General features: G+C 37.6%; 2 protein-coding genes across 4 annotated transcripts; both read left to right on the plus strand.

Annotated features, from left to right (window-relative positions):
- The first annotated feature begins 17,547 nt into the window (after positions 1–17,547).
- On the plus strand, positions 17,548–36,543 carry PRIM1 (DNA primase subunit 1). The gene is made up of 13 exons (XM_012551523.3): positions 17,548–17,747; positions 21,081–21,238; positions 26,106–26,212; positions 26,287–26,360; positions 27,232–27,368; positions 27,820–27,878; positions 28,272–28,381; positions 28,741–28,832; positions 30,075–30,213; positions 31,245–31,314; positions 31,490–31,584; positions 35,094–35,192; positions 35,752–36,543. The coding sequence occupies exons 1-13, from the start codon at positions 17,645–17,647 to the stop codon at positions 35,769–35,771; spliced, it is 1,263 nt and encodes a 420-aa protein (XP_012406977.1). The 5' UTR covers positions 17,548–17,644; the 3' UTR covers positions 35,772–36,543.
- A 14,263-nt stretch (positions 36,544–50,806) lies between these two features.
- On the plus strand, positions 50,807–63,947 carry NACA (nascent polypeptide associated complex subunit alpha). Of its 3 annotated transcripts, none has more exons than XM_003772267.4 (8): positions 50,807–50,914; positions 51,374–51,445; positions 61,190–61,275; positions 62,180–62,257; positions 62,564–62,710; positions 62,843–62,971; positions 63,344–63,466; positions 63,822–63,947. In XM_003772267.4, the coding sequence occupies exons 2-8, from the start codon at positions 51,376–51,378 to the stop codon at positions 63,834–63,836; spliced, it is 648 nt and encodes a 215-aa protein (XP_003772315.1). In that variant the 5' UTR covers positions 50,807–50,914; positions 51,374–51,375; the 3' UTR covers positions 63,837–63,947. The 3 variants fall into 3 exon arrangements, with proteins under 3 accessions (XP_003772315.1, XP_003772316.1, XP_031797006.1); XM_003772268.3 differs by having other exon boundaries at positions 50,877–50,969; XM_031941146.1 differs by lacking the exons at positions 50,807–50,914; positions 51,374–51,445 and adding exons at positions 52,643–57,100; positions 58,494–59,951.
- The last annotated feature ends 8,142 nt before the right edge of the window (positions 63,948–72,089 follow it).

The raw sequence follows: 72,089 nt of genomic DNA on the forward strand, positions 1-72,089 counted from the left end.
TTTCTATTGACCATTGCTCTGATCATAGAAATCAGTCACAAGAGGAAAAAAATGCAGGCACACAACTATAACATAACATAAGCAGTTAAAACTCAACTTTCAGCACATACAGGATAAAATAGCTTTAATTCATTTTTACTCCAGTAATTGTCCCACTGTCAGAGGGTGGAGCTTTAAAACTCCCCAATAGCATTAACTATAAGCCCAAGAAATTTTACTTCCAATAACAAATCCCATTAACCAAAGTTTCAGATAAATCTTAAATAGATATTTACCATAATCTTATATTTATAACAGTAAGAATTTGTCTTAGTAAGTTCACTTCTTTCATATCTAAGTAGATGTTTCATAAGTGAACATTATACATATAAATCATTTTGTTTTTAAAATACCCAATATATAGACAAATATTCCAAATTGCATATTGTCCATAACAGAAACATTTTCAAAAAGGACAAAGAAAGAAAAAAAACCTATTATTTTTAGAGGCTCTTTAAATGACTTCAGGATGACTCAATAAAATCAATTAAAACTTAGATAGAATATCCTATACAGAATATCCTAATACCACATAAAAGAATCCAAGAGGACTTCCAGCCAAGGTGGTGGAGAGGCCCCACACATCTACTTAATCTCCGTCTTTGCTCTCAGAATTTATTTCATGACAAGGCCTCGGGATTAGTGCTTGACTTAAAAACAAAACAAAAAAAAAAAACACAAATAATTACCAACAGAAAATATCCTTGAAATTCACCAGAAAAGGTCTATTTTTGCTTGGGTGGAGACGGTTAGATCAGCACAGACTGAAGGCAGGTAGCAGCAGCACAGCAAACAATGAGAGTATGGAACTGACTGAAGGGGGTGGGGTGTGATCTCAGCCCTTTCTGTGGGGAGATCTTTAACACAGTATGGATACTTTGCCAGGGCAGCAAGCCAGCAGATCAACAGAAGAGTTGTAAACACAAGAGGTAAAGACTATAACCTTGAAAAGCTAGGGTTTCTTGGGAACTGGCCACACCCACCCAGAGTGTCTCAGCATGCTCTCAGAGTCTCAGAGTCTCAGACCACAGATGCAGTGCAGCCATTGCTATCCTGCTAGTGCCTCACTGTTGTCCCTTACAGTCTGTAGAGGAAGCTCGATAATATCGTCCAGCCTCTGCCCCCTGCCCCCCCCACCAAAAAAAAAAAAGCAGACTGCATTTGGGTTTTTGCTAGTTTATTTTCTTTGATTCTTCTTTGACAAAATTAGCAAAAAAGTAAAACAGACTCAAACTATTGATAGCTTCTGTATAGATCCTAGACCTATTTTCCAGATCTGTTGTTTTCCCAAGAAGGTATTTGACATTTCTTCCATTGTTTCATTTTTTCACTGGGAAATGAGTGTAAACTGTTTGCATTTTTGTTTTTCTTCCCAGGTTATTTTTACCTTCTGAATCCAATTCTTCCTGTGCAACAAGAGAACTATTCAGTTCTTCACACATATATTGTATCTAGGATATACTATAACATATTTAACATGTATAAGACTGCCTGCCATCTTGGGGAGGGGGTGGTAGGAGGTAAGGGAAAAATTGGAACCAAAGTGAGTGCAAGGGATAATGTTGTAAAAAATTACCCATGCATATGTACTGTCAATAAAAAGTTATAATAAAAAAAAGAATCCAAGAGGTTCTTAAAAATATTTCTATACCATAACCTTATATTGATAACAGTAAGAAATTTGTCTTAGTAAGTTCACAAGTTATCTTTCATATTTCACAGAAACATTTTCTTTTTTTCTCTATGAAATATTGATTTATTGGGCAAAACAACTTTCTTTTTTTACTATAGCACATGCATGCTACATGCATGGGTACTTTTTCAGCAATGACAATTGAAAAACTTTTTGTTCCAATTTTTCCCCTCTTCCCCCCATTCCCTCCCCAATATAGCAGGTTGACCAATATATGTTAAATATGTTAAACTATAAGTTAAATACAATATAAGTATGCATGTCCATACAGTTATTTTGCTGTACAAAAAGAATCAGACTTTGAAATAGTGTACAATTAACCTGTGAAGGAAATCAAAGAGATGGACAAAATGGGGAGTAGGAATTCTATGTAGTGGTTCATACTCATTTCCCAGAGTTCTTTCCCTGAGGGTAGCTGGCTCAATTCATTACTGCTCTAGTGAAACTGATTTGGTTCATCTCATTGTTGAAGTAGGCCATGTCCATCAGAATTGATGGTATTGTTGTTGAAGTAGATAATGATCTCCTGGTCCTGCTCATTGCACTCAGCATCAGTTCATGTCAGTCTCTCCAGGCCTTTCTGAAATCATCCTATTGGTCATTTCTTATAGAACAATGATATTCATATACCATAATTTATTTAGCCATTCTCCAATTGATGGGCATCCACTCAGTTCCCAGTTTCTGGCCACTACAAAGAGGGCTGCCACAAACATTAAAAGAATCATTGTCAAAAAGACAAAGAAAAATTATTATTTTCAGAAGCCCTTTAAATGATGGGCATTACCTCAGGATACAATCAATATAATCAAGTAAAACTTATACAGAATACCCAATTCCACATAAAGATCTTAAAAATATCAATTAAACTTTTAGAAAAAGCCCTACGAAATTATAGATCATATTTATGACCATATTCCTTAACCAAGGGAAACCATCAGTATCAAAAGAAACAAATATTCAGTCAATTAACTTTAAAGAAATATCTCTTCAAATCATTTGCCAAAACCAAACCTCTGAAGAAAGCAGCTGGAACACACTTAGTGGAGGGGTGGGGAGGATTCCATGTGGCCACTCTCCCCCCACTCCACCTCCAAAGAGGCAGGGGGGAGGGAAGGCCAGCTGGTTTCTCCCTACCTCAAACTTCTTTTCTCCTCCCAAATACCTTGCTAATACTTTTTCTTATTCCCTAAAACTATCCAAATCTTTAATTGCTCCTACAAATCAATCCTTCATAAATCATCTGCATTCTCCTCTCCTTGTCCCTTCAAAACTTTTTAAGATTCACAATATAGTGAATAGCTAAATGAAACCCATTTCATTTATATATAATGAAACATTAAAACCCATACATGTCCAACAAAGAATAACTTTTAATGTTAAATTACCCAATATTTCAGTTGCAAAATCGAAATAACCAATTCCCAAATTTCTTAATTGTTGTTCTTAAAACTTTATCAGAGCTCTTAACCAACAGAACAGACACACAAGTCATACAGAACACAGAACACAGATCACACAGGCATAGACTGCAGAGTTATAACATTAAACAAAACATTTAATACATATAACCAGATAGTGCCCAAAAAGACGCTCAGAATCACATAAGACCCCAGATGTGTCTTAGAAGACATCCAAACCATAGGGTACTATCCAGCGTCCTGGATACTCTTCTCAGAATTTAATGCCCATCAGTATTTTATTATTTTGAGAATCCAGATGCTAGCACATTCAGACAGACAGAACAGGTACACAGATCCGATTATGTCCTAAAACATCCAGACTGACTCTCCCGTGGCTGAAATGAAAGTGTCCACTGTCAGGCGTGGCTGCAACTGAAAACTGCTCTCTTCCCTGGCGACTCTGGAAAAAATCCAGAGGGCCGGCCTCTCCGGTCCAGGATCCCTAGCCACCCAAGACCCAAGGTGGAGACCCAAAGGTCTCTTATCTCTAAGCCAGCTCTCATTTTCTAATATTTGAGTGGGAAGCCTCCAAAATGTAATGCCGGAGAAACTGAGGCAAGATAGAGATTAGAGAGTATTTAATATTTTATTTGAAAGGGAGATATTTACTGGGACCAAATGGATCCATGGTTTGGTCCCAGGGTTGAATGAGATTATTGTCTCCAAGAATCCAGCAAACAATGTGAGTTCTCAATGACAGGGGTAGACCAAGGCAGGGGCGGAGTCAGAGCACTAAGAGCAGAAAAGGACTGTCAATATGGTTCTGACAGGATGGGGGGAGGCATCTTGATAAGATCTGAAATTCTGATAGACTGGGATGGGGAGAGGCATTCTGATATTCTAAAATATAAGATTTTTATCCTTATCAAACATTCTGATGATTAAGAGGGAGGGGTGATTTTGCAGGATTGAGCAGAATAATTGAGGCAGAACAATTCAGGGAAACTGAGTCAGGACAATAAAAGAGAACTGTGGTACAACATTCCATTCTCTCTCTTCTGAATATTCAAATCATTGCATTACCTTGCTCTAGATAGGTCTTAGCAACATAATTTTGACCAACCCTATGTGTTAGATGATTTTAGGTATATGTGGCAAAAAGGAGTGGTATAACAGGAAATAATCTGAGGAGGGAGAACAAGGTGTGCAGAACAGGAAAACAGGAAGGCAGTAGTGAAAGGTTGTTTATCCCAAGATTAATGATTTTGTTCTTGAGTATCCTGTACTGTGACAGGGTAAAGACAAAAAAAGCTGGCTATGAGATGATGTAATGAGATGGTATATATGAAGGAATGTAACTATGAGAAGATGCAGATGCCATTAGAGAAGATGTAGAGAAGATGTGCTTAATAAACACTTGCAGTACTTAGTAACATCTGGTGTGTCAGGTGCTCTTTGGGGAAAGAGAGCAGCTAGGGGCTGCTTTGGAAGTCAAGTATCTGGTGAATGATAAGGAACCCAGTTATAGTTCCCCTTGGTGAGTAGAGGGAATTCAACACCTATGTAAAGCAAAAACCAAAATAAAACTAGAAAAATGCAAGGACTTATGGCAAGGACAAGTCTCTCCCTGATAACCCCAGAGTTAATCAGCAATACACAAAGGCTCCCTGTTGCAGCATGACAGGTCCTCTGCAATTGATGAGCCTCTCAGCCAGAGAATCCAGTTTGAGATGGACAGTTCACTGTGAGTTAGGTCTGTGGTCATTTGTGCATTTAACTCAGCCTCTGCTTATATAGGGAATAGCAGTGCTCAGGACAGTCCTGCTGCCCATCCTAAGAGGGTACCCACAATCTGTCAGGGACACCAAAAAGGGGAAAAGTGGGGTCTGGAGGAGCTCCACCTGTCCCCTCTCAATAGAACAGGCGCTGCTACAGGATCCAGATTCTCAGCAGATGATGCACAGATAAACCAAGGCAGGCAACCCTAAACTCTTAACGGCCTGATACCCAACTGCAAGGTCCTTTGAGAATGCTGAAATACTAATTAAGGAACTGAAGTTACAGAAGTGGGAGTGGAGAAACAGATCAGAGACTGTAACATGCTATCATTGCATTTACTATTATCAATCTCTCCTAATTCCCAGGCCATCAGGGCTACTGACCTTTGCAGTGTTAACTAATTCTACCAATTTGCCTCCTCTGAGGCCTTCAGAAAGGCCTCTGGCCACAATTTCTTGAATCATAGTTTACTTATACATATGTATATTTTTGTATATTTTTAAAAATATATATATTTACTTATATAATAACTTATAGCACGCTCAAGAACAGCCATGTGCAGACTTAAAGTCTTTATTATACCTGCTCACATAATGCCCTGACTTGTTAACTACCTAGTGAACATCTAGTCTGAAGACCCACCTCTTCACCATCAACCTCCTTACCTCACTCAGTTCAGCTACCCAGGATAAAGAGAACGACTTGCTGCTGCCCACAGTGGGCTTATACAGGGTCTGTGAGGTCACACACACAGCCAATCAGAGAGAGAGCTTTCTCCCGTTAAGAAGCTATTTCGATTTGGTCAGGATCCCGCCCTAAGGGCAGTCCCAAGCCACAGAGATTACTTCTGGGCCCCTCAAATATCCTCTTGCACTGTGGCCACCCATTTAAAGGACCCTTACAAGAGACATTGGCAGTCCCAGGACAGGTGTCTGATTTCTGCTAGTTTCTTAAAAATAATCCCAAAAACTGAGTCTGCCAGGGAAATTCCAACAGAATAAGGGATTTCAAAATTAAAACATACCCCAGAAAATCATAGTCCAGTAAATTTTAAGCAAGGAGTAAAAATGAAAAGGATTGTTTAAAGGATTTACACCCATTCCCCGATTTCCTATCTTTTTCTCCCTTTTTCTCTCACAGAAAACAATTATCAAATAACCATACCACATATAAATCCCAAGAGTGAATCAAAATTCCTGCATATAACAGACTAGTACAGTAAGTTTCCTAAAAATCCCTCAAACATAGTTAGAGTTTTAACAATTTCCATCCCAAGTCTTAAACACACAGTAATAGATGCCCAATCAGGGTTTTCAAATTCCCCATATCAGTCCATCAGGGGTGAGGGACAAAGCCTCATTTAAAACTGCTTCAGGCTGGGCACTGGTGGAGACTCTCTGTCCATGCAGGGCATATGTGTGGTGTGCTCCCTGCTACCAAAGCTTCAGATGGGCCGATCCATGTCCCAGAAGGGGTTTAATAATCTATAATTTCACCAAAATCTAGAACTACCAAAAAAATTACAAATCTAACAAATAAAGGTTAGAACAGTCTGAGATAGAAAGACTGGCCCCCAATGACTGCTACAAGAGGTGGGGAGGCCAAAATAGGTTGGCCAGCAGCTTCCTCTGGGAAGAGATGCTTGTCTCACAGGCAAAAACTGTCAGCTATAGTCCCCATAAATAGCAGGTAGGTCTCACTGTGCTAATTGTCCTCTCATTATTTAGAAACTTTAAAAAAACCACACTTGAATATCATAGACACAATATCCAATAACAGATAGATGATCAGACTAACAGCAAGGTATGACAGACATAATTGAATTGCATTACCAGTTTCTATTGACCATTGCTCTGATCATAGAAATCAGTCACAAGAGGAAAAAAATGCAGGCACACAACTATAACATAACATAAGCAGTTAAAACTCAACTTTCAGCACATACAGGATAAAATAGCTTTAATTCATTTTTACTCCAGTAATTGTCCCACTGTCAGAGGGTGGAGCTTTAAAACTCCCCAATAGCATTAACTATAAGCCCAAGAAATTTTACTTCCAATAACAAATCTCATTAACCAAAGTTTCAGATAAATCTTAAATAGATATTTACCATAATCTTATATTTATAACAGTAAGAATTTGTCTCAGTAAGTTCACTTCTTTCATATCTAAGTAGATGTTTCATAAGTGAACATTATACATATAAATCATTTTGTTTTTAAAATACCCAATATATAGACAAATATTCCAAATTGCATATTGTCCATAACAGAAACATTTTCAAAAAGGACAAAGAAAGAAAAAAAACTTATTATTTTCAGAGGCTCTTTAAATGACCTCAGGATGACCCAATATAATCAATTAAAACTTAGATAGAATATCCAATACAGAATATCCTAATACCACATAAAAGAATCCAAGAGGACTTTCAGCCAAGATGGTGGAGAGGACCCACACATCTACTTAATCTCTGTCTTTGCTCTCAGAATTTATTTCATGACAAGGCCTTGAGATTAGTGCTTGACTAAAAAAAAACCCACAAATAATTACCAACAGAAAATATCCTTGAAATTCACCAGAAAAGGTCTATTTTTGCTTGGGTAGGGACGGTTAGATCAGCACAGACTGAAGGCAGGTAGCAGCAGCACAGCAAACAATGAGAGTATGGAGCTGACTGAAGGGGGTGGGGTGTGATCTCAGCCCTTTCTGTGGGGAGATCTTTACCACAGTATGGATACTTTGCCTGGGCAGCAAGCCAGTAGATCAACAGAAGAATTGTAAACCCAAGAGGTAAAGACTATAACCCTGAAAAGCTTAGGTTTCTTGGGAACTGGCCACACCCACCCAGAGTGTCTCAGCATGCTCTCAGAGTCTCAGAGTCTCAGAGTCTCAGACCGCAGATGCAGTGCAGCCATTGCTGTCCTGCTAGTGCCTCACTGCTGTCCCTTGCAGTCTGTAGAGGAAGCTCGATAATATCATCCAGCCTCTGCCACCCCCCCCCCCAAAAAAAAAGCAGACTGCATTTGGTTTTTTGCTAGTTTATTTTCTTTGATTCTTCTTTGACAAAATTAGCAAAAAAGTAAAACAGACTAACTATTGATAGCTTCTATATGGATCCTAGACCTATTTTCCAGATCTGTTGTTTTCCCAAGAAGGTATTTGACATTTTTTCCATTGTTTCATTTTTTCACTGGGAATGAGTGTAAACTGTTTGCATTTTTGTTTTTCTTCCCAGGTTATTTTTACCTTCTGAATCCAATTCTTCCTGTGCAACAAGAGAGCTATTCAGTTCTTCACACATATATTGTATCTAGGATATACTATAACATATTTAACATGTATAAGACTGCCTGCCATCTAGGGGAGGGGGTGGTAGGAGGGAAGGGAAAAATTGGAACCAAAGTGAGTACAAGGGATAATGTTGTAAAAAATTACCCATGCATATGTACTGTCAATAAAAAGTTATAATAAAAAAAAAGAATCCAAGAGGTTCTTAAAAATATTTCTATACCATAACCTTATATTGATAACAGTAAGAAATTTGTCTTAGTAAGTTCACAAGTTATCTTTCATATTTCACAGAAACATTTTCTTTTTTTCTCTATGAAATATTGATTTATTGGGCAAAACAACTTTCTTTTTTTACTATAGCACATGCATGCTACATGCATGGGTAATTTTTCAGCAATGACAATTGAAAAACTTTTTGTTCCAATTTTTCCCCTCTTCCCCCCATTCCCTCCCCAATATAGCAGGTTGACCAATATATGTTAAATATGTTAAACTATAAGTTAAATACAATATAAGTATGCATGTCCATACAGTTATTTTGCTGTACAAAAAGAATCAGACTTTGAAATAGTGTACAATTAACCTGTGAAGGAAATCAAAAAGGCAGATGGACAAAAATAGAGGGAGTGGGAATTCTATGTAGTGGTTCATACTCATTTCCCAGAGTTCTTTCCCTGAGGGTAGCTGGCTCAATTCATTACTGCTCTAGTGAAACTGATTTGGTTCATCTCATTGTTGAAGTAGGCCATGTCCATCAGAATTGATGGTATTGTTGTTGAAGTAGATAATGATCTCCTGGTCCTGCTCATTGCACTCAGCATCAGTTCATGTCAGTCTCTCCAGGCCTTTCTGAAATCATCCTATTGGTCATTTCTTATAGAACAATGATATTCATATACCATAATTTATTTAGCCATTCTCCAATTGATGGGCATCCACTCAGTTCCCAGTTTCTGGCCACTACAAAGAGGGCTGCCACAAACATTAAAAGAATCATTGTCAAAAAGACAAAGAAAAATTATTATTTTCAGAAGCCCTTTAAATGATGGGCATTACCTCAGGATACAATCAATATAATCAAGTAAAACTTATACAGAATACCCAATTCCACATAAAAGATCTTAAAAATATCAATTAAACTTTTAGAAAAAGCCCTACGAAATTATAGATCATATTTATGACCATATTCCTTAACCAAGGAAACCATCATGTATCAAAAGAAACAAATATTCAGTCAATTAACTTTAAAACGGGCTTATCTCTTCAAATCATTTGCCAAAACCAAACCTCTGAAGAAAGCAGCTGGAACACACTTAGTGGAGGGGTGGGGAGGATTCCATGTGGCCACTCTCCCCCCACTCCACCTCCAAAGAGGCAGGGGGGAGGGAAGGCCAGCTGGTTTCTCCCTACCTCAAACTTCTTTTCTCCTCCCAAATACCTTGCTAATACTTTTTCTTATTCCCTAAAACTATCCAAATCTTTAATTGCTCCTACAAATCAATCCTTCATAAATCATCTGCATTCTCCTCTCCTTGTCCCTTCAAAACTTTTTAAGATTCACAATATAGTGAATAGCTAAATGAAACCCATTTCATTTATATATAATGAAACATTAAAACCCATACATGTCCAACAAAGAATAACTTTTAATGTTAAATTACCCAATATTTCAGTTGCAAAATCGAAATAACCAATTCCCAAATTTCTTAATTGTTGTTCTTAAAACTTTATCAGAGCTCTTAACCAACAGAACAGACACACAAGTCATACAGAACACAGAACACAGATCACACAGGCATAGACTGCAGAGTTATAACATTAAACAAAACATTTAATACATATAACCAGATAGTGCCCAAAAAGACGCTCAGAATCACATAAGACCCCAGATGTGTCTTAGAAGACATCCAAACCATAGGGTACTATCCAGCGTCCTGGATACTCTTCTCAGAATTTAATGCCCATCAGTATTTTATTATTTTGAGAATCCAGATGCTAGCACATTCAGACAGACAGAACAGGTACACAGATCCGATTATGTCCTAAAACATCCAGACTGACTCTCCCGTGGCTGAAATGAAAGTGTCCACTGTCAGGCGTGGCTGCAACTGAAAACTGCTCTCTTCCCTGGCGACTCTGGAAAAAATCCAGAGGGCCGGCCTCTCCAGTCCAAGATCCCCAGCCACTCAAGCCCCAAGGTGGAGACCCAAAGATCTCTTATCTCTAAGCCAGCTCTCATTTGCTAATATCTCAGTGGGAAGCCTCCAAAATGTAATGCCGGAGAAACTGAGGCAAGATAGAGATTAGAGAGTATTTAATATTTTATTTGAAAGGGAGATATTTACTGGGACCAAATGGATCCATGGTTTGGTCCCAGGGTTGAATGAGATTATTGTCTCCAAGAATCCAGCGAACAATGTGAGTTCTCACTGACATATATGCATATGGCTCAGACTGAGGGGGTAGACCGAGGCAGGGGCGGAGTCAGAGCTCTGAGAGTGGGAAGGGACTATCAATCTGGTTCTGACAGTTTGGGGGAGGCATCTTAATAAGCCAGTATCTGATATTCTGATAGATTTGGGATGGGGAGAGGCATTCTGATATTCTAAAATATAAGATCTTTTATCCTTATCAAATATTCTGTTGATTAAGAAGGAGGGGTGGTTTTGCAGGATTGAGCAGAACAATTGAAGCAGAACAATTCAGGGAAACTGAGGTGGGACAATTTAGGGAAACTGAGTCAGGACAATAAAAGAGAACTGTGGCACAACAAAGACAGCCAGAGAAAATGTCCAGAACTGAAAGAAGGAGCATCTTGTTTGAGGAACAGCAAGGAAGTCAGTATCACAGATAAAAGAGTATGTTTTAGACCTAAAATATAAGAAGAATGGAAAGGAAGAGCAGCCAGAGGGCACCAGAGTACATAGAGTATCAGGCCTGGAGTCAGGAAAAATCCTTTTCCTAACCTCAAATCTGACTTCAGACACTTATTGTATGACTCTGGATAAGTCACCTAGCCTGATTGCCTCCAAAGAAGACTGAAAAGCTGGGATAGAAAGAGGAATCAGGCTTATGAAGGACTTTGAATGTCAAAACCAGAATTTTATATTTAATCCTAACGATGATAGTCACTGGAGTTTATCAAATAGAAGACTTACACTTTAGGAAATTTAACTGCTAAATAGAAGATGGACTACAGTGGAAAGAGACCTGAGGTAAACTGACCCAGCACTAGTTCAGAGTCAACAGACTGGATATGGGTAGGATTGGATGGGGAGATAATGAAGAGTCTTGGATGACACTTAGGTTACATGCTTAAAGGACAAAGAGGATGGTAGCATCCTAGACAATAATATGGAAATTAGAAGGGGAGGTAGGGTTTAGCGAAAAAGATGAGTTTAGTTTGGGATATACCAAGAAATTTCATGGACATTTGGAGATGACACATTGAAAGTTAAAGTAAGATGGAGAGATTTGAGAATCATCAGCATAGAGATGGTAATTAAATTCATAGGATCACCCAGAGAAGTAAAATAAGAGAAGAGAAAGACTCAGGAAAAAGCCCTGGGCAATACTCACAGTTAGAAAGTATATCCTGGTTGAGGATCCAGCAAAGAAAAAGGAAAAGGAATGGTCTGAGAGGTAGGACAAGTACCCGGAAAAAAGTGTTATTCCCAAAATCTAAGAAAAAAAGAGGGTTTAATGGTGTCAAAGGCTTGGAGATTGGGTGCAGTGGATAGAGCTCTGGCCTTAATTTCAAATCTGACCTTAGATACTTACCTTAGCTGTGTGACTTAACAATGCTTCAACTCTCCCCTCCCCCCCCCAAAAAAAGGATTTTTAAAAAAGAATAGAATTAAGGCTTGGACAGTTCAAGAAGAATGAAGATTGCAAAAAGGCGAATGGATTTAGCAATATAGAGATCATTCTTAAGTGTAAGATAAATTGAACTAGGGAGAGACTTGAAGCAGGGAGACCAATTAGAAAATAAGTGCAAGGGTACCTAGATGGTGCAATAGAGGAGAGAAAGAGAGAAAGGGAAAAAGGAAGGAGAGAAGGAAGGAAGGAAGAAAATTACTACAATCATCAAGGAAAGAGATGATAATGTCCTGGATTATTGATGACCGTGTGTGAAGAGAAAAAAACAAATTTATGCAAGAGATATTGAATCAAAAATATATTTCAATGAATCCAATATGAGGGATGAGGGAATGAGAGAAATGAAGAATGACAGCAATTGTAGATCTGAGTGGTACTCTTTACAAACCAGTGGTACTCTTAACAGAAAGGAAAGGTAGAAAGAGGAGTGCATTTAGTGGGAAACATAATAAGATTCATTTCAGATATGGAGAGCTGGAGATCTCTATAGAACATGCTGCTTAAAATACCCAGCATATGACTGGAAATGCAAGGCTGGCATTCTTAAGAGAATCTAAAATATAGATATGGGAAGCATCTGCATAGAGATGATACTTAGACCTATGGGAGTTGATGAGAACATTAAGAGAATTCAGACATGGGGATTTTTAGCAACATATATCAACTCCCGAACTGCTTTCAATAGATCCACAGAAAGATAAGCCGTTTGTGTATCCCTTTAGCAGTATAGTGTATAATTGTTCCCACCAGATGGCACTCTACTCCAGCATCTAGGGCAGCAGTTCCCTCCTCATCTCGATATCTTTGCAAAAAAGTCTATCTATCATTGGGAGTTATAAACAGGAAGCCCACCCCCACCAAGTTTCTGAACCTTATTCTGCCCCTCCTGGGCCACTAATATAAACCTCTCATTCTTTTTTTCATTTTCATTTTCATTTTTTTTTCAATTAACAAGCATTTATTTTCTATCCCTCCACCCAAATGAAAATGAACAAAAATCAACTCCTCATAACAAATATGCATAGTTAAGCTAGGCAAATACCCCTCATTGGTATTTGACCTCATTGGTCATGTCCAAAAATATGTTTCATTCTGCATCTTGAGTCCATTACCTGTCTGTCAGGTAGTGTGTAGCATCTTTCAATATAGTCTTCTGAAATTATAGTTGGTCAGTGCATTAATCGGAGTTCTTAAATCTTTCAAAATTGTTTGTCTTTGCAATGTTGTTATTGTATAAATTGTCTTTCTAGTCCTACATACTTCATTCTATATCAGTTCATATGTTTCCCTAATTTTCTCTGAATTTATCTTTTTTTATTTCATTTGGCATAAGGGTGTCTGTTATATTCACAAACTATAATTTGTCGTCAACTGATGGGCACCCTCCCCTTACTTTCAATCTTTTCAATTCTGATGTTTTGCCAGTTACTTGATATGGTTTTTGTTTTTAAAAAACATTGGTGGCTACCAAAATCCTGAAATTGGTGACTATCAAGGATTTCGGGACTTGTTCAAGAGTACAGAGATTGAAATTTCTAGAGAGAAAATAGGATTTCCTGATGTAGCATTCTCCTCTGAGAAAGTTCACATAGATCCTGAGCAGTGTCCTATTTAACAAAGCCAGTGAGTTAACTCAGACAGTACAAGACCAATATGAAAAGGATTGGTTGTTCAGCAGCCTCGCAATCTCACAGGAAGACTATAAGTCTGGCAGGAATTCTGTGGGAAAGAGGAAATCATAAGAATAACAATGTTGTATGGATAGAGGCCCAAATCCAGTTCACGTCTGGAAGGAGGTGATGGGTTATTTGAGTCTTTTGTGTGTCTTTGTATTAATTTATGAATTCATGTAAAATGTATCTTTTGCATTTTCTAGGAAATTTTTTAAAATGCTATTCTAATATGCACTTGATTGTTTCAAAGCTTGTAAGGGAGTTAGAAACCCACTTTTGGTAAGGAGATTTTCTGAATAAATTTTAGCATTAGCCAAAGAAAGAAAAACTGGATCCCCTGGGATCAGCTTCCAAATTTGGACCCAATTTGTGTGAGTCCAAAATCCTTAAAGGAAATTAAGGGGAGAGCTTGGAACATGGATTACATATCCCTAGAGACTTAAATCTATAACAAGTTAATGAGATCACTAAGGGAGGGACTCTAGAGAAAAAGGTCCCAGAACATGTTCTTGGAGAACAATCACATCGGAGAAAGATGTTTATCTATCAAAGCAAACCAAAAAGAAATGATCAGATGGGTAGAAGAATTGGGAAGAGTAGTTTCAGAAGGAAAGATGAAGTTTCCAGAAAGGTTTCATTTAGATAAGGAGTTCTTAACTTGAGGTCCAAGTACCCAGTGGTCTATGCATAGATTTCAAGAGGTACTTAGTACTTGTAATAATATTGATAACCATATTTCAGAATAATTGGTTTTCTTTATAATCCTATGTATTTTATTTTATTTCATTCATTTAAAAACATTACTCTGAAAAGAACTCTAATAGGCTTCACTAGATTGGCAAAGAGATCCAGAACACAAAAATGGTTAAGAATCTCTAATCAAGACAAGGCTTTAAAAGTTGCAAAGAAGTAAGTAGAATGAAGACTGAAAAAAGGCTTTTGGAGTTAGCAGTTAAGAGACTGATTATCTTGGAGGTAGCTACTTATTTCCAGAGAATGACAATGATTTTTCAAATGCTGTCAAATTCTGACTATCTTAGAATCAAAGAAGATTGATTATCTTCAATAAGTAATTATAGAAATCAAGCATAAGGAGAATCCTGGGACTATTTCTGGAGGCCAGTTTTTCAGTCTGCTTCCAAAATTTATGAAAATCAGCTCTCTCTCTAAATGGGAGAAATCAGTGAGGAGATGAAGTTCTTCTGACTGAAAGAGAAAGTCTGAGTTGTCATGGTATATGGATCAAAGTGGGGATAGATCTTGAAAGGATAGTGCCTAGTTTCTTACAAACCCATAGAGACTGAGAGGTAAATTATTAGGATAAAAATAGGTGCACTATATTCTCCCAATTCTTTAAGAGTATATCCATCTCTCTTTCTCTGTCTTTCTGTCTCTCTCTCTTACAGAAAAAGTTGCTTGGGAATATTTTGAGAATACATAAAAGAACAGTTCAAGACAATTTTCAGATGAAGAAATTAAAACCATTTCTAGTCATATGAAAAAATATTCTAAACCATTATTAAATGGAGAAATGCAAATTAAGACTACTCAGAGCTACTATTACATATCTCTCAGATTGGCTAAGATGACAGGAAAAGATAATAATGAATGTTGGAGGGAATGTGGGAAAACTGGGACACTAATTATTGGTGAAATTGTGAATGGATCCAGCCATTCTGGAGAATAATTTGAAACTCTGCTCAAAGGTCTATCAAACTGTGCATTCCCTTTGATCCACAGTGTTTCTACTGGGATTATATCCCAAAGAGATCATAAAGGAGGGAAAGGAACTCACATGTACAAAAATATTTGTAGCAGTTCTTTTTGTAGTGGCAAGAACTGGAAATTGAATGTGTCCATCAATTGGAGAATGGCTGAATAAGTTATGGTCTATGAATGTTATGGAACATTATTGTTCTATAAGAAATGATCAGCAGGATGATTTCAGAGAAGCCTGGAGAAACTTACATGAACTGATGCCAGGTGAAGTGAATAGAATCAGGAGATCATTTTACACAGCTACAGTAAGATTATACAATGATCACTTTTGATGGATGTGGTCTTTTTCAAAAATGAGATGATTCAGGCCAATTCTTGTTGATCTTGTGATGAAGAGTGGGAGCTGAGTGTGGATCACAACATAGTATTTTCACTCTTTTTGTTGCTGTTTGCTTGTATTTTGTTTTTTTCTCAATTTTTTTCCTTTTTGATCTGACTTTTCTTGTGCCCAAGATAATTGTGGAAATTTGTATAGAACAGCACATGTTTAATATATATTGGATTACTTGGCCTCTAGGGGAATAGGTGAAGGAAACACAGCAGGAGGAGGAGAATTGGAACAAAAGGTTTTTCAGGAGTGAATGTTGAAATTTATCTGTGCATATGTTTTGAAAATAAAAAGCTTTAATAATAATAATTTTAAAAATTAAGAACAGTTTGACAAAGGAGAGAGTAGTGATGTGCCTTTCCTTCAACCAGAGCATCTGAAGGTCCATTCAACCCTCTCTTTCCTTGGGAAAGCTGATATGCCATTAACCCATCATCTCTTCCGGCAAAAGCCAAAGTTCAGAGCTTCTTCCAATATTTCTCCCTGACAAAGAGATACCCTGGATTACAAATGCTTGCTAGCTATCGGATATTTTTCTTCAAGGTTTAGTTCAAGCACACAAGCAATTAGTGCTCTTCCTCTGGATTTTTACTGTAAAAATTTTATATCATGGAAATCAGCAAGCTACAAATTGAGGTTTGATTTATTGCTTGGGATGAGGACAGAGTAGAGTAGAATCAGAAAAGGCTTTATAAAGGAGGGAGTACTTAAGCTGAACTTTGAAGAAAAATGTCCGACACCAAGCAATTAATGTTTTTCCTCTGGGTGTACTGGAGACCCAATTTGGGATAAACAATTATTAAATTTTCAATGTGAGAATTTTACTCTTCGGAAATCAGCAAACTACAAGTTAGGATTTGATTTATTGTTTTGTTACTTGATCGAGACTCTAGATTTAGAAAGTGGCGGGTTTACAAGAAAGTAATAAAGAAAATGCGAATAATTTAAATTAAACTAAAAGTGTGTCCAAGCATACAATCTCTCCTCTCCTTCTAGTCAATTGGTAAACATGTGGAAGCGCTTTTACTCGATCTCTTCCTCCAGTTTTGCATTTACTTTTGTGCTGTATCTTCCTGTAACATATCAGCTGCTTAAAAACGGGGATTTTTTCCTTTCCATCTAATTATCTCTAGTGCCCGGCGTGGTGCCCTGCCCACAGCAAGGTCATAATAAATGTTCGCTGAATTATCGACTTCTTTTCGACCTCCCTCCTGGTCTCGTTTCTTTCGGTCCAAACCCATCTCAAATGTCAGGCGGCCTAATGACTTTTTTTAAAATTTATTTAATATTATTAATTTATTTAATATTTGATATAATTATATTTTTATTTATTTTAACGTTCTTTTTTTAATATTTGAGTTCCAAATTCTCTCTCCTTCGGGCTTCACACACACACACGCTGAGAATACAAGAAATGTGATATCAATTATACATGAGAAATCATGCAAAACATAATTCCAGATTCGGGTTAATGATTCTTGGAACTCTTTCCCCTGCCCTATGAAATGAAATCAGCACTGCGTGATCTCCAGCGTCCTTCCATCTCCACAGTCCGTCTCCCTGCCCTTCTCTTTTCTCGCGTGCCTGAGCACAGGCTGCGCTCGCCAGTTTATACCGCACCAGGAACTACAAGTCCCAGAGGGCTCCCCAAAAGCCCCTTTCCCGTCGCGCCCCTGGCGCGCCTGCGTAGTGGTTCAGACTCGAGTCCCGTTTCCCGCCAAACTGTGTGTGGGGTTCCTCTTCCCGCTGGTGGTGCTGTCAGGCAAACCCCCTGAAGTTCATGGAGGCTTTTGACCCCGCCGAGCTGCCCGAGCTGCTCAAGCTTTACTACCGGAGGCTCTTTCCCTACTCCCAGTACTATCGCTGGCTCAATTATGGCGGAGGTGACCGGGGGACGGGTTCCTGGAGTGGGGGGAGGGAGAGGACCGTGGGGGGTCCGGGATCGGGGGAAGCAGTCTCCGGTTACTGAGAGTGACTCGGTGACCCCACTCTGAGACCCGGCCGCCTTGGCCACGGCACATAGGAAGCGCTCTATCGGGGCTAGCCATCGTCATCGCATCTGAAGCGCTCGGTAAAAGTTAGGTTATCGTTGTGGTTGAAGCGCTGTGTAAATGTTAGCTATCATTTTCATTGTTATTGACGAAGTTTAGACATTAGCTCTCGTTATTTTTGAAGCGCTATGAAAAACGAGCAATCTTTATTGTTGCTGTGATTGTGTAAATGCGCGCTGTCAATCAAAGCATTGGATTTGAGGTGCTATGTGAATACTAGCCATCATTATTGTTGAAGCATCTTGTAAATGTTAGTTATCTTTATTATTATGTCAATGTCAGCTGGCATCCTCATTATTGTTACTAACAGTGAGGTTAAGTGATTCGTCCGGGGTCACACAGTCAGTCTGTATTTTAGGTAAGATATGAAGCCCAGAATTCTTGACTCTGGCGCCAGCTCTGCTTATTTTTCAATGCTGCTTCTCACACCTTCCACATTTCAGTTACTTAATGAATTCTGATTGGATTGGATTAGATTTTGTTCTGCTTGCTCCCAGAATACTGAACTAGGAATAGCAAATAAAAGTTGAAGAGGAAGATTAAGCCTGGCTGAAAGGGAAGAATTTCCTAATAATTTTTTTTAATTTTATTAGTATTTTATTTTCTCAAATATATGTAAAGATAGTTAACATTCATCTTTGGAAAACCTTGGGTTCAGATTTTTTTCTCCCTCTCCTCCCCATTCCACCTTCCCCAAGGCAGCAAGCAAGCAAATATAGGTTAAATATGTGCAATTCTTCTAAACAAATTTCCATATTCATCAAGCTGCACACACACACACACACAATCAAATCAAAAGGAAAAAACACAAGGAAAAAAAAGCAAGCAAATAACAACAAGGTTTTCGTTCTCTCTTTGGATGTGGATGGCACTTTCCATCACAAGTTTATTGGAATTGTCTTGAATCACCTCAAAGTTAGATTTTTCTATAAATAATAGCCTGTCTTTAAGAAGTGAGCCCCTCTACACTTAAGATCCTTAAGCAAAAGCTGGATGAGTACTTGATTGTGTTGTAGACTGGGCTCTTGTTTAGTTCTGAGTTAGACTAGTTGCCTCCTGAGCTCTCTGAGATTTTGTGAATTCTTCCCCTTTTCTCCTCCTCTTCTTCCCCCACTACCCTTGTATCCCCATCTATTGAGTATCACTCCTTAGAGTTCAGGAAATTTCAGCATTGAAATCCTAGAGTTCTGAATACCAGAAGACCTAAGCTTTAATTCACCTTTGAACTAGAGAAAATGAGAGGCCTGGAATGGAATTTTGATCCCTTCATCTTAGATCTATGAAAAGAAATGCTCCAGTATCATAGCTTTCTAGGTCTAGAAAGGAAAAAGAACCCTCGTTTTTACAGATGAGAAAATTAAGGCCTAAAGTGACTACTGACTTTACCAAAGTAATGTAGGTGAACAGGTGAGCCAGGATTTGATCCCAGGTCTCCATATTCAAGGTTTTTTCCACTATACCAAGAACAAGATTTAATGTCTTCCTCTATTTCATACAGCCTATGAAACTTAATTATTAATCCTAAAGAAAGCCCCTTGAAGGACTAAAAAGATAAAACTTTTTTTCTTAATGCTTTATGTCATCCAGAACATTCAAATAAGTAAAAGTGATCTTACATAAATCATTATTTATATAATTTGTTTTCTTAGGCATATTGATTTTAGCAAATTTGTTCCCTATTGATCTTCTTTCCTAAATGTATTTTTTCAGATATTTCTCCTTTTATTTTTAAGTATTAAGTGTGTTTATTGTTGTCTTTCCATCTTCTGAAAAGAGAATTTTTCAGTTATTCCCTCATATGTATGTTGTTCTATATCAGTGTTCTCCAGATTTTTAAAAATCATTCTTTCCCCCCCTCCTCCCAGGCAATTGGAGTTAAGTGACTTGCCTAGGGTCAACAGCCAGGAAGTATTAAGTATCTGAGACTAGATTTGAACTCAGGTCCTCCTAATTTCAGGAGTGGTGCTCTATCCACTATACCAACTAGCTAAAAATCATTCTTTGCAGTATATCTCCAATATAGCCATAGGAATAGGTACTGGACCTGTTCAGTGAGGAAGTTCCCTCTGCCAATACAAGATTTATAAATTCAGGGAATTCCCTAAAGGGCCGAAAGGTTAAGTTGCCCAGTGTTAAAGTTGCCAAGTATGTGTAAAGGGTGAAATCTCCCCTCTCCCCACATATGTCAATTTAATTATTTATGAATGATAAGTTATATATGTATACATTTATAAATTATAAATATTTCTAAAAATATTTTTAATTTATAAACTGTGGTACTTAATTAAAAGTTGAGATATAGATGAAATCAACAATATTTCAAATAATTTTAATTTTATTAACAGTTCATTAAATTTCTGCTGCCATAAAAACATTTTCAATCAGAGCAAGGTAATTGAATATGGTTTATTATTTTTAAAAATTTTGGTTCAATAATTTGTATTGCAATTAAATTGCAATATTACTGAAAGTGAAAGAACACATGAGGGTACCATTGTCAACCATTTCACATCTTAGGATTCTCACTCTTCAGTACATTTTGTTAGCATTAATAAGTTAGTTTTCCCAAATATTTCCTTAAATACATATAAGTGCCAATTATGCCTTGTTCTTAGCACATCCTGATGAATAATCAGCATTTGATTGTCTATAAACAGACTTTGGGACTACATAGAACCTGAATCATACAATTGGCAATTGGAGAACACTTGGTATATAGAACTACATTCTACTTACTTAAGGAAGCATTGTTGTTAGAAATCTACCCTAGAAATGATGACTGATTGAATGAGTCTCTTTAATTGACTGTATCTACTGTCTAAAATACAGAAATGGACATACTACAGTAACCATGCTGGAATACTAATTTGAAGTCTGGTTATAAGCAGCTCTTCTTGGAGTATTGCCTTGTTTAAGTTCTCTTACCTTATTGTGCCCCCTCTCCTCAAGTAACAAGGCAACTACAATTCTATGTATATGTGACTTTTTTTTTTTTTTTACTTCTATAGCACCTCACATAATGCGTTTCCCACTTAACTGATACTTGTTCAATGAAATTTAATAAACCTTCAATATTTACTAATTGATTAATATGCCTGCTTTGTGCTGAAATATGAAAAAAACTTCACAAATTTGAAATTTAAAAGTGAAACTTGTATTTTGCAGTGGTAAAGAATTATTTTCAGCATCGGGAGTTTTCATTCACATTGAAAGATGATATATACATTCGCTACCAGTCTTTCAACAACCAAAGTGAGATGGAAAAGGAAATACAGAAATTGAATCCATACAAAATTGATATTGGAGCAGTGTATTCCCACAGAGTAAGTGTCTATGCATTTTTACTAATGGTATATTGAGCCCTCAGTCTTGATGAGGTAAACATTTGGTATATATTCACAATGTTGCTAAAGAAGCACAACTACAGCCAGTTTTACAAGTTCATTAAACTGGAATTGACTGAGAATAGAAGTGATATGGGCAGACCTAAGTTTTCACAAAGTCACTTTGGCAGCTTTGTGGAAAATGGATTACATTATGGAGAGACCTGAAGCAGAGGAACAATTAGAATACTTTTTCTACTGTAAAGGCAAGAGGTGCTAAGGGGTGAAACTAGGTTTTGTGAATAAAGAAAGGGACAAATGGCAGAAGTGCAGAGAGAGTGTGGAAGGGTCAGAATAGGAGTGGGCTAGTTGGGGCTTATCCCAAAGATTGGTCACATACATCCCCAAAGGATTCCAGTCTTACTGCTCTGAGCCAGTGATTTGTTAGTAATTGAAATTGGTTAAATTCAAATGTGAGTTGGTGATTGAAGCTCAGTGTGTTGTACATTGTTGCTTTTGTTTGTTGTTCAGTCATTTGGTCTTGTCCTACCCTTCAGGGCCCTCAGTGGGGTTTTTTTTGGCAAAGATGCTTGTAGGGTGGTTTGCCATTTCCTTCTCCAGTGGATTAATGCAAACAGAGATTGAATGACTCAATCAGGCTCATATAGCTAGTAAGTATCTGAGGCTAGAAGTCTTCCTAACTGGCAATTGGGTGGTGCAGTGGCTGGAGCCTAGGGACTTGAAATCAGGAAGACTCATCTTCAGTTCAAATATAACTTAAGACAGTTAAACTATGTGATTCTGAGCAATCTTGTTCACCTCAGTTCCTCATCTGTTAAAATAAGCTAGAGAAGAAAATGATAAATCACTCCAAGATCTTTGTCAAGAAAACCCCCAGAAAAGGATCACAAAGAGTCAAGAGTTTGGACCCAACTAATACAACTCAATAGTAAAAACTTCCTCATTCCATGTCAGGCACTAGTTTAATAAAGTTGACTCAAAAGTTGGATGGGAAGACCATAGGATTTGAGAGGATAGTTAAGAGCAACTTTGTTTTTCTCAGACTAAATCTGAATTTGTTTTTTAAAAAAACTTCAATTTTAAAATAACTTTAAAGAACTATTGTTTAGAGGTTTGGCAATTGTTAACGCTGTAAAGTTATCCATGCATATAACCTGTAAATAAAAGGCTATTAAATTTAAAAAAAAAAAAAAAAAAAAGAACTATTGTTTGATAACTTTTATGTACAGTAATCAAATAAGCTTAACTCAAGTGCCCCCTCCTATGCAGATCCCTTCCTAGTCATTAAAAAGTAGGTCTCAGCTTTGAATAGATTTTAGCATTTTACATCTCTCTAGTGCATTTGCATTTATTAAAGACCTATTATATGTAAGGCAGTGTTCTGAGAACTAGGATATAAAAACAAAGTCATCTTTACACTCAAGAAGCTTATTTCCTACTGAGAAAATAAAAGATACACATAAGAGAGTAAATACAGAAGTAATTTCATGAGGGAGACAATGCTATTAATTGAAAAACAAGAAATGTCTTAAGTAGGAAGTAACACCTAAGCTATATTTTAGAAGGTTCTTTAAGGGTACATTCCAGATATTGGAGCTACTTGTACAAGGGCTTGGAGGCCATAGATGCAATGTATATAGGGAACAGTGAGCAATATAATTTACCTGGAAAAGAAATTGGGTGAAGGAAAATGATATAAAATAAAATAAAAATAAGCAGTAACCAGATTATGGTGAATGTTAAATGACAGGCTAAAATACTTGCATTTTATTCTCAAGAAATTTTTTTTTTTTTTTGCTAAGGAGGCATTTGTGGTTAAGTGACTTACTTACCCAGGGTCTCAGCCTGTGTGTCTGAGAGTACATTTGAACTCAGGTCCTCCTGACTTAAGGGCTGATGCTTTAACCACTGCGCCACCTAGCTGCCCCAAGAAAAAAAATATTTTAAAGATATTTGCTATCTCTGTTTTAAGAATACTTTTTGCAATCGAATGGAGGATAGTTTGAGAGGAAAAGAGAAGTAGTGAGACCAATTAAGAAGCTGTTGCTGTGATCTCTAATGTACAGGCTATATCCTACCCTTTTCCCCTTTTTTTAATCTTCCACCACCTCCTTCCCATAGCTAATTGAGGACTTTTCACCAAGACAGCCATATCCTATATTCACATGCCCTTTTTCTTCTCCCTTCATTCCTTTCAACAATCTCATTCTGCCCCCTCCTTTCATTGACCTCCTATGTACCTGCCCTAACCATCCACCCCTTAAGATCATAACTTACCCAAGTACCTTTAGCTGTTAAAGAAGGAAAAATTATCCACTTAGGGTGTTCCTAACTCCTGATCTCCCATCACCCCCTCCGCCTCATCATTTGTAGCTATTAATGCTAGAGCAGGGGTCCTCAAACTCCACCCCGTGGCCAGATGCCGCAGCTGAGGGCGGTTATCCTCCTCACCTAGGGCTATGAAGTTTCTTTATTTAAAGGCCCACAAAACAAAGTTTTTGTTTTTACTATAGTCCGGCCCTCCAATAGTCTGAGGGACAGTGAATTGGCTCCCTGTTTAAAAAGTTTGAGGACCCCTGTGCTAGAGTGTGCATGTTCTCCATTTCAAGGTAGCGTCCAGTTAACCACTAGTCTACTAATAGGGGTTCTCCTATATTTCCGCACACACACTTCATTTTTTGCAGGGAAAAAGTAACCAGCACAAAATGGTTATGTTTTCTTTCCTCAAAAACCTTCCCTTTTTCATCAAGGGTACCTTGTCTCCCTGGCTCTCAGCTTCATTGTCCTTATCTTCTCATTCAACTGAAATTATTCTTTTCAAAGTTACCAGTTATTTCTTAATTGACAAATCTAGTAGCTTTTTCTCAATCCTCATCTTTCTTGACCTCTTTGCAACATTTGACATTTTTTAATACCTTCTCTTCTCTGGGTTGTTCTAGCCCTGCTTTCTCTTTTTGACCACTCTTCAGTCTTCCTGATTGGATTTTCATTCATCTCCTGTCTTTTAACTGGATGTTCCCCCAAGCTGCTCTGTATTAAACACTCATTTATTCTCATATTTGGTGATTTCATTAGCTCCAAAGGGTTTAACTATTATCTCCATGGATGTGACCCCAACTCTATATATGCAGCTCTAATGCTCTCTGAGCTTAAGTCCAGCATGATCAGTGACCTCTCAGACATTTCAAGTTGGACAATCCACAGACATCTCAAAATCACTGTGTCCAAAATAGCACTTAATTGCCTTTCCCCCAAAATCCTTCCCTCATCCAGATTCTCCTAGTTCTATTGAGGATACCACCATCCTGGTCATCACCTTTGTTTGAAGGTTTGATTCCTCTCTTTCTTCCCCCTTATATTTCAAGTTCAACAGCATCTCTCCTGTCTGTCCCCTTTTTTCTACTTCATTATCTTCCCCTTAGATGATTACAGTAATCTCTTATGGTCTCTTTGCCTCAGATTTCTTCTCCCCTTCCACTCCTTCTAGTCTTCTACATGAACTGCCTAAAGGAAAGTTTTAACCTATCATCCCCCTACTCAGTAAATGGCAGTGTCTCCCTAGTGACTTGAGGTTAAAATATTATTTCATCTTTATCTCATCCTTTTTTAAGGATTTTAAAAACCATCCTTTTTTTGGTGTAATTTAATAATATACTTAATTGTTACCTTAGTAGTACATGTATATAAAATGTAAAATAAGTAGAGACCAAATACTCAAAAAATATTTATGTCTGATAAGTATGTACCCTCAAAAAAGTCTGCATATCTGTGATCTAGGCTAGTGGTGATAGCCTAGCTTGAGTAAAGGTTGTGTGGGTAGAGAGAAAAGGATGGATGTGAGATGTAGAGTCAAAAAAGTTAGTGACTGAATGGCAGGGAAACGGAAGAATTAAGGGTGACTCCAAGATCAGAAACGAGGGTAATGGGAAAAGCTGTGGCAACAGGAGGGAATATAACATTTTAGAAATGTTGAGTTTGAGGAGCCAACTGAACATCCTAGGGAAGACGTCTAAGAAACAGTTTGTGACACAAATCTGGATATAGGTTTGGGGATCAAACATAGAGGTGATAATTGAATCTAAAGCACTTGTGACAGGATTGGCATGGGGGTGGGCAAAAGAGAGAAGATTCTATGTGGGAGAAAAAGATCCAAGACACCTTGTAGGGTAGTGCCCAGGCTTACTAGGAAGGAGGATGATAAAAAAGGTAACAGAACTTTAAAAAAAAATAGTGTCATCTTTATCAAGGGCAAAGTGTATAACCAGGAGGATGTTATTAGGAATGTACTTGTGAATCTTAAGGAATTATATAAATATAAGTTATTGTCATTATCTCATATTGTACTTGCATAGGTATCATATATAAGCTACAAGGTTGTTAAGTTCTGTGGGGGCAAGGACTATGTCTATCTGAATTCTGCATCTTTCAACACTTATCAGAGTACTCTAACAGAGTAGGCACTTAATCGTGTGTTTTTAAATTGAAGTCAAAGTCCTTAGAATAATTTAAAATTAGCACATTGCTTATATTACAATATTTATTTATAAAGTATTTGAAAACATTTACCTTAAGATTAAACATTATAATAGTCAATGTATATTGAGCACCCATATGAACTATTTAGCAAATCCTATCTTTAGTATACAGTGGGAAAGTAAACAAGGCCAATCCTCACTAAATTATCACAAATTCCTAATTTGTAAGATCCAAATTAATGAGATTTCGCTGATTTAACGTGAATATTTGTGACTTCATTTTGGTCACCCTTCTATTTGTGGTACTTAGTAGTAGAGCAAATGAAAATGCTTGCTTGAAATTAATAGGTTTCTTTTTTTCTTGTCCACAGCCCATTCAACATAATACAGTGAAGCTAGGGGCTTTTCAGGCTCAGGAAAAAGAGCTGGTGTTTGACATTGACATGACAGACTATGATGATGTGAGGAGGTGCTGTAGGTAAGGACAGACACCTAGGAGCTGACTGGAAAGGTTCCGATGGCAATTAGTCACCAATGGTTTCTCTGCTTCAGTTCTGCAGATATATGTTCTAAATGCTGGACCCTTATGACAATGGCCATCCACATCATAGACAGAGCTCTAAAAGGTAAAGTATCTCACATGGTTTCTGAATTCTAGACACCATAGGAGAAGGGATGTTGCAAGCTGTAGCACTTAAAGAGAAAGGCAAGCAGGATAGGGAGAGGACTCAAATATGTCATGGGAAGAATAGTTAATGGTACTAGGAATGGTTAGCATGAAGTAGAATAAACCTAGGGAGGCTGTTTTCAAATATGTGAGGGATTATTATATGGAAGAATGATTAGATTCTGTAAAGCTGCAGAAAATATAGCCATTGAGTTTCATTGGAAGGTTCTAGAGCTATATTTCACCTCATTACAGCAAAGAAAATTTCTTAATTTAGATTAATAGTTTTCTTCTGAGCACTGGTTTATACTACTACAATTCTTCATGACCCCATTTGGGATTCTCTTAGCAAAGATACTGAAGATGTTTGCCATTCCCTTCTCCAACTCATAGATAAGGAAATGGGCAAACAGAATTAAGTGACTTGCCCAAGGTACATATCTGGTGAGTGTGTGAGGCTAGATCTGATCTTGGGAAGACGAGCCTTCCTGATTTCAAGCTCAGTGCCTATCCACTCTGCCACCTAGCTGTTCTTATATTGCTATAGCATCTTTTTTTCATTAGTTCTCAAGATGTCCTAACGTGTTATTATCCTTAAACATGTAATACAAAAAGTGTTACAGTGAATTGCAAATGTGACCAATGCTTTTCTTTTTAAGAAAATATGCATGTATTGTTAATCCTGTAGAGTTACCCATGTATATATCCTGTAAATAAAAGGCTATTAAAAAAAAAAAAGAGCTCTTGATTTAGGATAAAAAAAAAAAGAAGAAAAAGAAAATATGCATGTATTTATTAGAAGAAAAAACACCCAATTTTTTTCCCCACAGAGGACTTTGGATTTAAGCATTGCCTCTGGGTATATTCTGGAAGGAGAGGTGTTCATTGCTGGGTGTGTGATGAAACAGTCAGAAAATTATCCTCAGCAGTACGTTCTGGGATAGTAGAATATCTAAGTCTTGTCAAGGTATGAAAACCTTAATTACAATTAAAATTTACTGCTATGTCAAACATCATTAACTCTAGAATATTTAGTAGTACAAAAAATGAAAACTTAGAATTATCCTTATTATGACAAGTATATCCTTTAGAGTATTCCATTCTAGAATAAATTTAATTATAAATAGCTGGTTTTATTTGGAAACTGTATGGGATAGTTTGATATTTCAGACTTGCATGTAAGTTTTTATCATTATAGTAAAAATGGAAGTTAATTTGTTTTTCCTATTCATTTATGTCAAGTGAAATTATCATATAAAATTGCAGGTGTTGAGACAGTATGTTAAATAGCTTCCAAGCATCCACATTTAAAGAAATATTATAATTAATCTTTTGTACAGTTACAAAAAAGATAGGATTTCTTGAATTTTTTTTAATTTGCTTGTACATAAATAGTTCTTTTTTTAATTATTTTTTAGGGAGGAGAAGATATGAAAAAGAAGGTTCATCTGAGTCCAAAAATTCATCCTTTCATCAGGTCTGTTCAAAAAGATACTGTGTAATTCAAATTTTTCTTTATGTTTTCTGAGACCATACTTTATAGAAACATATTTCATGTGAAATATTACTTTTTTTTTGTTTTATTTTGCCAATTTCTACTTGTCTTTTAAAATGCTATTATGTGATTAAAGTAGGTTGCTCAAAATTAAACCTATGAATTATGTTCTTTATACTGCTACTTCTGCTATCCTGTCTGTGGCTACTTCTGATACTACAGTATTGTGGGCTTTAACAGTTAATTGACATTTGCAAATCTAAATATCAATTCAATGAAATTGAATAATAGATTAATTGAATAATTAATCCCATTAAATAACAGAATCTGTATGTGTACATGTTGATAATGGATCTGTGGTTTTTATCCTTACAGAAAATCAATAAACATAGTAGAAAAATATTTTGAAGAATATGCCCTGCTTGGTCAAGATATTCTTGAAAATAAAGAGAACTGGAATAAAATTCTAATGCTTGTTCCTGAATATATCCTTTCTAAAAAAATTATTAAACCAGCTGTCTTCATCTGTGATACTATGAATAACTGCTTTCTGCCCTATTTTAGTCCTTTTTATCCTTCACATCTCAATGTAATTTTTTTCTATCCTCTGGATTTCTTTCCTTCATTTACTAAGGGACTATGAGAATAGTAACAAAAATTGACATTCAGAAAATCTAGCCAGATTCTTTTAAAAATTGTTGCTTTTAAAAAAAAATGTGCACTTATCCCCTAAATATTTGCAAATTTTAGATATTCTTATAAGTATCCATTGTTTAAATCATGTTTGGGAATTTATCTTATTTATATCATAAGCTAAAGTTCTGGTTTCTTAATTTCCTGTCACCTCTTCATGCTGAGCTTCAGCAAGGATTCCAGAAATTTCATAATTCTGTTCAGCGTTGGGAACATTTGAAACAAGTAGTGAGCACATATCGGGTATGTTTTGCTAAAATATTTGGTTTTGGAAAGGAAAAAAATATAATTTATTGAGTGTTCTTTTTTTTTCTTGTATGTTGAAAATGGCTGGTCATTTTTACTTTGCAAAAAGAAACAGATGCAGCATGGGCTTGTTGGTCTCAGTCAAGAAAATGAAGTTTGAGTCTTTTTGCCATATTGGCCTATGACTTTTAACATGTGACCTAAGTGGCCCAAGTGGTCTTTTAAAACTAGAAGTTATACAGTGAGGTGATTAAGGCCAGTTCCAATGATCTTGTGATGAAAAGAACCATCTACACCCAGAGAGGACTGTGGGAACTGGGTGTGAATCACAATATAGTATTTTTATTTTTTTTGTTGTTGTTGGCTTGCATTTTGTTTTCTTTCTCTTTTTTTCTTTTTGATCTGGTTTTTCTTGTGCAACAAGATAATTCTATAACTATGTATGCATATATTGGATTTAACATATATTTTAACATGTTTAACATAATATTGGATTACTTGCCATCTAGAGGAGGGGTGGGGGAAGAAGGGGAAATTTTGGAACACAAGGCTTTGCAGGGGTCAGTGTTAAAAATTATCCATGCATGTTTTGAAAATAAAAAGCTTTAATAAAAAAAAATAGCATAACAAGATATAGTTGCATATACATATATGTGTATGTATATATATATATATATATATATATATATATATATATATATATGTATGTATGTATATACACATAGAAATCCAGATCTCTAGAAACAGATTTAATACATAGATATATTAACATACATATAATATGTATATAATTTAGACATACATATAGATATTGACCTCTACTTATATATATTTAAAGCATGAAACTTGGATTTAAATTTTTGTTCCAAAATCTTACCTTTATAGCACTTGGCAATTCAGATTGCCTTCTCAAGCTCAGTTTCCTTAGAGGCAAAATGAGGGTGTTAAAATAGATGATATCTAAAGTCTTCTCCAGGTCTAATATTTTATGATTGTGTTATGCCTTATGTTCTCAATTATTAAATCATTATTTTTGAAATAAAAAACAAAACACTTGAGTAATGTGAGGGGAAAAAAAAGACAAAGTTGTAGAACAGATACCTATCTGCATTGGTACAGAGAGTTTCTTCATCAGGAGTTTGCTATATCAATGAAACTACAAAATCAGACAAAAAAGAAAAAATATTTTAAAAAGTTCTTTGTTATTTATCATATTGGATTTCTGTTTGTTTTTAAAAGTCTGTCAGAAATGAGAAATTTGGACAGCACATAGATTGGGAAATCATGCTACAATACTGTTTTCCTCGATTGGATATTAATGTTAGCAAAGGAATCAATCATTTATTGAAGAGTCCATTCAGCGTTCATCCTAAAACAGGTACAATTTAAATAAAGAAACATAAGAAGGAAATTAATATCCTTAAGAGTTTTTATTTTAGCTACAAAGATTTATGGGTGGAATATTTTCTACTGAGATAGGGTGAAGAGTTACTATCTAATCATTAATCCAGAAAATAACTTGAGTTAGACATCTTTCTATTTAGTCAATTAGGTATTAACAAATTAAATTTTTAAAAAAATTTTTTCACATATATATAATACCAGGTACTGTCCACTAAACAATTGGCACTGACTAGGTATTTTTTTTAAAAGGTCTATAATTCACAATATTAATATCAATTCACAAATTGGAAGGAATCCTAGCAAGATTAAGTTATCTGTCTATTGTTATACTTCTAACTGTGGCAAAGTTAGCATTCTCAATTCAGTATGTCTGTGATTTTCTCAGAGATTGCAAAAGACATTTTTAGATCCCTTTTGTTGTTATTGTTTTGATGAATCTAAAGTGTGGATTTAAAATTAAAATTTCCATACTGGGGAATAGCCATGGATCATTAAGCACAGTGCTTAGCCTTTGACATAGGCATCAATGGATATGTTAAAGCAGGATGTAGTTTTTCTCCTAAGAGTTGATACATCCTCAAAATTTGTTTTCCTTAGTGTAACCTCGTAGGACTCTAACATCATTTTATCTAAACTTTTTGAAACTTTTCAACTTAACCCATCTATGGGTAATGAGTTCAAATAGTACTTTAAAAAATATATATACTTGCTCTTTAGTAGTCTGAAATTTAACTTTAGCCTTCAAAGTGGTACCCTTCATTTTATCATTCAGAGATTTGGTAAACAAGCCAGTGTTCTCTCTGTACAAACTCTGCATAATTTTTATAAATTTTGTGATATAACAACTCTATAAGCATTGCTCAAAATGCTTCTAGTTCAGCTTTTCCCTCATTTTATTTTTAGCAAAGTATTTTTGAGTAATTTCTTATAATAGGCAAATTGAAATGATTTGCCCTTTGTTAATAGCAAAAAATTAAAGGTATTTTTTTGTTTGGATTCTTGTAGGTCGTATTTCTGTTCCTATTGATTTGCAGAAAGTGGATCAGTTTGACCCATTCACCGTTCCCACCATAAGGTGTGCCCTTTATTTAAATTTTCTTAGAAATCTTTATTCTGAGTAGATTTACTTGGATTCCAAATTAAAATTCTGTGGCTATTTTGAAGCAGCATAGTTTACAATATAGCTATTAATTAAGTGATTATGTTATAATGACAAACTAGACCCAACTTTGAAGTCCTCTTATTTGTAGCCAAATCTGCCATGAATTAGATATGGTCTCCAGTAATGAAGATGACGGAGACAAAGAGAATGAAGCTGAACCTGATACCAAGCGTCGCACTAGAGGTAGGTCAGTAATATATGGCTGCTTCACTATAACTCACCTTGCCTATTGTGCTGTCCTACAAAGATAGATTCACCATAATCAGAATTCTTAATAACAATAATGATGGTATCATAGCATCAACGAGTACTTTTTTAAGTGCCTGTTATATACTATTCACAGTAGTAGGCACTGAGGATACAAGTACAAAGAAAGGATCAAGGAAATTGCACTGTAATGCATCACCAATTAGTATTATTGAATAACTAGTCACTTTTCACATATTGTTGATTCAACATTCTGGTCATCCACTAGCACTATTGAAGTAGTTTTGTTTGTTTTTGTTTTGTATTTTGCTGAGTCAATTGGGGTTAAGTGACTTGGCCAGGGTCACATAGCTAGGAAGTATTTGAAGCTGGATTTGAACTCAGGTCCTCCTGACTTCAGGGCTGGTGCTCTACCCACTGCACCATCTAGCTGCCCCTGAAGAAGTTTTCTAATAGACCTCTCTATCTTAGCAGTTTCCCCTTTTCAGTTTATCCTTAGTATTACTTTTAAAATAAATCAGCGTATTCAAAGATCTCTTAATTATCTCACTCCTCAAAAGTTTTTGGTGGCTCCCTATTTCCTTCCGAAGAACTTTGAAACTATTCTACTTTGCATTCAAGGCCTTCCACAATATGACAACAGCATATACATCTGAGTTTATCTCATATTAGTCCCTTCCTATGCATTCCATACTTGGGCCTAATTGGACAACTTTTAATCCTGTCACCTTACTATTTTTATTGATATTGATCTCCTTTCCTAGAATGATTTCCCTGCATTTTTAAAATGTTGGGTCAACCTTTACAAATAACAAATAACATTTCTTCTATAAAATCTTCCTTTATCCCTTTGGATAATATTTTTCCCCCTCAGTCCCCCTACCACTTTGCTTTGCAACTCTAGTACATTTAGCTTATGATGGTATGTATTAAAGAAGGTTAAATTTTAAATGGGCCAGTAGATACCACCTGACATTATTTCAACTATCCAGGTTTTTATTATGGCAATTCCAGAGAGTAGGTAATTTTGTTTCATTAGAAATGACATTTCCATAGTAGCTAGTTTAATTGACTTTCAACCCTTAGAGAAAAAAAAAATCTAACTAGGGAAATCAGACATGAAACTGTACTGTGTTGAAATTTGGGCCACTATGCTATTGTAAAGGCATATACATGTGAAAAGCATCTACTATACAATAGTACATGAAGAAAGTAGGAATATTTTGCCTGTAAAAGATAAGACTTAGAGAGGAAGTTGACAGTTGTCCTCAGATATTTAAATAGATTGCATGGAAAATGAAATGTGTATATTCTATGTAGCTGCAAAAGATAGAACCAGCACCACTGGGTAAGAATAGCAGGAAATCAATTTTCAAATCAATATGAAGATTTGTCTAAGAATCAGAACTATACCAAAGTAGGCTAGATTGCCTTGTGGGGTGGCATAATAATAATAACGTAGTGATTTACATAAAAGATGTTTTCTTTTTTTTATTTTTAATTTTATTCTTATTTTATCTGTTCTTGGACATTGTAAGCTGAGCTTTGATGACTATGTCAGGAACATTGTCAAAAGAGTTCTTGCTTGGAATGGAAGGTTGAGCTCAAATTCATTGATTTCAAAGGTCCCTAAGTTATGGGACTTAAGGGACTGCATGAGTTATGGAAGCATCCTGTACAGAGAAAGAGTCAGTGGGCCTGAGGTTAAATCCTAGTACTATTGTTTACTAGCTCTGTGACCTTTAGCAGGTCACTTAATTTCTCTGGGCCCCAGTGTCTTTATATGTAAAATGAGTGGGTTGAACTAGGTGAAAACTCTAGTGGCAACTCATATAACCTAGGTCCATAATAATAATAACTAGCATTTATTTAGTACTTTGAGGTTTATAAAGTACTTCACTTGTTATCTCATTTCATCCCAAGATCTATGACATAAGTCTTATTACTTATTTTACAAATAAGGAAACAGGCTGAGTGAACTTGTAACTTTCCCAGGGTCACATAGCCAAGTGAATGTGTGAGGCAAGATTTGAGACCAGCCTATCTATTGAGCCACCTACTTGCCTCTTTGTGGTTACCATAAGCTTATCAAGCAGTACTGCCCCATAATCACCTAATTAATGGTGCTTCTTCACCTAGAATGACTTTCATCTAAAGTCAAAAAGACAACTTTAGCACTATCTTAACCATTTCTGTCTCTGAATGTCTTCTATATCTGGGCTTCTGTATTCTTAGTGTCTCTTATCTGTTCCAACTGATTTTGATCTTTAATCAGATAATTTCTTCAGAAGTATACATCTGGTTTTTCCAATTTAAATCCTTTAAATTTTTATGCTTAGCATGGTTCTAGATGCTTAGTAGCTAGCTATTCATTAAACATTTCCTGAGTTGACTTAATAGGTTAAGTCCAAAATAAGAAGTTTTGTGGTATGATAATTAAAAGTCAGAAAACTTTTTCATTATGATAGTGCTAGACTACAGAGACTATTGTCTCTAATTTATTAGATATAAAACTCGGCCTTTGCGAATTATATTATTCTCTCACAGAGTTATTTGGGAAGTGTTTTTTAAGTCTTAAAACATTTTCTTAGTGAGGTTGTTTGTTATTACAATTAATGATAAACAGTTATTACAATACCATATCTAAGATCAGGAAAATTCACCATGAGATTTTTTTTTTTGTAGGTACAAATTTCTTATTATATTATCTGACTTTTCAATTAAGAGGTATTTTGGGACCTTGTGCCATAAGTCCAAAGCAGTAGTAATTCATGTGTCTATTAGATGAATAAATGAAGGTCCTTTAATATTTTGTGGGCAGCTAAATGATACAATGAATAGGCCTCAAGTTTCTGAAAGACCTGAGTTCAAATGCAGCCTCAGACACTAGCTCTATGACCTTGGGCAAGTCACTTAACCCTGTTTGCTTCAGTTTTCTTACCTGTAAAATGACCTGTAGGAGGAAACATTTTAGATTTGTTTTATTTGTTTTAAATTAAGTCTGCTTAAGTGAGTGCTTAAGTGAATTTCTGTAGGGATACTCCTAGACTAATATAAAAACTCAGTATGAGATAGACCTGTAATGCTTCCTTGCCAAAAGTTTCAAAAGTAGATTTTTTTCTTCCCTGAACATGTACAACTCAGATATTATCATGCAAAAGAGAAGAAAATTCAATATAAAACCTTTGCTTCACATACTTTGAAAAGAATGTATATTTTTTCTGTCAGCATCACATTCTTAATGTTTCCAGAAATTATAGGTCAGATCACCTAAAATATATTGCTCTTTTAGGAAACCAGTTATTAGAAGGCAAAGTTTCTAAGATGAAGAACTTTTAATAAATAGTCATTTGATTTTGCCTATTAGTAGAATGACTAGGAAAGCAATCAATCAAACTGGAGTGAGGTATTTTAAAGAACATTCATAGGCTCCATAGCCTTTGATGCTAAAATGCTGAGTTGAACACATTTTATTTGTCTCTTAGATTATAAGAAGACCAGTCTGGCTCCCTATGTGAGAAGTTTTGAACAATTTTTGGAAGAACTAGATAAATCCAGAAAAGGAGAACTTCTGAGGAAGAGTGGTAAGTGTTCAGAAATTAGCAAACTTTCAATGGCCTTCTCCTTTTAATATGGAATTAAGGGTAGGGAAGTAGTAAAGTATAAGAAGAAGGCCGATGTTTAGTATTTCCTCAAAATTTATTGACTTAGCTTGGAGATACTTAAAGTGTTTTTAAAGGTATAATCCCCTTCTCTAGAAATATGGAGGACTATAGCAGTATTATGGAAATATAGATTTCTCACTTCCTTTTAAAGCATCTATATGAAAATTTAAGGAACAGAACCCAATATAGTGCCTCATATATAGTAGGAAATCAATAAATATTTATTGAGAAAATGAACACAATTGTGACTTAAAATTAGCTACATTAATTGCCATCATGAAACACTATTAATATTAAGTTCTAAGTAATTCTGTTGCATTACATTAATGTACATTGTACTTTTCAGTAAACTAACAGGACTAAGCATTCTGTGAAAGTAAAAACATTTAAATGTAAAATGATTGGTTATTTCTTAACTATCCTCTGATGTTGCTTTGCTAAAAAAATAAATAAATTAATCTGTAACTTTCTATTTTAGATGCACAGAGAGATTTCTGAAGACTACGACTCCTTTTATACCAAAGTGAATTTCTCTGACCTTCAGCCAATAGTTCATTGTAACTATATAATAATATACTGGACTATACACAATATAATTATTGGGTCATAGTTTACAAATATTAACAGCAGTTTATATTGAAAAGGTTCCTAATACCATTAAAAATGTATTCACAAGTATAAGACAGTACCTGATAGAAGAGAATTTGGTGATAGATTTAATATCATTTTCAAAGTACATTCTTTTTTTGGAGAGAGGAATCAGATTTTCAAAGATTCCCATTCGTTAGCTTTCTGACATAATTTGTTTACAACAAAGTAGATACTTTTATTTATTTTATTTTTTTTTTTTTGTAACAAAAGTCTTTGCTTTTTTTACCAAAAAATATTTTAAAGGCAACTGAGTAATAATATATTCAAGATCCTAATTTTAATTCACTGGAAACAGTGAAGAGATTTTCCTGGTAAAGGAAATTTATCCTTAAGTGTCAGCCAGTTAAGCTTACTGATCTCATGTATGTTCTGAATCACATCAGAGCTTTTCTGAGTTTCAGTTGATCAGCCATTCATAGTCCCAGTTCTCAGCCTTCACAATTAATGTTTAAATAGCACACAGAGCCTTTTTTAACTTTTTTCCTTTTTTGAAGTTTTTAACTTACACTCTCCTTATACATGAGCCTTTCCATACAGAACATAGAGTATTGCATGTGAAACTGAATCTCCACTTCATACTGCTTTTTAAAATAATAAATCTTACATGTTACTTTTCAAACTTGCTTATCTATACTTCCTTCTCTTCTATACATTTTTTGTTTGTTTGTTTTTTGGTTTTGGTTTTTTGTTTGTTTTTTTTTGCTGAGGCAATTGGGGCTAAGTAACTTGCCCAGGGTCACACAGTCAGGAACTGTTAAGTATCTGAGGGCAGATTTGAACTCAGATCTGCCTGACTTAGGGCCGATGCTTTATCCACAATACCAACTAGCTGACCCCACTTCTATGCATTTTTTAAAAAATATTTCAATGATCTACTTTATCTGGCATAATGATACTTTCTCCCCAACCTTCACTTTCCATTCTTCCTTTAAAAACTGGAAAAAACTTGTAACACTTAAGTTAAACAAAATGAATCCACATAGTGGCCAAGTCCACAAATGTATTATCTCTTTTTGCTCCTTGAGTCCATCACTTCTTTGTCAGGATGTCGGTAACATGCCTCACCTCTGAAGATACAGTTAGTCATTGCATCGATCAGAATTCTTAAATTTACCTTTCTAGGTTTTTCTTGTCTCTTAGTTTTTATTTCAGTATCTTTTCTTCAGAAATGCTTTAAAGTTTCTATTCCATTTCATTTTTTAAAATTTAGCCTTGCTATTTTAACACTATTAATACTAAGTATTCTTCAAGACTGTTTCCAGAAACTATTTGTAACTACTTCTTGTTTCCGTGTTCTCAGAATTCTTAAAATTAAGGAAACTTCTAGAAATAAATACTGGCTAACCTTACAATCAAAGACTTAGAGTTATGTGATTAAGAGCACCTTGATATTTTAAAATAGCCAAATCCTTTACATGGAAAACATATTTAATTTGATTTCATGCAGATAGTTAATTTTTTGATAATACAATCCAAGTGACAGATTCCTTTTGTTTACCTTTAAACTTTTAAAATGCTTTCTTAATATTCTTTTTTCATATTAATGCACTTCCTACCAATTCACCTCTCCCTTGCCCTCAAGTAGAAGGCCTTCATTATAGCACATTTATTTCATCAGACAAAACATACTTAAGATATTGTCATATCCAAAAAATGTACATCTAGTTCTTGACCTTTGTTCTATCACTTTTCTACCATCTCTGTCAGTCAATCAATAGCTAATCCATAAACATGTAAGTGCTTACAGGCACTGTTCCAGGGTACTGGGGAATACAAATATTAAAAAGTCCCTCCTTTCAAGAAACTTACAATATAGAGAAGCCAAATTCCACGGTAAGTGCCAGTGAATGAGAAACCAGTCCTATTCCTTTCCGTAAATGGAGGAATTTATGGTTCAACCCTCCAAACAGGAGCAGAAGGTACTAATGAAGTATGAGAAACAGGGCTGATTGGATATTGGAAGATAATGAAATTTTCCAATGAGGAGTTGACTGACAGCGTGGTGAAACTCAAGTCAGTGGATAGGAAAAGAGATGTCACCACAACATGCCCAGCACTTAGCACGGTGCCTGGTACATTTGTTATCAATAGTGTCTGATCATAGCATGCCAGTTCCTTTTATCCTCTACTGTTTCCAAGAATTTCTCCAAGCTCTTTGTCATTGTTTCTAGGACACCATTTGTAGAGCATCAATAAACAGCCATTTTTCTTTCTTACTCTTTTTCTTTGGAATATTTTTTATTATTGCTTCTTGACAATATTGTGAACCTCTGCCTAGCAGATCTAATCGCTTATATCCATTACTTTCATTTCATATTCTTAGTGAGCAATATTTAGGTCATGCCTTTATGGTCTGATGGTTTTTCTTATTTTCTTTGAGTCTGAATTTTGTAATAAAAAACTCATGATCTGATCTAGTCAGCTCCAGGTCTTTTTTAAATCGATCATATAGAGCTTTTCCATCTTTTACTGCAAAGTATATAATCATTCTGATTTCTACATTGACTGACAAGTGATGTCCAAGTATAGACACTTTTTAGCTTGGTGAAAGAGCATTTGCTTTGCCTAGTGAATGATCTTCACAAAACTCCACCAGTCTCCATCCTGCTTCATTTTGTCGGCCAAGGCCAAACTTGCCTGTTACTTCAATTATCTTTTGATTTCCCCCTTTAGCATTCTAAACTCCTAGGATCAATGTGACTTTTTTTTTTTTTTCTGGTATTATTTTTAGATATTGTAGGTCTTCACAGAACTGATCAACTTGGCCTTTGGCACCAGTGTTTGGAGATAGACCTGTAATACTGTGATGTTGAATGGTTCACCTTGGATTCAAGTAGATATTGTTGAGTTATTTTTGAGATTGTAATCCAGTGTTGCTTTTTCTCATCCTTTTATTGACTATGAGGGTTATTCCACTTCTAAAGTATCTTTGCCCACAGTACTATATGTTATGATCACCTGAATTAAACCCACCTATTCCTGACCATTTAAATTGAGGCAAACAGGGTTAATTAACTTGCTCAGGGACAGCTATTAAGTGTCTGAGGCCACATTTGAATTCAGGTCCTCTTCACTCTATCTATTGTGCTACCTTGCTGCCCTGCCTGGCACATAGTAAGTGCTTATTATACGTGTGTTTAGAGAGAAAGATACAAATATGTATGTATGTGTATATATGTATATAAATATATAAATATTCTATATCTATAAATATACAAGAATGGTTGAACCAATTCACTACTTCACTAACAGTGCAACAGTGTGCCTGTTCTTCCACCACTGCTCCAACAATTGCTATTTTTCCTCCTTTGTCATCTGCCAATCTGATGGATATGAGTTAGAGCCTCAGAATTTTCTTGTTTTTCATAATTAATAATTTGGAGCATTTTTAATATGGCTATTAATAGCTTGCTTCATTTTAGAAATGACTGTTCATATTCTTTTATCATTTATCTATTGAGGGATGGTTCCTATTTTTATATATTTGTGTCAGCTCTTTAATATTCCAGATGTTAGACTTTCAGTGAAGAAATTGGCTATGAAGATTTTTTTCCATTTGTTTCTGGTTATTGCTGCACTTATTTTATTTGTATAGAAGATTTTTTCATAGTATATGATAAAAATTTGTTCATTTTATCTTTTATGATAATCACTATCCCTTGTTTATTAGCAAATTCTCACCTTTTTTATTGTTGTGACATCTCCTTTCTTTGTCCTCAAATTTTTTCATGATATGACTTTTTAGATTTAAGTCAATTATCCATTTAGAGTTTATTATAATATATGGTATATGGCTGTTACCTAAACTTAATTTTTGTCAGATTTCTATCCAATTTTCCCAGTAATTTTTATCATGTAGGGAATCCTTACTCCAGCAGTTTGTGGCCCTGCATTTAGTGAACTCTGTAACTATATCCATTTGTTTCTAGATCTTATATATTCATTTTGTTCCATTGACCAACTTTTCTATTTTTTAACTAGTACCAAGTTGCTTTTAATGTTTTTAATGATTACTGCTTTATAGTATAATTTTAGATCTGAAACCTCCTTCATTGTCAGGTTTTTTAAAATTATTATTTCTCTTGAAATACTTGACTTTTTGTTCCTCTGGTTAAATTTTGCTATTATTTTGTCTACATCTACAAAATAACCCCTTATTTATTTGGCTGGCATTATACTGTCTATAAATTAATTTAGATATTATATATCTAATATATTAGATACTATGTATATATCATTAGTTACTGTAATATTATCATTTTTTTATATTGGCACAGCCCAACCACAAATAATTCATTTTTCTCTATTCGTTTAAGTCTTTCTTTTACATAAACAAAATTCTGAACCCCCATATACAATCTGTTACTACTATGTCTTTTCTATTTTACCTTCCTAGCATTTTATGTAGTACTTTTGTCTGGCACTACAGCCACCTAGATACAGGCCTTTGTCCTCATTCCTTGATTATAACAATAGCTTATTAGTTAGTCTCCCTACCTCAAGTCTTCCCACTCCTATCAAATGTCCACTTTGCTGTCAAATGGACAGATTTGACCACATTAACCCCTATTTAGTAAATTCCATGGCTTCCTTTTACCACTAGGATAAAATAGGACATTCTCTATTTAATTTCTAAAACCTTTCATAACCCAGTACCTTAGTATCTTTCCAGTTTTCTTATACTTTACTCACCCCCATGTATTTTGCAATAGAATGACAATGGCCTCTTTGCTGTTCCTTACACGTGACACTCCATCATCTCTCTTTACTCTTGAATGTTGATTGACCATGACCCATGCCCACAATCCTGTCTCTCATCTTTATTTTGTGAAGGTAAAGATGACTTCTTTAGTCTCAGCTGAATTTTTACCTTCTGAAAGAAATTTTTCCCAATCCTTAACTTTTATGCCTTCCCTCTGAGACTGCCTCCAATTTATTCTGTCATGTCTTAGTTGTATGTGGATGTTTGTATGCTGTCTCCCCCCTTAGACTGAGTTCCTGTAAAGTAGAAACTGGTTTTTGCCTTTATGTCACCAGTACTTAAGCACTTAATAGATGCTAGTTAGCTGACTTTATGTGTAAGTCTTGGGGCTCTCTTGGTTAATGGACTACCAGATACAATATATTTTTATATCTCATATACTAATTTTGAATTGTATTTTTTTTTTTTTTTTATATTTCAGATTACTGGGTTTTTTAATAGAAAGGCTATTGATTTCTGTGGGCTTTTAATATGCTCTACTTTACTGTAGGTATTGTTTTCAATTAATTTATAATTGAAGCTCTAGTGTTCTCTAAGTAAAATCATAATATTATCTGCAAATAGTGATAATTTTGTTTCCTTTTTGTTTCTGCATATTCTCTAAATTTATTTTCCTGGTATTATTGCTTTGGGTAACCTTTCTAAAATTATATCAAAAAATGGTGGTGACAAGTACCTTTTCTTTACCATTAAGCTTTTGGGGGAGGCCTTTAGTATTGGTATTTCTTCTACCTTTCATTTCCCCACTCAAGATCAAATCTACTGTGGCTTCATTCCTGGATGGGGTGTGTCAATCTATTTCATCCTGGCCACAATTATGCCTGTACCTTTCAGACCAAAGTGCCCCTCCCTGGCCACCACTCCCCAGGTTTTCCCTCTTCCCAGTTAGAATTCAGAGTTTAGGAGGGAAGAAACAGTTTTTGCTTTTTTTGCTGCCCTCAGCACTGTGCTTGGCATATAGTAGATACTAAGGATACCTAAAAAAGAGAATGAACATCCATCCTTAGCTTCCATTTAAATAGTGAATCAAAGAGTCTTTTTGAGGATTGAAGTTTTTTGCTTGGGTAACTACAAATAAGAGGACAGGCCATTCATCCAATCCAGGAAGCATTTATTAAGTGTAGGAGTGTTGCATTGTCCATATAGGAATGCAGGACACAAGCCCATGTCACAGTCCAAGTCAAGAAGGAGCACTAGCACACTAGAGCTCATAGCCACAGGGAGACAAGAACCCTAGTTAGAGTTTCAGAGTAGGTAAGAATGCTTAAGGTCATTTATAAACCATAACACAGACCAGGCGAACAATCATGGCAGCACCTCTCTTTAGATCATATCATTTTGGAAGAATTGAAAACTTACAGACTCCCAGAACCAACTCTGAAAACAGCATAAAAAACCCAAAGCTTAGGACAGCATCCCCTCTACCCCTGGAACAAAGCCCAACTTTAACATAAATTTGGAAGTCAAGAAGTAGGCTGGGAAAAAATGAGGAACAAAAGAAAGAAGCTGACCATAGAAAGTTATGATAACAAAGAAGATCAAAACACTAACTCAGAAGGAGACAGCAATATTAAAATGGCTATATGCAAAGCTTCAAAGATATTGTAAATTGGTTTCAGCCTTCCATTTCCACTCCCCACAAGAAATTACTAGAAGAAATGCAAAAAAGATTTTAAAAATCTAATAAGGGAAGTAGAGGAAAAATTAGGAAAAGAAATGAGGAATAAAAGAAAATCATGAAAAAAGTCAACATCTTGGAAGTACAAAAAAATAGAAAAAGATGTATAAAAATTCAATGAAAAATCATAAAAAGTAGAATTGGCCAAATTGGGAGGGGGGGAATGCAAAAGCCCACTGAAGAAAATCCTTAAAAATGAGACTACACATAAAAATAAATATTAAGGAATATAAAACTATCTGAAATGTTCTCACATAGTATTAAATATTCCTGAGATATAATATTAATCCCTTTTCCATATAATGATCTTTTTGCCCTCTAAATTGAGGGCAAATTTTCTTTTTCCAATAAATAAAATACAAAATAGTTAATATAAAGTTGTGCTGCTAATGTAATAAAAATATGGGAGTGATAAGTAAACATTTTTCTTTGTTTTCAAGTTGTTTGTTCTTCATTTTCAAAGAAACAATGGGGGCATCTAGGTGGCACAGTGGATAGAGCATCAGCCGTGAAGTCGGGAGGACCTGAGTTCAAATGCGTCCTCAGACACTTACTACTTCCTAATTGTGTGACTGGGCAAGTCACTTAACCCCAATTGCCTCAGCAAAAATAAAGAAACAATGACATCACAAGGCGATGACTTGACCACAAGTTGGAGTTAAGTGATTCAAAGTTGTATAAAGTTGTCAGGCTCACTCTCTTTGAGTCATCAAAGTCCAGGGCCAGGATAATGGCCTGGACTGCAGTGAATTACCATGGCATCTTCAATATCTGAAGTTCCAAAGGCTCCTCACTCCCTATTTCAGCAGCCTTCACGGTCATTACAATAAATTGTTCTCATCTGCCCATTCAACAAAGGGAAGTCTTCACATGCTTGGGGCAGATATTCCTCTAACTCATCAACAGGTTTGAGACAACAGTTACCCTCAACTTAGTTAAGCCTGGACCAAAACAGTTTACCACACATATTACAACTTCTTGGTGCTACAGGTAAGAATTGGGTGAATAAGGTGGATATCAAAGGTAGATGGGTAGCCCTGAAAAGGTCTCAGCAGACCCCTCACATCAGAGGTGCTAATCCTGAGCAGCCCATACACTTCTGTTTACAAGTATAAAATATATAAGAAGTATTCTTTTTTTACTTCATTTCTCTAATTCAAATAATGAAAACCCTTTCTATGCTCTAGATGACTTGTGGTTTGTTGACTATTAGAAGTGCTGGCTCTTTTCACTCCAGTTTCAGATCACTGGTAACTAAAACAATTTCCCTGGATCTTTATTTGCTTATCTAAAGAATGGGGACAATATTTCACATGGTATTATTTCTTTTTTTAAAAAAAAATAATAGCTTTTTATTTTCAAAATTTATGCAAAGATAGTTTTCAACATTCACCCTTGCAAAACCTTGTGTTCTAAAATTTTTTCCCTTCTCACACTCTCCCCTAGACAGCGAGTGATCTAATATATGTTAAACATGTGTAATTCTTCTATATATATTTCCACAATTATCATGCTGCATAAGAAAAATCAAATTAAGAAAAAAATAAAAAGCAAGCAAACAACAACAAAGGTAAAATTACTATGTTGTTATCCACATTCAGTCCCCATAGTCTTCTCTCTGGATGCAGATGGCTCTTTCCATCACAAGTTTATTGGATTTGTCCTGAATCACCTCATTGTTGAAAAGAGACACATATTAGGAGACTATTACAAGGGTCTATATTTTCACTGTATCTCCCTAAGAGATTACTTGATGTCTAAAATCTCTTCCATTTCAAGAATTAGAGTTAACTCCTCTTCCTGTAGATTAATCTACTTGGAGAACAAATAATCCCAAATTAGTTTCCATTACTCTAGTTTAGGTTCCCCTGAGCCTTTGTGTAAAATGAGGCTAATACTTACACTATTTCACAGGTGATTATGGAAAGTGATTTTTAATTTCCTTTGAAGTCTTATCATTGAGGAATGGCTCTTGTTCTTATGAAAAAGCAGATTTACTTGAGTGGTGACATTAGAAGGTACCCTGCAATGTCACAGGCCTTAGGCACACTAAGTCTTCAATAAGACCATAACTGATCAAAAGATACCTGCCTAATCATTCCCACTGCAAAAACAAATAAAATGCAAAATACTGGATTATGGCATACAGATGGACACATATAATAGGAACATTTGGTTGGGATGTATAACAGTAAAAATGGAAGGTCACATAGATTAATCTTTTTCCTAAAGGTAATGAAACTGTCCTTAACCCTCATTCGGTCCAGGACACTGAGACTCTTAAGACCCTAGATGTAGCTTCTTGGTTATCCAGAGTATCTCATTTCATTCCAATCCTGGCAGGAGTCAAGCCTGGCTTCAAAAAGAGAGTGAGTGGGTATGTTTGGAGAGGGGGAGTGGGAGGATATAGACTTGTTGCTTTCAACAGCAAGAGGAGTACTCACATTTATAGAGGATTCATTCATTCAACAAACATTTAGCAATCATGATATGATTTAACATCACGCCAAGAAAGCACTGGGTATGATACAAAGATAGAAACAGTTCCTGACATCTATCAGGGTAAGACTAGCTAAATCTCTGCTTTTTTTTTCCTAGCAAAACAAATTTGTATATAAAAGGGAATTGAGTTTTTCCTTAACATTTGAGCCCTCTATAACACATAAGAGTATCAAAAATTGTGGCTACCAGATGGTATAGTGTCCACCTTCTTAAACTGTGGGTCATGACCCTATATGAAGTCTCATAACTGAATGGGGGTCCCATAATTGTGACATTATCAGTGAATGTTTGATTTGTATACCTACTTTAGATACCTATATATTCAGGATCACATAAAAATTTCTTGGGTAAAAAAGGTAGTAAATGGAAAAAAATTAAGAAGCCCTGGTTTGATAGACTTGAGATTTGGAAGGCTGAGTTCAAATGCTGCCTCAGATACTTTCTAGCTGTGTTCCCTAAAGCAAATATCTGTTCGTCTCCTCATCTACAATGGAATAATAAAAGTACCATCTTCACCCAATCATTCTGACAATCATATGAGATAATCTATATAAAGTTTTGCAAACCATAAAGTCATAAATGCTACCTAGTAAAAATACTCCACTGGCAGATGAGACTCAGTCATTAGGAAACATTACAAGAGAGAGGTTGCCATCTAATTTAGGGAGAAAAAAATGTTTCCATCCATCAAGAGAGATAGGGTCAAAACTAGCATTTCCTACAATTCTTACTATGTCCAGAAATGAAAGGGAAATGAGAAGTTATAAGGGATAGTGATAGCCAGAAAGTCTGCTTATTTGAAGAGAAGTAGTGATTGGCAACTTAAAAAAAAAAAAATTGTATTTTACTCAAAGGTCAAGCTACTAGCAACCTTGATAACTAGATTAATTCAAGTGACACTGCACAAGGCCATGCTTTTTATTTTTTTTTTAATTAAAGCTTTTTATTTTCAAAACATATGATGGGTAATTTTTAAACATTAACCCTTGCAAAACCTTGTGTTCCAATTTTCCCTCCACCATCTCCCCTAAATAGCAAGTAATCTAATATATGTTAAACATGGTAAAAATATATATTAAATCCAATATATGCATACATGTTTATGCAATTATCTTGCTACACAAGAAAAATTAAATGAGAAAGAAAATAAAATTCAAGCAAACAACAAAAAGTGAAAATGGTATGCTGTGATCCATACTCATTTCCCACAGTCCTCTCTCTGGGTGTGGCTTGTAATGGCCCAGAATGCTGGAGAAATATGCTTGAGGCAAGGATTCTTACAACAAGGTGTTAACCCAATGGAATTGATAAAACAATGGTTATCTAGTTTAGCATAGTGATTAATAGTTCAGTATGATTGATTTAATCTTACAACAAATAATGGTTCCCTAGTGATATAATGATTGGCTTATACTCAGTATGATGAATGGATTTAATTGTAATAGAATATTTAGGAGGTCAGAGTCAGACCTAGAGGAGGACTCTAAGAGACTTGAAGACAGAGACCTTCATAGTAGCTGACCTGTCCTCCTTCACTTCTCCACTGAGACCAAAGCCCATCTGAAGTTCCCTCAGAAAGCTAGCCCGGCCCTAGGCAGAGACAGACTGTTGAAGGAGATAATAAAGATTCTGGACTTTATTCCTCACTATTCCTTTTGGTGATTATTCTGCCAAGGCCCATTCGGAGGACCTCCAGAGAGCTAGTCAGAACATTACAGTGGAGGGCTCTCTTCATCACAAGATCATTGGTACTAGCCTAAATCACCTCATTGTTGAAGGGGACCACATCAATCAGAATCGATCATCATATAATCTTGTTGCTGTGTACAATGATCTCCGGACTCTGCTGACTTCACTCAGCATCAGTTCACGTAAGTCTCTTCAGACCTTTCTGAAATCATCCTGCTGGTCTTTTTTTATAGAACAATAATATTCCATAACCATAATTTATTCAGCCATTCGGCTGAATCCACTCAGTTTCCAGTTTCTTGCCTCTACAGAAAGGGCTGCCACAAACATTTTTGGACATGTGGGTCCCTTTCCCTCCTTTAAGATCTCTTTGGGATATAAAAGTAGTAGAAACACTGCTGGATCAAAGGGTATGCACAGTTTGAAAACTCATAATTTATTAGTGTCCCAGTTTTCCCACATCCCCTCCAACATTCACCATTATCTTCTGCTTAAAAACATGTCCATAAAATGTTCATATCTCACTGATTAAAAAAAAACAAAAAACAACCCTCATTTGATCTACCCATGCCTGTCAACTATCCATGCCCTTTAGCTTTCCTCCCTTTGGAAACTAAATTCCTTGATAAGGCTGTCTACAATCAGTGCACTTCATTTGTTCTCATTCTCTTATCTATTCCCACACTTCCTAACAAATAATTCAATTGAAATTGCTCTCTCTGGGTTACTAACTCTCTCTTCATTGTCCAGTTTAACAGCCTTTCTTTAATTCTCACCCATCACCTTTCTGCAGCTTGTAATATTGTTGACCACTCTCTTTTACTTAGCTAAGTCCTTCTTTCTAGGTTTTCATGATGCTAGTCAAGTCCCAATTCTTCTACCTGACTTCTGTTCAGTTTCTTTCATCTGGTCACATTCTCTAATTGTGACATTCTCTAACTCTGTCTTGGCTCTTATTTTTTTCTTCTATTATATTATTTAACTTGGTAATCTTATCAGCTTTTGTTGATTTAATTATCATCTCTATGCTGATGACTTTTTTTTTAATTATTTTCCCCAGTTATATGTAAAACAATTTTTTTGTATTTGTTTTTAAAACTTTGAATTCCAGATTCTCTCTTTCTCCCTACCCTCACTCCCTATTAAGAAAGCACATGTGAAGTTAAACAAAACATTTCCATAAAAGTCATATCGCAAAAGAAAACATAGATTCCTCCCCCCAAAAAAAAAAATTCAAGAAAAATAAAATTTTTAAAAAGAGTATGCTTTAATCTGTTTTCAGATACAATTAGTTCTTTCTTTAGATATAGACAGCATTTTTCATCGTAAGTCCTTCAGAGAAGTCATGGACCATTGCATTGTAGAGAATAACAAAGTCATTCACATATGCTGATGACTTTCAAATCTATTTAGCTAATGTTAACCTATCTTCTGCCCTCCAGTTTCACATATCCAATTGAACTGCATGTCCAATAAGCACCTTAAATTCAACTTTTCCAAAGTGAACTTATCTTTTCCCCAAAGTTTTCTCCCTTCCAAATTTTGTAGTTATTGTCAAACCACCATCCTCCCCATCTCCCAGGCTGGAAACCTAGATTCATCCTCAACTCCTCAGTATATCTAATCTGTTACCAAAGACTGTTGGTTTCACCTTTGCAGCATCTCTCTAATATTCCCCTTTCTCTCTTCTGATGCTATCACTCTTGATCAGTCCCTCATCACTTAATTCTGCACTATTGTGGATCTGCCTATCTAACATCTATCTCTACTCAAATCCGTCCTCCATTCAGACACTAAATTGTAGAACCTAACCTCCCCCCCCCCCGTCCCCCCCCCACACACACACATATACACACACACCCTATTCAATATATTCCATTGGCTTCCTGTTGCCTGCAGAAGCAAACACAAAATTCTCAGCCTAGCATTCAAAACCCTTCATGACCTAGCCCACTCATTTTTTTCCATCTTATTATATCTTATACACACATCCCTGAGCCCACATATAATTCTATAGCTCCTCCTTGAGCAAGAAAAGCCATCTCATGATTCAGGCCAGTTTCAATGTTCTTGTGATGAAGAGAGCCATCTACACCCAGAGAGAAGACAGGGGAATTTCGTGTGGATCACAACATAGTATTTTCACTCTTTTTATTGTTTGCATTTTGTTTTCTTTCTCATTTTTTTCCTATTTGATCTGATTTTTTTTTGTGCAGCACGATAATTGTAGAAATATGTATAGAGAATTGTACATGTTTAACATATACGGGATTACTTGCCATCTAAAGGAGGGGGTGCAGGAAAGGAAGGGAAAATTTTTGGAATATAAGGTTTTGCAGGGGCAAATGTTGAAAAATTATCCAACACATATGTTTTGAAAATAAAAGGCTTTAATTAAAAAAAGAAATAAAAGACACATCTTGAAAAAATGTACATGTATAACTAAAAAATGTTTAATTGGGCAAAATAAAAAATAATAAAATTCATCTCAGTTATGAACTGATTCTACAATCCTGGAGAGGAATTCAGAACTATACCCAAAGGACTCTAAAACTCTGCATACTCTTTGATCCAGCAGTGTCTCTCCTGGGTCTATATCCTAAAGAGGTCATAAAAAAAGGAAAAGGAAAAGTGCAAAAATGCTTGTAGCAGCCTATTTTGTAGTGGCAAGAAATTGGAAACTGAATGGATGCCCATCAATTGGGGAATAGCTGAATAAGTTATGGCATATGAGTGTTTTGGAATATTGTAACAAATGATGAACAGGCTGATTTCAGAAAAGCCTGGAAAGACTAGATGAACTGATGCTGAATGAACTGAGCAGAATCCGGAGATCATTATACATGGCAAAGCAACATTTAGATCAATTATGTCAGACTTTGCTCTTCTCAGCAATTTCAAAAGAGTCATGATGGAAAATACACACACCAAGAGAAAACTATGGAGTCTGAATGCAGATGGAAATATACTATATTATTTTTTTTTCTTTCTTGTGCTTTCTCCCTTTTGTTCCGATTCTTCTTTCACATGACTAATACAGAAATATGTTCAACATGATTGTACATGTGTAACCTATATCAGATTTCTTGTTGTCCTGAGAAGGGAGAAAAGTTTGGAACCCAGAATTAAACAAAAATGAACATTTTAAACTATCTTGTAAACTGGAAACTAAGCGGATGCCCATCAATTGGAGAATGGCTGAATAAATTGTGGTACATGAATATTGTGGAATATTATTGTTCTGTAAGAAACGACCAGCAGGATGATTTCAGAAAGGCCTGGAGAGACTTACACGAACTGATGCCGAGTGAAATGAGCAGAACCAGGAGATCATTATATACTTCAACAACAATACTATATGATGACCAGTTCTGATGGACCAGGCCATCCTCAGCAACGAGATCAACTAAATCATTTCTAATGGAGCAGTAATGAACTGAACCAGCTACGCCCAGAGAAAGAACTCTGGGAGATGACTAAAAACCATTACATTGAATTCCCAATCCCTATATTTATGCACACCTGCATTTTTTATTTCCTTCACATGCTAATTGTACAATATTTCAAAGTTCGACTTTTTGTACAGCAAAATAACTGTTAGGACATGTATACTTGTATTTAATTTATACGTTAACATATTTAACATGTATTGGTCAACCTGCCATCTGGGGGAAGGGGGAAGGGAAGGGGGGGAAACATTGGAACAAAAGGTTTGGCAATTGTCAATGCTGAAAAATTACCCATGCATATGTCTTGTAAATAAAAAGTTATAATAAGAATAAAAAAGAGAGAGAACAAGAAAGAAAAACTGTCTTGTAATTGGGAAAAACGCTATTAAGTGTTAGAATAAAAAAGAATTTGCATCGCTCCTAAGCTTCCGACATTTTCTCTAGAAGTCCCCAACGCCTGCAACGCTCTCCCTCCACTACTCGGACTACTGACCTCTCTGGCCAGTCCCAAATAAAATCCCATTTCCCACAGGAAGTCTTCCCCGATGCCTCTTATTTCTACCGCCTTCCCTCTATTATCTCCAATTGATTATACATTTTTGTCCCCTGTTGTTTGCGTGTTGTCTCCCTCGCTACACTGCGAGACCCTTGAGAGCTAGGGCTGCCTTTGAGTTCTCGTGCCGTGACTCCACCGCACACAGTAGGCACTAAATAAATACGTGCGACTGAATGACAGCGGCAGCTAGAAGCTCCTCCCTCATCAGGTGGCTCCAAGGCCAGACGCTGCCGGACCGGAAGCGCACGCGCTGGCCCCGCCCCTCCCCGCGCTCGGTTTCCGCCGCAGCAGGGGCCGGTCACGCTCACTCCAGATTTCTTTCTGCAGCCATCTTGGATCCGCGTTCCCGTCACAGTAAGTGCTGCCTCTCCCGCCGCGCTCTATCCGCCGCCATCCGCCTCCCACGGGGGTCAGTCCTTCTCCCCCTCCACGGGGGATGGAATTAAGGAGAATCGGGAGCCCGGCGGGGTCCCTCGGGACGCGAGGGACTGCGGGAGGGGGGCAGGCCGGGGCCCCCAGACAAGATGGGGTCTGCAGGCCTTGGCTGGACTGGGGGCGGGGGGGAAGGGAAGGAGAGCCGCGGCCTCGGAGCGAGAGCCGCCCCCGCCCCCCCCGGGGAGTGGAGCTTGGCAGTTGAGGGGCCGTAGGAGCGGGGGGCCCGCGGCCCGGCTGGTTGCGAAGTGGCCGCGGACCTGCGCGGGCCGCTTGGAAGCCCGTTCCTCGCGCGGAGTCGGCGCCGGGGACCCAGCGGGCTGCGGGGACAGCCGCGGGAGGGGCTTCCCTGGTAACTCGAGGTCTCCTCTCTCCACCCAGAAATGCCCGGCGAAGCGACAGAAACCGTCCCAGCCACAGAGCAAGAGTTGCCACAGCCCCAGGCTGAGACAGGTAGGTCCCCCTGCTCGGTTCGCTGTTCGCTTGATTGCTTGAACGGTCTTGGAGGATCAGGTGACAAACGGGGGAGAGGAGGGAGCAGTGGTCCGACTCTGGGACCCCCCGAGTTGGTGGAGTTAGGGGAGTTTGTCGAGCATCACTTTCCTTAGAAAGTTCTCGGTTCCCCTGTGGGACGATCTGTGGGTTACATCTACTTCCGAAAAAGGAGCCGTGTGACCCTTTCCCCACAAGTACATTGAGCAGGTTCCAGAGACTCTCCCCCTGCTGGAAATGGCCGAAGCACGGACTGGCTGAAGAGACCCGAGCTGGGGGGGAAGCTCCAGCCAGGAAGTTGCATCAGGGTTTTAGGTGTCATTTGGCTTTGTGCCTTCCGTCACATGTCTGGATTAGACGCTCACAAATGGGGGGACTGCCCTGGAAGTTCTCCCCTGGGAAGATGATGTGTCCCCGGGATTAGTGCTGTGAATAGGGTTTTATGATGTTGCAGCAACATTTTCTGCAAATGTTCCCTAAAGAAACTTTTGGGACCTGATATATCTAATATTAGAGTCCAATAAAGTTGCTCTTTTTTTTTTCTCTCTCCAAATTTTCAGTCTGTAAAGACAGGTGTGTTACTATAAGGGAGATGAAAACTAAAGAATTTTGGAATGACCGGTTTGTGATTAGGCTGAGTGAAGTGTTTCTCATCCTTACAACTTGTTGGCATGCTTCACTTTCCCCGATTTAAAATTTATATATATTTTATATATATATGTATGTTTTTTTTTGTTTTTTTTTTTGGTTGAGAAGTATTTCTATGGTCATCTGTCCAGTGGCATCTTATACAGTGAGCTCTTTGGAGGATATGTATGGTAAAACTCTCTGCTCCCCTCTGACTTTCAACAGCTGAAGGGATTAAATGCAGCTGCTACCATGCCAGGGAAGAGAAGCAGGGCCCTTGACTGCAAGAAGAGAGGGAAGATTTCTGAGAAGATAAAATTATTTCAATATTTCTCAAAAGAATTTAATACAATTTTCTGCTGTCCTTTAAACATCACTATGGAAGCATGGGGTGGAATTCAAAGCAGTTCTGAAATTTGAACTGTCAAGACTGTTCCTCAAATTTTGAGCTACTCTGGCTCCTATTTATTAAGAGAAAAAATTGGCTTCTAGTTTTCTTGCCCATGGACAGTTTTCTGTCCTGGTTATTCTTGTTCTTGAAAAGCCTTGATTATAATATGAAGAGACCTGAGTTGAAACAATAGGTTTTTAATGTTTAAAGGAACAATGATCTGTGGGCTATGACTTTGTATGACTAAACAATGCAGGCAGAATCACTGAAGTGAATGATCCAGGTGTCCAGAGTTGAGAGGATTACTGGCTAGATTTCACGTTAAAGTAGGAGTTGGACAATTTCTTGTTTTGGGTTTCTGTCCTGCATTCCTGTTGGCCATCCACATATCCCAATTATAAGCCTACAAGTTTTCCAGAGAAGACTAATTGGGCACCCTGTTTTTGTCTAGATATTTTAGGGTTGAATTGAATATGTGGAGTAAACTGACTTTTTGGTAAGATGTTCTTTTCCAGTGATTATCATTTGCTAGTCCAGTTTTATACTTCAGTGAATACTCTAGTATTCAGAGGAATCCTTTGAGCATTTCTTTGTCCCTGACGTTAACTTTTGTTTCCTCATTTCAAGACTGGGGAGCATCAAGAAATTAGGGGATACAGAATTCCCTTTCCATTCTCAACTCTGCATCTTCCTTCCCCTCACACCTCTTTTCTATTGCTTAGCCTACTTTCACCTGAATTCTGGCTGGTTGGGCAACTTGAATTAAAGTTATGACAGCCTACACCCTTATGACTAATAATAAAGCCCTAGAATATCTGATTAATCTGCATACCTCTAAAGAGCTAACATTACAAAATCAAGACTTGTACCTTTTTTCCCCCTTCCTAGCACATTTACCTAAAAGTATAGAATCGTAAAGATAGAAGTGGGACAGAAACGATCCTCTAGGCCAACTTTTTGTGTTCTGCAAATGAAGGTACCAGCCCAAAAAGCTTAAGTTATTTTTCCAGAATTATCTGGTAGCACTCAACTAGTACCCCAGGCTCCTTTTCCACTATTCTTTCAGTAATGCCATACTGCCCTGTAGTGAATCGGGAGTAGCAAGGATTCTAGAATTCCTATTTTGCTGACTTGAGGGGATCTGTGCCTTGGGCTGGGTCAGTGGATGGTTTCTGATTTATTTTTTACTGAATTTATTTGGGTTTATCAACACCAAGGGACAGGTACATGGACCTAAAAAAAACCTTAGTTTTTGATCCTTGTTGGGCAGTATGGAAGAATGTGTAAGGAAAAGGCCTTTTTTGTTGTTCAGGGGCCCTTAGAAGTGAGGAATAAAGGCCTTCTGGACTTTGAGGTACCTACATGTACCACCCTTTCTAAATCCACTTTTTCCTCCTCCAAGACAATATTTCTGTTGCAGGCCCGTGGCAAAATTTTTGTGAGCCCCTAATGGTGTTCTGTTAAGAGAAAGTTTGTGATGTATAAGTGTTCCCATAATTCTAAATAAACTTTCATATGAAGTGGCTTTGATCTCAGGTAAAACAAAAAATATTTTCTATGAGGCATGTTTCACTGAATGAGATTGGATAACTCACCTTTGTTTTTTCCTTTCCCCCTCTTTTATTCTCTCTTCCCTCCAGCTATGCCCCCTGTGTCTTTTAGCACTGCTATGGCACAGCCTGGACCTGTTCCTCCCCTTCCCTCTCCTTCCCTCTCTTCTTTCTCTCCCATTCCCCAGCCTCTTTGTCCTTTGACTACACCTGACCAACCTTCCTCATTCTCTCTTCCTTCAGCCCCTGGTTTAACCACAGGAACCTCTTGGCCTTCCGTAGCACCCTTTTCCCAGACATCCCCTTTGGCTACCCTGCCTTTAGGCATTGGTTCTCCTCAAGCTTCAGCCACTTATTCCTTGCCACCATCTTCTCCCATGGTCACACCAGCCTTTCTCCCAGATCTAATAGGACCTCCCATCTCCCCAGCTGCCTTAGCTCTGGCTTCCCCTATGATTTCTCCAGCTCTGAAAGGTGCCCCTTCTTCAGCTCCTTTGTCTCTAGTGGCCCTTGCCCCTTCTTCTCCTCAAAAGAACCTGGATGCTTCACCTAGTCCAGTGAGCCCAACTACACCTGCTTCTCTGCTGAATCCTAATCCCAGAATTAATCCAATCCCAAAAGTGACTTCCAGCTCTGTCACAGTTACCGCTCAGGAATCCACTGACCCAAAAGGCACTTACACCCCTTCAAATATAGCCGTTTCTTTGCCACCACATCTTGGAACTCCTCTACACTCTGAGTCAAACACTGTTCTCCAGACAGCCCCTACTTCACCCATTTCAGTCCAGGCTGCTTCCATGACTGCCCCTTCTCCAACTAAGACTCCAAAAGCTTCCTCTACTACCTTCACTCCATTTGTAGGCCCTCCTCTTTCCCATGCAGAGCAGATTGTTTCTCTTGGCTGTGGAGCGTCAGATCAAATAGACTCTGACAATTTTTTAAAACCTAAAAGTCCTGCCCCAATCACCATTCCTGCAGGCATCTCTTCCCAGGGACCTTCAAACTCCTCTAAAACCTTAGGATCTCCTGTTACTCTATTTCCAAAAGATCCTCTAGTTTCTCCTGCTGTGGCCAGTTCACCTGTAGGAAGCCCATTTTCTTTACTGATGCCATCTGTTGAGAAAGATCCGTCTTCCATAAGCATAGCCCCTAACCTGTCTTCAGGCCCAACATTTGGGGCCATTTCTCCAGTAGTTCCTTCTACTTATCCCTTGTCTCCACCTGTTCTGTCTTTAGGACCCAAAGCTTCTTCCCTTGAGAGTCCAGCCCTAAAAGGAACTGCTCCAGTTTTAACAACCACACAAGTTGCTATGCCATCTTCCCCTACTGTAATTGCTACTATACCCAGTTCCTTGGAGGGAGGCAAATGTCCATTAAGTAGCCCTTTTATTCCTTCAGAGTCAACTGATCCCAAGGCTAAGAGGGATTATGCTGCTCTCCCCACAGCTTTACCTCTGTCCCCTGTAGTTCCCAAAGATCCTTCTGTTGTCCAGGTTGCAGCCCCTTCTCTTAAGACTCTGAAAAATCTTAAAGATTCCCAAGTTATCCCCATGTCTCCTCTTGAAGTCTCTACTCCAATGCAGATAGATTCTCTACCCAAGAAAGTACCTGTTACAGTACCCTTGACGCATGTGGCTCCCCAAAGTCCCTCAACTTATTCTTTGAAATCCTCACCAGGTTCTCCATCTCAGGAAACCACCCTAGCAAAAAAAGATCTCATGGGATCCCCTTTTCCTGCTGCAGTCCCCTCTCTGACGGTTCTAAGTGTTCCAACCTCAAGTGCAGACAGTTCTACTCTAGAGGTCTCTGGCACTCCAAAAGTCTCTGTAGACAAAGTTGATCTTTCTATTCCCTCTCCTTTAGCATCTCCTCTTCCAGTCTCTGATGGCCCTCCCAGCTCTTTTAGCCTACTTCTCAAAGGTTCCTCCACCACCCCAACTGTCCCTTCTCCTCAGGGGCTTCTTTCTTCTTCAGCTCAGATGGACTCTCCAAAGAAAGATCCTGCAACTCCATTCACTCTTTGCCCTGTAGCTTCCAAAGAAATCACCAGTACTTCAGCTGCAACTCCATTCACTCTCTCTTCTGCAGCTTCAAAAGGTCATATGGCTAAAAAGGGTCCTACATCTCCTGAATATTCCCATATTCCCTCAGCTGTAGCTGTTTCTCCTTTGGGGGCCTCAGTTACTCCTCAAACTCCAGAGTTGCTCCCAGATAAGAGCTCTGCTGCAGTCCCTTCTTCCTTAACTCTAGTTTCTGTTAGTCCCCAAAGTGCACCAGTTCCATCTGTTTTACCAGCTACTACAACTTCTGGTTCCCCAGGAATAGTAGCTTCTCCTTTAGTGGCTGCTGCCACTCCTAATAGATCCCCAACTAAAAAAGACTCTATTTCCCCCCTAGCCTCTGATCTGACTTCAGCTGCTCCATCTCTGAAAGGGTCACCTACATCCTCACTTGTGACTTCACCCCACAAAGGGGGCCCTACGCCATCCACTAAAGAGTTTCCCACTACCCCACCAGCTGCAAAGTCACTATGCTCCCAAACTACACCAATTGTGCCACCTCCAACTCCAGAAGGGGCTCCCACTATCCCACTAGCCATAATGCCATCATCCCCCAAAAAGGCTTCCCCTACTTCACCATCTGTGCTTCCAGCCACTGCTCTACCTACTTCAGCTCCATCATCCCCCAAAGGAACCACTACATCAACTATATCTCTAGCTCCTGAAGGTACTCCCACTGCTCTACCTTCTAAAGAGGCCCCAGTTCCACTATCTCTGCCTTCTGAGGCTTCCAAAGAGAACCCCACTGTTCCACTAATTGTTCCTTTTCCATCCCCCAAAGAAGTTCCTACCCCACCTGTAAATACCTGTCCATTGGAGGCTACTGTTTCTCCTCAGGCTCCTAAAGGGTCCCCAGCCAAGAAGGGTTCTGTTACTTCCCCTGTACCTCCTAAAGGTGCTTCCACTCCCCAAGATGCTTCTCTATCTCCCAAAGTTACTTCTGATTCTTCACCTGTAGCCACCTCTCCTTTGGAGGGCACCATCTCTCCTAAAGAGTCCCTGGCCAAGAAGGGTTCTGCTACTTCTCCTGTAAAAGCTAAAGGTGCCCCCACTCCCCAAGCTGCTTCTCCATCTCCCAAAGTCGCTTCTGATTCTTCACCTGTAGCCACCTCTCCTTTGGAGGACCATCTCTCCTCAAGCTCCTAAAGAGTCCCTGGCCAAGAAGGGTTCTGCTACTTCTCCTGTAAAAGCTAAAGGTGCCCCCACTCCCCAAGCTGCTTCTCCATCTCCCAAAGTCGCTTCTGATTCTTCACCTGTAGCCACCTCTCCTTTGGAGGGCACCATCTCTCCTCAAGCTCCTAAAGAGTCCCTGGCCAAGAAGGGTTCTGCTACTTCTCCTGTAAAAGCTAAAGGTGCCCCCACTCCCCAAGCTGCTTCTCCATCTCCCAAAGTCGCTTCTGATTCTTCACCTGTAGCCACCTCTCCTTTGGAGGGCACCATCTCTCCTCAAGCTCCTAAAGAGTCCCTGGCCAAGAAGGGTTCTGCTACTTCTCCTGTAAAAGCTAAAGGTGCCCCCACTCCCCAAGCTGCTTCTCCATCTCCCAAAGTCGCTTCTGATTCTTCACCTGTAGCCACCTCTCCTTTGGAGGGCACCATCTCTCCTCAAGCTCCTAAAGAGTCCCTGGCCAAGAAGGGTTCTGCTACTTCTCCTGTAAAAGCTAAAGGTGCCCCCACTCCCCAAGCTGCTTCTCCATCTCCCAAAGTCGCTTCTGATTCTTCACCTGTAGCCACCTCTCCTTTGGAGGCCACCGTCTCTCCTCAAGCTCCTAAAGAGTCCCTGGCCAAGAAGGGTTCTGCTACTTCCCCTGCAGCAGCTAAAGGTGCCCCCACTCCCCAAGCTGCTTCTCCATCTCCCAAAGTCGCTTCTGATTCCTCTCCTGTAGCCACTTCTCCATTGGAGACCACTGTCTCTCCTCAGACTCCTAAAGAGTCCCCAGCCAAGAAGGGTTCTGCTACTTCCCCTGCAGCAGCTAAAGGTGCCCCCACTCCCCAAGCTGCTTCTCCATCTCCCAAAGTTACTTCTGATTCCTCATCTGGAGCAACCTCTCCATTGGAAGCCACTGTCTCTCCTCAAGCTCCTAAAGGGTCCCCAGCCAAGAAGGGTTCTGCTACTTCTCCTGTACCTCCTAAAGGTGCCCCCACTCCCCAAGCTGCTTCTCCATCTCCCAAAGTCGCTTCTGATTCCTCTCCTGTAGCCACTTCTCCATTGGAGGACACTGTCTCTCCTCAGGCTCCTAAAGGGTCCCCAGCCAAGAAGGGTTCTGCTACTTCTCCTGCAGCAGCTAAAGGTGCCCCCACTCCCCAAGCTGCTTCTCCATCTCCCAAAGTCGCTTCTGATTCTTCACCTGTAGCCACCTCTCCTTTGGAGGGCACCGTCTCTCCTCAAGCTCCTAAAGAGTCCCTGGCCAAGAAGGGTTCTGCTACTTCCCCTGCAGCAGCTAAAGGTGCCCCCACTCCCCAAGCTGCTTCTCCATCTCCCAAAGTCGCTTCTGATTCCTCTCCTGTAGCCACTTCTCCATTGGAGGACACTGTCTCTCCTCAGACTCCTAAAGGGTCCCCAGCCAAGAAGGGTTCTGCTACTTCCCCTGCAGCAGCTAAAGGTGCCCCCACTCCCCAAGATGCTTCTCCATCTCCCAAAGTCGCTTCTGATTCCTCTCCTGTAGCCACTTCTCCGTTGGAGGCCACTGTCACTCCTCAAGCTCCTAAAGGGTCCCCAGCCAAGAAGGGTTCTGGTACTTCTCCTGCTGCAGCTAAAGGTGCTCCCACTCCCCAAGCTGCTTCTCCATCTCCCAAAGTCAATTCTGCTTCCTCTCCTGTAGCCACTTCTCCGTTGGAGGCCACTGTCTCTCCTCAAGCTCCTAAAGGGTCCCCAGCCAAGAAGGGTTCTGCTACTTCCCCTGCAGCAGCTAAAGGTGCCCCCACTCCCCAAGCTTCTACTTCTCTGTCCCCCAAAGGGGCAATTCTCTCTCCTCAAGCCTCTAAAAAAAGCCTGCCTAAAAAGAATTCTGCTGCTCTACCTGACTTAGCTCACAAAGGGGCTTCTACTTTGTCAGATATGATTCCACTTCCCAAAGACAACCCTGTTGCTCCATCTCCCAAATCAACTTCTTCCACAGTAACCCCTAAAGAGACTACTAATCACACTTCTGAAGTGGTTTCACCTTTGGAAGCCAGTGTTTCTCCTCAAACTTCTAAAGGTTCCCCAATTAAGAAGGGTTCTACTTCCCCTACAACTCCCAAGAATACACCAATTGTCCCCACTTCAAAAGTCCCATTAGCCAAGAAGGGTGATGCAACTTCACCCCTTAGGACTCCTATATCTCCAGAAGCATCCCCTGCTCTCTCAACTAAGATTGGTATTGTGGGAGCCCCTCTTGGCCCAAAAGATGCTTCTCCCCAGGCTTCTAAAGGTCCTTCTGTTACTGAAAAGAGGGAAGGTCCTGTTCCCTCTTCAAAGGATCTCATAGTACCTATCCCTACCCAGTCTTCTCCATTAGTAGCTGCTGCATCTGAATCCAACCTTAAGGCTAAATCAGCTTCTCTATCTCCAACTCCCATCCCACCAGTTTCCTTGCTTCTTGTTCCCTCCCCAGTCCCTCCTCCTTTGCTCCCTAAACAGCAGCCTCTTCTGCCGTCCTCACCTGGGCTGGTGCCCGAAGCACCCTGTAAGCCCCAAGGCCCAGCTGATGAGGACGAGCTGCCGCCTCTGATCCCCCCGGAATCACCCTCAGGGGGACTGCCTTTCCAGCCGGTCCTGGTGGACATGCCCACCCCCAAACCTACTGGGGTCCCTGCCCCGATCCCTCCTGCCAAGCAGCCCGTTTTGAAGAACAACAAGGGTATTCGCCTTGGTTTGCCGTGTGCATGGTGTGTCGCCCGCACCCTTTTCAGGGCCACCCACCAATACTAACCTTAGGATGCGCCACTCTCCCTTATCCTTGCTTGTGTTTGGATATAGTTCATAGAATGTTATTTTAAAATGCAAAAATTTGGGGGAAATGGTGTGGGTTCTTGGTTTTCATCACCTCGGACTTGTCTCATGTGACTTCATGTAGTATGGTCACCAAACTAGACTCTGAATCTTTCGTCAACTCCTTTCCCTGCCTATCTAGTCTGACTTTGAAAACCAAGACCCACTGCACTGTCATTTGCTTTTATTGTTTACCCATATCACTAACCACGTCCCTGGGATCTCTAGCTGCCTAGATTTTCTTTACTGTCACATTAAGATTTGTCAATCAATGACTGAGGCCCAGGGACTCTTATAAATCTGTATTCGATTTAGGATTTGTCTGTATTATCTTTCCCTCCATAAGATGGTACAGCAGATTTGCCTTTGAGTAGTTTTGAGTCATGCTTGCCTTTCAGTTGGGAAAATTTTTAACTTTAAAATATTGGTGGTTTCAGAGGAGTCATTAGAGAAAGAATGTGATGACTTCAATTTTAGTGAAAGTGTTGCTAATCAGGCTGTAATTTGGCATTGCTGAGAAATTTAAACTAGTACAAACTTCTAGGGGGAAAGCTGTTTAAAAGTTGTCAAACTCCTGTACCAGCTATTTACGGTTCCTTGCCTGTTTGAAGAGAGGGAGGAAATGCCCTGCCTGGCTTGGCCCTCCCTCCCTCCCCTTACTGTGTAGCTAGACTTAAGTTTGCTTCACAAATGTCACTTGGTCACTGGTCATACCTTGCTTGCAAAACTTGTTCCAATATAGTTGGAGGGATGTGGTAAGGTTAGAGTCGAAAAGACCAGCATAAAATGGCCTTTGCTAAGAAATGAGAAATTTAAAAGGGTGGAAAGCAATCATCAATTTCATCTACCAGATTGATTGCCTTCATTTTTAGGGTTTTTGTATAAAGTTGTGTGTACCACCTACAGTGACCCTTATATTGAGGTCTGCCTAGCTAGCTTCATAGAAATTGCTAATTTGGAATCGGCTTCTAGCAAAAGAAACAGCATGATATGCATTAGTTTGTGGGATATGGTAAGTGGCTTCTGCTATCCTGCACTTCCTATTCAGGGTACATTCTTCCGAAATAACTATTAAAAAATAAAAGATTTTTGAATGTGTTTTCACAGGGTCTGGAACAGAATCTGACAGTGATGAATCAGTACCAGAGCTTGAGGAACAGGATTCTACACAGGCAACTACGCAACAGGCCCAGGTAGGCATATTTCCCTTACGATCGAAGGATGTTAGAGGGGAGATATAAGTAGCACAATACATTGATTGAAACTAAAATGGTACTACCATTTTATTTTATTTTTTGGTACTACCATTTTAGAAAGCATTTTGAAGTAATGGAAATAAAATGACTAAAATATCCTACCCTTTGAACAAGATACTTTGGAAACTGGGTTTATATACCATGGAAGAAAAGTCTCCATCAACATAAAAATACTTATTAACAACACTTTTTTTCTGATACATAAGAGTTGGAGATGATACCCATTGACTGGGGAATAGCTACATAAATTGTAGTATATGAATGTAATGGAATGCTACTTCAGTATAAGAATATATTTGTCAATCACAAATGCAGAAAAGCATAGCAAGATCTGCATGAACTGAAGCAGAGTGCAATAAGCAAAGTCAAGAACCAATATACACAATAACCACTACAAAGTAACAAAGCAAAAAGACAAAGAAAGAAAGAAAGAAATGTAATGGAAATATAAAGCTCAAGACTGGAATGAGATATGAGAGGACATCCCCAACTACAACCTCTTAAGTGTACTGGAGGTCATTTTTTCAGAGTTTTTCAGTATAATTGATCCGTTGGGCTAACTTTTTTTCTTTTTTTCTCTACAAAAAAAGATGCTTTTCATATAGGGTAACTCTGGGAAGAGAGAAGAGAGGTATATAGGATACTGTATTATTATGTAAGAAACTGAAAAAATAAAAACTTATTAGGAAAGGAAAAAGTTCCCTCTTGGAAGAAAGGGTCCTACTTGAGGGATTTCCATTGGAAAAGGAGACTGAGAAAATACTATCCCTCAAGAGAATTGACGGGGGCAATGTGACTACCAGGATTTTTGTGTGTTGACTCAAATCTTTTGTCTTACCAGCTGGCGGCAGCCGCTGAGATCGATGAGGAACCAGTCAGTAAAGCAAAACAGAGTCGAAGTGAAAAGAAAGCACGAAAGGTACAGGGGAGCCAAAAGGAAGGGAATAGGGGATTTCTTGAATCAATATGGTATTAGCAAAACTGATGCGGGATATTTCTCTTCAATTAACTTCCTCCTCTAACATTCTCATGTGAGAGAAAATTAACTGTGTACAGCAAAGATAACCAAAGAATTCAAAGGTCTTAGCAAACCTTGCTGTTCTCAGCAGTTGGCAGTCTTTTAAGCAAAGTGGGTCTTGGATGTTGTGTTCCTCATATGCCACAGCTAATGTTCCCTTTCTTGAGCTGGGAATTTTGGTTTTCATTTATTTCCTATCATTTGCAGGCTATGTCCAAACTGGGACTTCGACAAGTGACAGGAGTTACTAGAGTCACCATCCGGAAATCTAAGAATATCCTCTTTGTAATCACAAAGCCAGATGTCTACAAGAGCCCAGCTTCAGATACCTACATAGTCTTTGGGGAAGCCAAGGTATGCAGCGAGGAACTATGAGATTGGGCAAACATTCTTAGAGTTGGCATTGGGCTTGTCTCAGATCCTCTGTTTGTTCTAGACTAATGGCCTGTACTGATGAGTGTATCTCTGTGTTTTCTCATTTTTCAGATTGAGGATCTCTCTCAGCAGGCACAGCTAGCTGCTGCTGAAAAATTCAAAGTTCAGGGTGAAGCCGTTTCAAACATACAGGAAAATACACAAACTCCAACTGTACAAGAAGAAAGTGAAGAGGAAGAGGTATAATAGGGGATTGGGGACATTAGTATCTTTGTAATGATCTTGTTAAGAAAACTGGCTCGGAATCCTTTCCCAAGTCATAACTCAGAACACTGGATTGGCAGGCCACTTAACCTCTCTGAGCTTCAGTTTCTGAAGGGAAGAGGGAGGTAGACAAAATGATCTCTTAAGTTTCTTCCTATTTTACATATGTGATTGCCTAGCATTAATTAGATTCATATGCAAAAAGCCAGTATCATTTGGCATTATTGAGAACTTTAAATTCCAACCAGCAAGTAAAGAATATGGTATTGGATCTGTCTGTAATCCAGACACTTCTTGGACCAGATTGTCTTGCTATGGTTATAATCTTGTTTTCTCTCTTATCCCCAGGTTGACGAAACAGGTGTGGAAGTTAAGGACATAGAATTGGTCATGTCCCAAGCAAATGTGTCCAGAGCAAAGGCTGTCCGAGCCCTAAAGAACAACAGTAATGATATTGTAAATGCTATTATGGTAAGTGTTTATGTCCTTTCTCTTTGCCTCTGCCCTGGTTGTTAGTGAAGATTTTCATTTAGAAATTCTACCATTAACCTTAATAAAGTAGAATTTTGAACTATTTAGCCATCTTTGTAAGGTTTTTGGATCCTCTTAGTAACTTTGAAAACAGAGCAGCCTATTTAAGAAACACCCTATTCCCATTTTGCTTTTTTCTCCTCTATGCTTGATCTCTTTTCATCAGGGAGGCATTCATCCTCAGGCCCATTGTTTTCTGCTAGTGTCTAGTCCCTTGTTGATTGGATTTTCTGAGTTGTCAGTTCCTTCCTAATTATCTTTTTTTTTTTTTTTTTTTTTTTTTTTTTTTTTGCAGGAATTAACGATGTAACAATCTGGAGACAAAGACTTTTTTTTCAATGTTTCAGAGAAGATTAAATGCAACCTGATTTGAAATTTGTACTGTTTCTATCAATAAAGTTGTGGCTTCTTGTTGGATGAACCCAGTAGCTACTTGTTCTGCGTGCACCTCCCAAGAATGTGGACACTTCAGAAGCCTAAGACAGTTTACTTTAGTATCAGTATTTCGAATGAGCCCTAGTTGAAGAAATGCAGGCTTGTTTCATTGTTCATATTGTAGGTCCTTCCACTTTATGTAAGACACTTAGATAGTTTGGCTTTCTTTTCATGGAATAAACACATCTGTCTCTTAGACATGTGTTTTTCCGTCTGTCAATTCATATTTTTTCCTACTTTGCTTCTAGTTATTAGTCTTTCGTTCAATTCATAGTTTTTAAAGATACTTAAAACTATGCTTATTTTCTGTCTTGAAAACAAGGGCTAAAGATAATTGTACAGTAAAGATAAAGTGATGTTTGGGAACATGCTTAATTAGACTGTAATCACTTATTAAAAGCAAACAACTGAATCAAATACAATTAAACACAATCCAATGTTTTATAAATCAGGGAAAAACACCCAATTTGACAAGAACTTTTAGGAAAACTGGAAAGCAGTTTTGCAGAAATTGGGTTTAAACTACACCTAAAAACTTAAAATGGAAATGAAGCTTGAATTTCAAAGGTCCTACCATCAAAAAGTTTAAAAATCAGTTATATATCAAAGAAGCCATAGGTAAGAAAAATTTGTCAACCACAAAAGTGAGAGGCAGTTTACATTAATTGTAAAAGGTCTTGCATGAACAAAATCAGTGAAAAGATAAGCAGGAAAGCTGTCACTGAGGGAAAATTTTTGCATCAAATTTCTTAAATCTGCCCAAATAAAAGGAGCCAAGTACAAGAATCAAAGTTCTCAACCAAATGGTATGAAGTCTAAAAAATGAAAGTCAAAATGTGAGATGACATAACCAATAAATGTATAGATGTTAAATCATGGAGCTATTGGGTATTAAAAGGGCTAAGTAAAAGACAAACTGTTGATAGAACTTTGTTCTATTTGAACCCTTCTTGGGGGGGAAAAATGATTAAAATACTCGACTCGGATGGTATTAGATTAGGCCACACAGAGGCCAAAGATATGAATGAAGGTCCAATAGATATAAAAATTTGTAATAGCAATGAACTAGAAAAATATGTCCATTGTTTATAGAATGGTTAAACATAGTGTGAAGTAGTGGAATATTAATTTAACATCAAGTAATATTGAGCAATAAGAATATAGGAGACAGAAAAACTAATGGCAAAATGAACAGCAAGACCATATATAAAAGATGGCCAAGTTTGACCCTAGAGAAAGGTAAGGAAAAGGATCTTCCCTTATTGCAAAGATTGGGGGGGGGGGGGGGCTATTGCTATTTAACATAGTATATGTTGCTTGGTTTTACTGAAGTCTTAAATTTTTATTGATCTCTTTATACATTTCTACATATATCTTACCCTACCCCCTCCTGTCCATAGTAAGTCATCTCTTTAATGATGGAGGTTGAGGGAGAAGAAGCATAACTATTTTTTTTTTTTTCTTTTTTAATCCATGAATTCTTGGAGTGGAAGAAAAATGAACATGATGTAAAGACAAAAGCATCAAAAATTAAATCAGACATGAAGTATGAATCAAAAAAGGCCTTAGGTAAACACCTCAAACATTTTGGAAATCTCAAGAAGTTTATCATTCTGGAAAGGCAAATTTCTTAAAAGCTGAAAATTTATCCTATTTTGTAAATTGTATTATCTACTTTCCTGCCTTAAAATAGTTGTAAAATGCTTTGCAAACCCTAAAAAGCATTATGTAAATGTTAGCTGTGTTCATAAATAAAATGTCTTGTATATATACCTTGTATATACTTTTTCTTGATGACTCATGGCCATTATCATGCATTATTTTGTGCTATTAGGAGGATCAAATATAAGGGCTTTGTAAACCTTCAAAAGTTCCATAAAAATTAAATAGCATAGCAATGCCCTCAACTTAGTGCAATCCTTTGTCCACAGCTATAATTTACTATTTCTAAATTTAGAACATATTTGTTAGGATTGTATAGTGAAGATGCAAGTGAGACCCCTAAAGGCTTTTAATGAATAAAATAACTTTCCCATAGTTCTTGACTAAATTCTAATTCAGCAATTAACTAATAAAACAGCTAGATGGCTACAATAGAAGGAATCTGGAAGACCTGAATTCAATTATATAGCCTTGGAACCCAGTTCTCTGCCTCAGTTTCCTCGACTGTAAAAGAATAGTGACTACTTTGTAGAGTTGTGAGAATCAAATAAGGTAGGTAATGTTTGTAGAGATTTCACATTCTGGCCCATGACAAGCATTTATATGTCACCTATATACTCAATAGCTATTGTTCCTGAATAATCCCTAAATTAGATTGCTTTTGTATATACAGAGTCCAAGATCACATCCTTCAATCCCAGCCATCACAAATAATTTAACAACTCCAGGATTTACTTCCTAGTGAAGATTTCATAAGCCCCATTATCTGGTAAAAGAAGCAAAAGGCTGGCTTATCCACCTAGAGGAGTTCGGGTAAAAAGTTAGAAAAGAAGTCCTACCAAACACTGGAGACATCACATGAAAATTCATAGCATAGTGGCAGGTGCTTTTGAAAAGCTTGAATGAGGCCTTTCTGAGGTCACCGAGTTTTTCTTGTTTCAAGGGAATAAACTTATACTGTCGCTGAAAACCTCATTCTATCTACTTAGTGATATAGTCTTTAATTGTTGTGTCTGTTCTCCCTCATTAAACTATTGGTTTTTTTTATAGCTAAGTACCTCTAAAATCAGAGATTCAAACCCCACCTGTGATGCTCATTAGCTGTGATCTTTGGCAAATCATTTACTTTCAATTTGTTCCTGCTTCTGGGGGTCAAATAAGTGCACAATCCTCCCGTATGTCAATTATTTTTTTTAATTAAAGCTCTATTTTCAAAACATGCATAGATACTTTTTCAACACTGATCCTTGCATAGTCTTGTATTTGATTTTTCCCTCCTCCCCACCTCCCCCTTATATGCCAAGCAATGCAATATATGTTATACATGTTAAAATATATGTGAACATATTTCTACAATTCTCTTGTTGCACAAGAAAAATCAGATCAAAAAGGAAAGAAAACGATGCAAGCAAACAACCAAAAAAGTGAGAATGCTGTCGTCGGGTCCACTGTCTCTGGGTGTAGATGGCTCTCTTCCTCACAAGATTGTTAGAACTGGCATCAGTCATCTTGTTGGAAAAAGCCTCGTCCATATCTTCGTACCTATGTCAGTTCTTTAAATACTTGAAGATGCTTCTCACATTTCCTCTTGAATCTTCTTTTACTGCAGGCCAAACATGCCCACCGGGTCACTCCTCACATGTGAGGCTCCAAACTCAGTCCTTCCTCACCCTGGCTGCCCTTCTGAGCATTCAGGCCTGCTTATCAATGCCCTTGAACTGCAATGCCCCGAACTGAACACAATCCAAGGCCCGCTTCAGAAGATGGTTACTTCCTTATTCCAGAAGGTAGGGCTCTTTTACGGCTGTCAATGATAATAATAATAATAAGCATTTATATGTCACCTATTATGTGCCCCAGGCACTGCTAAGGGCTTTACAAATATTTTCTCATTTGATCCTCCCAAGAACCCTTTAAGTACCCCATTTTATCATTGAGGGAATTGAGGGAGGCAGTGTTTTCCCCAGAATCACACAGCTTTGTTGTTGTTCAGTCATGTCTGCCTCTTTGTAGCCCCATGTACCATAGCAGTCTGGTACTGTTCCTGGGCTTTTCTTTGCAAAGATACTGGAGTGTTTTGCCATTTTTTTCCCCCCAATGTCCAAGGCTAGATTTGAACTGAGGCATTCTGTGACCCCACGAGTAGTGCACTCCATCTTACCTAATTCAGATTGTGACTTTGTATCTGAGAATTTTGTTAAGTAGAGTTGGGCTGGGCAACTCTTCTACTTCTTAAATCTGCTTTTTAGGGCTTTTCAGGCATGTTTTCTGCTGCCTGAGCTTTGTGGAATCATGGCTTCTACTCCTAGTCTGTGAAAGAGTAATATGAAGAAAACATTTTTTACTTTTCTTTACCTTCAAGAGGAGTTCAAGCTCCATTGAAGATGGCAGCCAAATTTAGAAAAGCTGATGGAGACTTGGAAGAGCTATGGCAAATGAGGGTGAAGAAACTCCAGTTAAATTTGGGGGAGGAGGGAGGAAAGGAGGAAAAGGGTATGTGGTTAACACCAATGTAGACAATAGAACCTAGAACTTTGTTGACTTGGGCAATATATAGGATCCTTGAGGGCAAAAAGTAGATGGATAGATAGAAAGATTTAGATTGTGTGTGTGTGTTGATTTTCTGGTTTTTCCTACCCAGTGACTCACTCATATGGGCCTGTTATAAACATTTATTCAATTGAATTGAACAGAGACTGAATAGACATCAAGAACTGGCTAATTTATGATAATCAGCACCTTCTTATGAGGAAACATCTTTTCATCTTCAAGTCATCTGCTATCTCTGTACCCATATAAAGTCTGTCTCCCAGACCTGGAATACTTTTCCTCCATGCAACAGCCTCTTAAAATCCTTTGCTTTCTGATTCAAGGTTCACATCGGTTTGCTTTTGTTTGGGAGGAAGCATTGACTCTGATCCTCTTGGAATTTAAGACTCTCTTTATTATTTTGAATATATTTGTATATTATTATTCGTATTACACCTGTTGACATTTGTTACCCTATAGAGTGTATGATTTTTAAGGATTGGGACTGTTTTCATTCATAGCTCTGTAACCTCATTTCATTTATTGGTAAGCTAGTATTTTGCTTTTGCAGGTGTGAAAATGTTTAATGAACAGAAATGAAATTTCATCCCCTTTCAGATTTCTTATAAGAAATCTTATAAGATTATTAAATATGAACCTCTTATGAGTAGCTACTCAATGTATATCTTGACTTGGATTTAAACTTTTAATTTTTGTGAAATAACATGACTGATAGAAATGGTTTGCATAACTTCACATGCGCTTTCTTAATGGGGACTGGGATGGGGGAGTAAAAGAGGGAATCTGGAATCAAAATATATAAAAATTATTTTAAATGTAACTGGGAATAAAATTAAATTTAAAAAAAAAAGGAAGTAAGAAGAAAGAGAGAAAGAGAAAGAAATTATGGGTGAAGAAATAGTACTGGACTAGAGGTACAAAACGATTTTTCGGAAGGCTGCTCTCAGGAAACTTGACCATTAATAAAGGTGAAGGAGCTTTTTGTTGTTGATTCATTTTCAGTCACGTTTGACTCTTCATGATCCCATTTGGGGTGTTCTTGGCAAAGATATCAAGAGTGATTTGCCAGCTCCTTCTCCAGTGCATTGTACATATGAAGAAATTGAGGCAAACAGGGGTAAGTAACTTTCCAAGGATCACACAAGTAGTAAGTATCTGGAGTCAGATTTATACTTATGTCTTCCTGATTCTAGTCCCTACACTCTATCCATTTCACCACCTAGCAGCTCACTGAAGATAAAGACATGACCATAAATAAATTGAAGGGTGCATAATAAAAGTAAAGTTTTGTTCCAGAAAATCCTCAAAGAAGTCTGGTTAGGGAACTATCATTTTCACCTATAAAGATAGGGAAGCTTCATGGGAGAGAAGATATAGATTTAGTTAGTTCTGTCGTGTCCAACTCCTGGTGACTCCATGAACCATAACACTCCAAGCTCTTCTCCCTTCCACTACTTCTAGAAGTCTGTCCAAGTCCATGTTTATTGTTTCCACATTATCCATCTCATCCTCTGCTGTACTCTTTTGTCTTCAATTTTTCCCAACAAAATAGACTTTTCTAATAAGTTCCATCTTCTCAATCCATCAATCAGGCCATTATGTGGCCAATGTATTTTATCTAGTTTCCATATTTGAACTCCCAGTGAATAACCTGATCATGTCAATTTGACCTCTTTGCCGTCCAAGGAACTCTCAAAAATTTTCTCCAGCACCATAATTTGAGTTCTGCAGCACTCTGCATCCCTTATAATCCACTCTCATAGCCATACATTGCTATTAGAAAAGTCATAACTTTGACTGTATGAATTTTTTAAGCAGGATAGTGTCTGCTTTCAGTATGCTGTCCAGATTTGCCTTAGCTTTCCTTCCAAAGAGCAAATATCATTTTTTTTTTCCAATAGTATTTTATTTTTCCAAATACATGTAAAGATAGTTTTTAACATTTTTTGAGAAAAGTTTATTAATTTTTTTATTTTAATAGAATTTTATTTTTCCATATACACACAGATAGTTTTCAACATTGACCTTTGCAAAATCTTGTTCAACATTCATTTTTGTAAAACTTTGTGTTCTAAATTCTTCTCCCTCTCTTTCCTTCTCCCCAACACAGCAAGCAATCTGATTTAGGTTAAATGTGTATAATCTTTTTAAACATTTCCATATTTGTTATGTTGTGTAAGAAAAATAAGACCAAAAGGGGGAAAAAAAACATGACAAACAAACAAACAAACAAAAAGATGAAAATAGTCCATAATTCTCTCTCGGATGATTGATTGGCATTTTCCACCCCAAGTCTATTGGAATTGCCTTGAATCACCACATTGTTGAAAAGACCCAAGTCCATCACAGTTAATCATCACATAATCTTGTTACTGTGTACAATGTTCTTATGGTTCAAGCAAGCATCTTTTAATTTCTTTTTTTATTTTATTTGACATTTTTTATTGTGAATCTTTTCATTTTCCTAGATTTTAACTATATAGTACAATTTATTTTTTGTAAAATAAGTTGAATCTGGATGCAACTTACAAAAGCAAAACAGAGATAAAAGAAATACTAAATAAAACCTTCAACAATGGCAGCTCACAGATGTGTCTAATAATGTGGGAATTGTTTCAACCACACTGACTCTGCCTTGTGACTCAATTCTGGATTAAGTTCAGTTTCCTTTCTGTTCAATTATGAGTCTAGTCTAATTTCTGTCATTCACTGATGGAAACTGAAAGAAATGAAATTTATTACATTGTTTGAACCTACTCCTGAGTGGTTGGGAACCTAGACCACCTCTACCTATCAGCATCTTTTTTTTTTCTTTTTCTTTTTTTTTTTTTGAGGCAATTGGGATTAAGTGACTTGTCTAGGGTTACACAGCTAAGAAATGTTAAGTGTCTGAGACTGGATTTGAACTTGGGTCCTCCTGAAATTAGGGTCAGTGTTCTATCCACTGTAACATGTAGTTGCCCCCATAAGCATCTTTTAATTTCATGGTTTCAGTCACTGTTTGCTTTGATATTTGAGGCAAAAATATAAAATCTGACACTACTTCCATTTTTTTCTCCCTTTATTTGACAGAATGTGATGAGATCAATTGCCAAGATCTTAGGAGTTTTTTTATGTTAAACTTCAAGCCTTTTACACTCTCCTCTTTTACCCTCCTCAAAAGGCTTCTTAATTCCTCCTCACTTGCGGTCATCAGAACAGTATTATCTGCATAGCTGAGGTTGTTGATTTTTCTCCCAGCATTTTTTGTTTCATACAGCCTGGCATTTCACACAATGTAATCTTCATATAAGTTAAATGAGTAAGATGTCAACATACAAACTTGTACTCCTTTCCTAATTTTAAACCAGTTGGTTGTTCCATGTTCACTTTTAACCGTTCTTCTTGGGCTGCATTCAGGTTCCTCAGGAGATCTGTTATTCCTGTCTTTATCATGAGCTACAGTTAAAGATTTTAGTGTAGTCAGTGAAGCAGAAATAGATGTTTTCCTGGAACTCCTTTGCTTTCTACATTAATCTAGTGAATGTTGGCAATTCACTTCCAAAACCAAGTTGCACTTCTGGTGATTCTCAATTTTCATATTACTGAAGTCTAGCTTTCAGAATCATAAGCACATCCTTGCTAGTGTATGAAATGAGTACAATTGTTCAGTAATTTGGCATTGCCCTTTAGAATTGGGATGTAAACTTGCATTTTCCAAATTTGCTGCCATATTGAAGTACAATACTTTTACAAACAACAACAACAACAAAAAGATGCCTTTAAGGGTTTTAAATAGCTCAACTGGAATTCCATCACCTCCTCTAGCCTTATTGTTAGCAGTGCTTTCTAAGGTCCATTGAACTTCATTCTCCATGATGACTGGCTCTAAATCAATAATCACACCATCATGGTTTATCTTAGTAATGTTAAAATC

Source organism: Sarcophilus harrisii, chromosome 5, assembly GCF_902635505.1.
Source record: "Sarcophilus harrisii chromosome 5, mSarHar1.11, whole genome shotgun sequence".
Taxonomy (NCBI): Eukaryota; Metazoa; Chordata; class Mammalia; order Dasyuromorphia; family Dasyuridae; genus Sarcophilus; species Sarcophilus harrisii.

Excerpts from the sequence above, each read along its gene's own strand:
- PRIM1 (XM_012551523.3), top strand. The coding sequence starts at position 17,645 with ATGGAGGCTTTTGACCCCGCCGAGCTGCCCGAGCTGCTCAAGCTTTAC. Across the intron at positions 21,239-26,105 it reads GAGCAGTGTATTCCCACAGA|CCCATTCAACATAATACAGT; the intron begins GTAAGTGTCTAT and ends TCTTGTCCACAG. Across the intron at positions 31,585-35,093 it reads TACCAAGCGTCGCACTAGAG|ATTATAAGAAGACCAGTCTG; the intron begins GTAGGTCAGTAA and ends TTTGTCTCTTAG.
- NACA (XM_031941146.1), top strand. The coding sequence starts at position 54,079 with ATGAGATTGGATAACTCACCTTTGTTTTTTCCTTTCCCCCTCTTTTAT. Across the intron at positions 57,101-58,493 it reads TTTGGAGGGCACCATCTCTC|CTCAAGCTCCTAAAGAGTCC; the intron begins CTAAAGAGTCCC and ends GCACCGTCTCTC. Across the intron at positions 59,952-61,189 it reads CGTTTTGAAGAACAACAAGG|GGTCTGGAACAGAATCTGAC; the intron begins GTATTCGCCTTG and ends GTGTTTTCACAG.